Source organism: Nicotiana tabacum, chromosome 19 (genome assembly GCF_000715075.1).
Source record: "Nicotiana tabacum cultivar K326 chromosome 19, ASM71507v2, whole genome shotgun sequence".
Taxonomy (NCBI): domain Eukaryota; kingdom Viridiplantae; phylum Streptophyta; class Magnoliopsida; order Solanales; family Solanaceae; genus Nicotiana; species Nicotiana tabacum.
Genome location: NC_134098.1, coordinates 81,240,997 through 81,313,085, shown reverse-complemented (window position 1 = coordinate 81,313,085; position 72,089 = coordinate 81,240,997). Strand labels below are relative to the sequence as shown.

General features: G+C 39.8%; 3 protein-coding genes and 1 long non-coding RNA gene across 6 annotated transcripts; 3 read left to right on the top strand and 1 right to left on the bottom strand.

Moving 5' to 3' along the window:
• Positions 1 to 12,826: 12,826 nt before the first annotated feature.
• LOC107812301 (uncharacterized) lies at positions 12,827 to 20,676 on the top strand. Of its 2 annotated transcripts, XR_012702827.1 has the most exons (4): positions 12,827 to 12,951; positions 13,074 to 13,288; positions 15,446 to 15,567; positions 20,286 to 20,676. It is a non-coding gene; the product is annotated as an uncharacterized LOC107812301 (long non-coding RNA). The 2 variants fall into 2 exon arrangements; XR_001654094.2 differs by having other exon boundaries at positions 12,842 to 13,288.
• Positions 20,677 to 38,976: 18,300 nt separating this feature from the next.
• Positions 38,977 to 43,084, top strand: LOC107783648 (purple acid phosphatase 2). Its single transcript, XM_016604651.2, is given in 10 exon segments — positions 38,977 to 39,181; positions 39,800 to 40,000; positions 40,139 to 40,250; positions 40,695 to 40,711; positions 40,713 to 40,925; positions 41,564 to 41,702; positions 42,092 to 42,312; positions 42,444 to 42,565; positions 42,661 to 42,844; positions 42,951 to 43,084. Coding segments are annotated over 10 exon segments (1,401 nt in total). The 5' UTR covers positions 38,977 to 39,007; the 3' UTR covers positions 42,969 to 43,084.
• Positions 43,085 to 44,061: 977 nt separating this feature from the next.
• On the top strand, positions 44,062 to 53,170 carry LOC107783647 (uncharacterized). The gene is made up of 12 exons (XM_016604650.2): positions 44,062 to 44,492; positions 44,835 to 44,944; positions 46,079 to 46,148; positions 46,414 to 46,570; positions 46,652 to 46,789; positions 49,105 to 49,244; positions 49,649 to 49,696; positions 50,770 to 50,880; positions 50,970 to 51,151; positions 51,245 to 51,366; positions 52,621 to 52,697; positions 52,795 to 53,170. Exons 1-12 carry the CDS (start codon positions 44,283 to 44,285, stop codon positions 52,903 to 52,905), a joined length of 1,476 nt encoding a protein of 491 aa, XP_016460136.1. The 5' UTR covers positions 44,062 to 44,282; the 3' UTR covers positions 52,906 to 53,170.
• A 221-nt stretch (positions 53,171 to 53,391) lies between these two features.
• LOC107783649 (chromatin remodeling protein EBS) lies at positions 53,392 to 60,248 on the bottom strand. 2 transcript variants are annotated; one of them, XM_016604653.2, is made up of 5 exons: positions 59,935 to 60,248; positions 59,490 to 59,835; positions 58,842 to 58,910; positions 54,422 to 54,557; positions 53,392 to 53,837 (listed from the first exon to the last, which is right to left on the bottom strand). In XM_016604653.2, the coding sequence occupies exons 1-5, from the start codon at positions 60,005 to 60,007 to the stop codon at positions 53,826 to 53,828; spliced, it is 636 nt and encodes a 211-aa protein (XP_016460139.1). In that variant the 5' UTR covers positions 60,008 to 60,248; the 3' UTR covers positions 53,392 to 53,825. The 2 variants fall into 2 exon arrangements, with proteins under 2 accessions (XP_016460139.1, XP_016460138.1); XM_016604652.2 differs by having other exon boundaries at positions 53,392 to 53,816.
• Between the last annotated feature and the right edge of the window lie 11,841 nt (positions 60,249 to 72,089).

Below are 72,089 nucleotides of genomic sequence, written 5' to 3'. Positions count from 1 at the left end.
GTCGAGGCTATTTCCTTTTTCACTACGGGGGAAGCCTTGAATTAGTTAGAAAGGTTGTCAAACCATTCCATCCATACATGGGATGAATTGGCGGAGAAATTCATTGCCAAGTTCTTTTCTCCCGGGCATATGGCTACTCTTAGAGACGAGATTCTAGCATTCAAATAAGAACCCAATGAGCCTTTGCATGAGATATGGGAGAGGTACTGAACTATGGTGAAAGAGTGCCCGAACAATGACATGACGGAGGCTATGATTCAACAAACTTTCTATAGGGGGATCAATACTACCAATCAATGCGTGGTCAACCAACTTGCCGGTGAAAATTTCATGACAACACCATATGCCGAAGCTTGTGAGATCTTAGATAAAATGGTGGATACTTCATCGGCATGGCAAAGTAGAGCAAATATTCCTCAAGGTGATCCAAATGTGATTCACCTACATAAAGAATTGCATGATCATGGGCAAGCAATTGTTGAGTTGACCACTACAATGAATCAATTAGCCAAAGCTTAACTTCAACAAGTTCAAGGTCCTAAACAAGTAAATGCAATGGAGGGTGTCAATATGATGGTACACAAGAGAAGGTAAAAGGGTCAACAAGTGCAAAATCGTGCGGAACAATATGTGCAAGAGGATAGTGGGTTTGACCAACATGAATCTTACAATAAACAAGAGGAGGAAATACAATATGTGAACGACTTCCAAGGGCAAAGAAACAACTATCAAGGCCTGAATCAACAACAATGGCGATCTCAAGGTAATCAGGGGAATTGGAACTCAAACAACTAAGGTAATTGGAGTGGTGGTAACAACCAAGGTAATTGGAACAATCAAAACAATCAAGGAAATTGGAATGGTCAAAACAACCAAAGCAATTGGGGTGACAATAGTCAAGGATATTGGGGAGGCAACAACCAAGGGGGATGGAACAATAACCAAGGAAATCGGGGGCCGGGCTTTCAAAAACCCCCGATGTATCAACAACCAAGCAACCCGCCTCCTTATCATTTCCATGGTCCTAGCTCTTCCAATAATGAGATGGGGTGAATTGAGAACATGCTCAAATAAATGATGGAGAAGAATGCTGACTCCGATGCTCAACTAGCCTCTCACAATACTTCAATTCGCAATTTAGAAGTTCAATTGGGGAAAATCTCGCAAGCTTTGAACACTCGTCTTAAGGGGGCATTACCAAGTGACACGGTGGTGAACCCGAAGGGTGGAAATAACACGGGACATGCCATGGCCGTGACTACAAGGAGTGGAAAAGGTGGGGATGCAACCACCTCAAGTCAAAGAAGAATTGGGGATGATGAACAAGTGATTCAAGAAAATGAGATTCCAAACAATGTGGTGCAAGCAAATGACGAAGCGAGAATTGATATTGATGAAAATGTGGAGGAGACTCAAGAAAAAGTGAACCCGTCTAGGGAACACATTATTGACATACCGGAACCGGTAGTGCCAAAGGCTAAGGCACCAATGCCAAGGCCTCCTCCTCCATACCCTCAAAGGCTTGCCAAGCAAAATGGTGAGAACCAATTCAAAAAGTTCATTGACATGATGAAGATCTTATCTATTAATATGCCATTGGTCGAGGCTTTGGAGCAAATGCCCAGATATGTAAAGTTCATGAATGATTTGGTGACAAAGAAGAGGTCGATGAATTGTGAGACTATAAAGATAACACATCAAGTGAGCGCAATTGTGCACTCAATGGCTCCTAAATTGGAAGATCCCGGCGCTTTCACAATCCCTTGCACCATTGGAAGCGCTGACTTTGCCAAAGCTCTTTGTGATCTAGGGGCGAGTATCAACTTGATGCCCTTCTCGATTTTCAAAAAGTTGGGGATTGGGCAACTAAGACCCACTTCTATGAGGCTACAAATGGCGGATCGTACTATCAAGAGACCATTGGGTATTATTGATGATGTGTTGGTTTGAGTTGATAAGTTCATCCTCCCGGCGGACTTTGTGATTCTTGATTGTGAGGTGGACTATGAGGTGCCTATTATTTTAGGTAGACCTTTCCTTTCTACGGGGAAGACACTTGTTGATGTGGAAGCCGGCAGAGTTCACCTTCCGGGTGGGTGATGAAAATATGGTTTTCCATGTGTACAAATCTATGAGGCAACGGAATAGCAATGAAGTTTGTTCGTTTGTGGACTTAGTGACCGAGGTGATAGTTGATGATGCTAGTGCCATGATGAATGTTGATGATACTTTGGAGGCCGTATTGCTTAATCATGATGATGATGAGAAAGATGGCTATGTGGAATGTGTGAATGCATTGCAAGGAATGGGATCGTACACTTATGAACCCTGCAAATTATCCTTAGATCTTGAAAACCGGAAGACTCCTCCAACAAAGCCCTCAATCGAGGAGCCTCCCACTTTGGAGTTAAAGTCATTGCCTCCACATCTTAGGTATGAATTCCTTGGCCCGTGTTCTACTTTACCAGTTATTATTTCCTCTTGTTTGACTAACGTACAGGTAGACTCTACTTTGGCGGTGCTACAAAAGAGGAAGAAAGCTATCAGATGGGCATTGGCGGATATTTGAGGTATAAGCCCCGCCTTTTGCATGCACAAGATTATTTTGGAGGAGGATGCCAAACCCTCTGTTGAACATCAAAGAAGACTAAATGAAGCAATGCAAGAGGTGGTGAAGAAGGAGATCATAAAGTGGTTAGATGCCGGAGTTGTTTACCCCATTTCCAATAGCTCGTGGACCTCTCCGGTGCAATGTGTCCCAAAGAAAGGGGGCATGACTGTGGTCACCAATGACAAGAACGAGTTGATTCCTACAAGAACGGTGACCGAGTGGAGAGTGTGTATGGACTATCGCAAGCTCAAAAAAGTCACAAGGAAAGATCATTTACCACTTTTATTCCTTGATCAAATGCTTGATAGGTTGGACGGTCGTGCTTTCTATTGTTTCTTTGATAGATATTCCGTCTACAATCAAATTCTTATTGATCTGGAGGACCAGGAAAAGACTACTTTCACATGTCCTTATGGTACTTTTGCATTCTCGCGGATGCCATTTGGGTTATGCAATGCACCGGGGACTTTTCAACGGTGTATGATGGCTATTTTCACAGACATGGTGGAGGATTTTATTGAGGTCTTCATGGATGACTTTTCTGTGGTTGGAAATTCCTTTGATGATTGCTTTTAAAAACATGGATAAGGTCTTGGCAAGATGTGGGGAGACAAACTTGGTTCTCAATTGGGAGAAGTGTCACTTCATGGTCGAGGAAGGCATTGTCCTTGGCCACAAAATTTCAAAGAATGGTATTGAGGTCGACAAGGCAAAAATATAGGTAATTTCTAAACTCCCACCCACTACATCCGTGAAGGGAGTGAGGAGCTTCTTGGGTCATGCGGGGCTCTATCGTCGTTTCATCAAGCATTTTTTCAAAGTGGTAAACCCCTTGTGTAAGCTTTTGGAGAAGGATGCCAAATTCCATTTCAACGAGGATTTCATGAAGGCATTCGAATTGCTCAAGTTCAAATTGACTACTACTCCTATTATCACCGCACCAAATTGGAACTTGCCTTTTAAGCTCATATGTGACACAAGTGATGTGGCGCTCAGAGCAGTTTTGGGGCAACGTATCAACAAAATCTTTCATCCGGTCTACTATGCTAGCAAGACCATGAACAATGCCCAAGTCAATTACACGGTGACCAAAAAAGAGCTTTTTGCTATTATCTTTGCTACAGAGAAGTTCCGCCCGTAGGCGAAGTTAATGCGGTGGGTGCTTTTATTGCAAGAGTTTAATCTCGAAATCCAAGACCACAAAGGCAGTGAAAACCAAGTGGCGGACCACTTGTATTGCTTAGAGGAGGAGGGGAGGCCACATGACGGCCTTGAGATTAATGACTCCTTCCACGACGAGCAACTTCTAGCCATTTCAATGACCGAGGTGCCATGGTTCGCCGACTTAGCAAATTATCTTGTGAGTGGTATTGTACCGAATGAGTTCTCTTCAAACCAAAGGAAGAAGCTCAAACTAGATTGCCTTGACTATTATTGGGATGAACCGTATCTCTTTCAGACTTGTACCGATAATGTGATTCGACGATGTGTGCCGGAGGAAGAACAAGTGAAAATTCTTGAGGCTTGCCACTCTTCACTATATGGTGGTCACCATGGTGGAGCAAGAACGGCAGCAAAAGTGTTGAGTTGTGGATTCTATTGGCCTACCCTCTACAAGGACGCTAGTGATCTAATCAAGTGTTGTGATGAATGTCAAAGGTCCGGTGGTATTTCTAAGAAAAATGATATGCCACTCACCACCATCTTGGAAATTGACATTTTTTATATGTGGGGCATTGATTTCATGGGACTGTTCGTAAGCTCTTATGGGAATACATAGAGTTTGGTAGCTGTGGACTATGTGTCAAAGTGGGTTGAGGCCGTTGCTCTACCTAACAATGAAGCTCGAAGTGTGGTGGCATTTTGAAAAAGAATATCTTTACAAGATTTGGCACTCCAAGGGCCATTATAAGTGATGGGGGATCGCTCTTTTGCAACAAAGCTTTTGATACCTTACTCACCAAGTATGGTGTCACTCACAAAGTCTCGACCCCCTATCATCCTCAAGCAAGCGGACAAGTAGAAGTCTCCAGCCGGGAGATCAAGAGTATTTTGTCAAAGACTATGAATGCCAACCAGACGGATTGGTTGAAGAAACATGATGATGCTCTATGGACTTATAGGACGGCTTACAAAACACCGATTGGGATGTCTCCATACCGGTTGGTGTTCGGGAAATCTTGTCACCTTCCGGTGGAATTTGAGCACAAGGCTATGTGGGCATTGAAGAAGCTTAATCTTGAGTGGGATGTCGCCGCTAACTTGAGGGTGGCACAATTGAATGAGCTTGATGAATTCTGGTACCACGCATATACAAGTTCTTCCTTGTACAAGGAGAATATGAAGTACCTCCATGACAAGTACATCCGGAACAAGGAGTTCAAAGAAGGTGATTTTGTGTTATTGTTCAATTCTCGATTACAGATGTTTCTGGGAAAGTTGAAGTCTAAGTGGAGTGGTCTGTTTGAGGTTGTGAAGGTGACACACTTTGGTGCATTAAACTTGAAGAATAAAAATGATGAAGTATTTAGAATCAATGGTCATCGGGTGAAGCATTATCTTGGAAAAGTTGATGATGGCCACGTCGTGGCATTAAGTCATTTCAAGTGATTGATGGTAATCTGCGTCGTGCCGCGATATTAAATCAGGCGCTTCTTGGGAGGCAACCCATGTTTCTTTTTATTCTTCTTTTTCTTCTTTTTAGATAGGTTTTGTTTTGTGCTAACTGGTTTTGAAGTGAATTGTAGGAATGAGTGTGATTTGCAGGAACTGTGCTCGAAAAAATGGCTGTGTTGAAAAAGTGCGGACCGCACAATTTTGCATGCCACAGCAGAAACGAGTTTGCGGCCGCACAATTCTTTGTGCGGCCGCACAACTGGAGACCCAAAAATGCAAACTCTCTGAATTTTGCAATTACAGAGAAATGTCCAATCTGCGGGCGCACTTGGAATGGTGCGGCCCGCACAAATATCTGCGGACGCACCCAATTTTGTGCGGACCGCAGATCTACAGAGGGACTAGGTACAGAGTGCGGACCTCACATAAAATTGTGCGGCCGCACTCAGCTGCACATTTTGACCTAAGTTGGTCAACCTATAAACAGGCCCTCCTCTCACTGTTCCAAACTTTACGCACTTTGAACTCTTGGCAGCTAAGCAAGCACAATGCACAAAAAATTGTTTCAAATATCAAACTCATTTCATCGTCCTGGATTCTCCCTTGCATCCTTTATCACTGGTATATTCAATTCGTGTTTAGATTTTTCAAAATTTTCTTAATTTTTGTCCTTAATTAGTATAGTTATTTTTAGGCCTAAATGTCAGATGATTCATCATGTGTGCTTAAAATTATGTGGGTAATTTCATATGTACTCATTAGAGGTTGGGTAAATCATGTATCATGTCTAATTTGCCAATACCATGTCTAAATTGTGCAAAAGATTGAAAAACCTAAGTTCAGTATCGTCTAATTTTGAATTGTGCAGCCGCACATGAAATTGTGCGGTCCGCAGATCCTTAGTTTTAGGGCAAGTCTGTGCATTCAATGTGCGAACCGCACTCAAAATTATGCGGTCCACAGAAAATGTTCTGCGGCAAGAGAAAAATTTGTGCGACCGCAGATCCAAACTTCAGAGAACTGGTATTACTGGGCCTGGAATTGTGCGGTCGCACTCACAATTGTGCGGTCCGCACTTCAATTGTGCGGCCGCACTTCAAAATTGTGTGGTCTGCATAAGGCAGTTTGCGGCCGCACTCAGAATTGTGCGGACCGCAATTTCACCTTTGCATATTGTTTTGTCTGCAACTTTTTTAGGCTGCTTCTAGACTTTAACTGACTCATGTTGCTTTGTATTACAGACAATGGTTTGATTAAGAGGTCGTGGTGATACTTCTAAAGGGAGGGGTGAACCCTCCCCAGGTCGAGGCAGGGGTACTCAACCTCTTGCAGTGCAGAAGAAAGCAATATCAAAGAAGCCAACCATCAAGAGAGATAGGGCCACAGAGCCCTCCGAATCAAGTTCTTATATCCCGTCTAGGGAAGCTTCTGAGGGTCACCCAGTGAAGGAACAACCTGAGGCCCAATCTCAACCACCACAGTTCCCTGGGAGATACCAACTCCGAAAATGAACCCTCCACCTCAGCAAGCTCTTCTGAGGGTTCGGATGAAGGCAGCCAGGGTTCAGAACCCTCCTCTACACACACTCCCGCTGCACCAGTCATAGTGGATGATGATGATGACATTCCAGACGATGGTAGAGGGGATGATACGAGAGTGGCTGGCCTAGAGAGGTCAAAAAAGAAGGAAGTCTGGGAAGACATATTTGTGAGCTTGACGGCATTTAATAAATTCAGAGAGTGGTAGCCCCAGAGATCGCTCACACTTGAGCGACAGTTTCTATTGAAGGATTTGGATAGATTCAATTCAAATATGGCTAAACAGTTCAGGGAGCGAAAGGGGTGGACATGGTTCACTCAGGGTGTTATGGATGCCAAGGAGCATTTAGTACGGGAGTTCTGTACCAATGTGGCACATATCAAGAAGGGTACTAAAGTGACCAAGGTGAGAAACTTGAAGGTTTGATTTGGTCAAAGCACTCTGAATACCTACTTGGGGTTTAAGGAGGTGGAGCCAGTTCAGTACTTGGAAAAGTTTTCAATGGGTGATGCAGCTCGCCCTTGGTTAGCAGAGATCTTGGCAGCCTCAAGACCACCACCACTATAGATCATAGCGGGGGTTCCCATTGCACGAGCTACCCTCAACTTTGAAGCAAAAGGGTGGTAAATATTTGTGTGCGGACGCATAGGCCCGAGCCAAAATGAGAACAATCTTCCAATCCCACGGGCAGTCTTGGTGGCATCTATCATGGCCAGGTACCCAATCAATGTGGGTTCCATCATGTCGGCCAACATGTTAGTAGTTTTCAGACAGTGTGAGAGCTCTTACCTGTATCCCAACACCCTCACGGAGTATCTCACAGATGCGAGGCTGGAGCCGAGGAGCTTTGATATGAAGGTTCGGGCTAAGAAGCCCTTCTCCTGGTATTCTTTGAAGGACTCGAGAAACCCGAAGCTCAAGGGTAAGTCAACTGCTACCGTAGGCCAGTCTGATGAGCCATCGGTGGTGGTTGCAGATTCAACTGCTATGCCTTCTACCGCTTCCATGCCTTCCACAACAGCCGGTCCTTCCACCGAGACAGCTGACATTCCACCACCTCCATCTTCTAGACCATCAGCATCAGTATCAGTGCCTTCCTACTCCACATATCCACTCACTGCACTGTGAGTCTCCCAAACATTGGCTATTCTCAACAACTGGATGCAGATAGCTACTGCAAAGCTGTCTGACATATCTAGTACTGTTGCAACTCAGTCTTCTACCCCAGCAGCACCACAGGTACCTCCTTCAGTGGAGGAAACATTGAAGAAGATCTTGGACAATCAGAAGACCTTCATGGATACATTGGTGGCATATGGGGGAGCTATTGAGGAGTTGGGTAAACAGGTGAAGAAGATGAGGAAATCACAGGCCTTAAGAAAATCAGTGGACAGGTTGAGAAAAGAGGTGACCAATATAGCAGCAGCTGGTGATCTTCCATTTGACTTACTGATGGAGACAGATCCATCAGTACCAGCAGACCCAACAACACCATCAGCACAAGTGGCACCAGCTGGCCAGTCTGACGAGCCAGACCTTGCTGTCCATACTGCTGAGGAGGTGCTTCAGATGTTTACCAAACTCGTTACTCCCCGAGCAGAGGATGATGAGATCCAGTTGGAGGAGCCTGAGGGTGGTGATGCTGCCATGCACACTGAGACCACATAGGGAGTTCTTTTTACTCTCTTCCCTCCCTTATTTTAATTTTTGTTAAGCATTGAGGACAATGCTTACTCTTATTCAGGGGGGTGGTCCATTTTGATTTGATATGACATTGGCTTGTAATAACTATAATACTCTCTTTTTATCTTTATTTTCTTTTTCATTATGTATATATTCCTCTCTCTCTATTGATGTATATATTCTCTTTCCCATTCTCTGCTTGTATATTCATTTTTGCTTTCAGTAGTTACTTCATAGCTTCTTATTTACTTTAATAACTTCTTGTTGATTTGGTAGCTTCTTTTTATGTTTAAGTGATCAATAAGCCTTTGGTTTTCTTAATGCCACGGTTCTTTCCAAAGGTGGTTTTTGTGTGAACCGGGTGGCTCTTCCCAACGATGGATGGCGTAACAACCTTCTTAAGGGATTGAGTCTGTTTTTGATGATTAGGTAAAAATAATAGTAATAATGAATAAAATGGTCAAGCATGCTTCACTTGGTACTAACACACTTAACTACACTCTTATGGTTAAAAATAAGTTCTTGGAAAGAAACGGCTCTAGTTAGTGACCTTGTGACTCTTGTGTTGACTTAGGCAATCATCGAGTGGTTTAGTTGAACCATTAGCAATTTTCAATCTTGAATACGGTTGTTGTGGGCCCTCGCCTCTATTCTCTTTAACAATCCAGTTGTGTGAGAGGTGAGATGTTTTGTTACATGTCCAAGTACCCATACGAATAGTCTAGAACTTACCCCGAATGTGTTTCTAGGCGAAATTCTAAGTTTTGCTTGGCTTGAGAAGTGATTGTAGGCTCTCCTTGACCCATTTTGAAATTTTTCATGGCCCACCAATGATGTTATCCCTAGTCAACCCTTTTGAGTCTAAAGCCTTTCTCATTTGATAACCATGTTATAAGCCTTTACCCGTTTTGTAGTAAACCGAGCATTCCTTAATACTCATGAGAAGCAAATTAGCGAAAACATAAGTTTGGGGGAGAAACGAGAATTTTGAAAGTGGTATAAAGGTACAAAAAAAAGAGAAAAGAAATGAAGAAAAAGAAAGAACAAAAGAAAAACACAAAAAGAAAGTGAATAAATTGAAGAGTTGAAGGGATTCAAAGAAAAGCAAAAGTGCAAAGCATGGAGAAAACAAAGAAGAAGAAAATGAATATCATGACCAAGAAAGAGTGATGTCAATCAAGTCTTTCTAGTTCCCCTAAGGAAAAAGAAAATGACTCAAAGAGTCGGCAAAACATGAGCCAAAAAGAGAAAATGGAGTGCTTAAGGAAAGATGAACTTGTTCTATTCCAAAATTTCCTACCTTGGTCCAAAAACCTTCATTACATGCCGAAAAATCCCTACGTGATTTCAAGCCGAGTAAGTTTACATTAGTGGTGATTTACATGAGGGGCAAGCATATGGTACTTAGAGTCGTACTTGTGACATTCTTTTGAGAGTGATGAGCGAACTTTTCACAAATCATTGAATTGAGTGCTACATTCTTAAGTGAGATGAGCTAATGGAGAGTATAGGAGGAGGAGTTTGGGATCCACAGTGACCTACATGAAAATGCGAACTTCCTTGATGAGTAAAGTCAACTCTTGATGAGTAAAGTCAACTCTTGATGCTCAAGTGTCACATTAGAGCTATTTGTGCTTTAACCTTCAAAACATTGCCCTGTTGATGATTCATGAGTGTGTGGGTAATTGTTGGTCCCAATTCATGTGTGTTTGATTCAACTTAGCTTAGCTAGAATAGCTCTTTTCTTGTGGAGGTGAAAATTACCTTATTTGCTTGAGGACAAGGGAATTTTGACTACTTATTTGCGCCTTTTGTCTTTCGTTTTAGATCAAAAATGCTTAAAGGTATTCCCGAAAATTGATGAAATATGCTTACTCGCAGGAGTATTGAAAAATGAGCAAAAGTGATGAAATTAAACTCAAGAAGGAGTGATTTGAACAAGGACAAAAATCAAGCAAAAAGGCTAAAGTGCGGACCGCAGAATTCTGTCTGCGGCCGCAGAACAAGAAGAAAATTTAACAGTGCTGCAATGCAAAGTGCGGACCGCACAATAATTATGCGACCGCAGAAGTCAAGGTTCAGATAGTTGGGAATTCAAGACAATCAAGATCTGCGAACCGCACTATAATTGTGCGGCCGCAGAAATCAAATGTGCGGCCGCACCCGGAATTGTGCGATCCGCACCCGGAATTGTGCGATCCGCAGAACTCACGAAGTGCGGCCGTAGTTCAGAATTGTGCAGCCGCAAAAACTATTTCTGTCAAGAGTTGCAGCAAAGTACGGACCACACACAGAATTGTGTGGCCGCAGAACCTCCAAAAGGGCAATTTTATCCGAAAATTTCAGCTGTGTATAAATAGTCTTTTTTGACGAAATTAGGTCAAGTTTTGAATATCTGAAAGTTAGTAGCCGTTTTTCTTTACTGTTTTGGGAAACTTTATTATAGCTTGTCAATTTTACATTGGATTTTCATCTATTTATCATTAAATATGAGTTTAATCATCCTTTTTTCTTTATTTTCTTCATCACCCACTATGAGTAGCTAAATTTCTAGATAGGGTTGTGACCCAACCCTAGTGTGGGTACCTAATGGGTATTTGATTTAGGGCTTGTTTATGGTTGGGTGTGTAATATTTAGCCTAGTTCTTGCTATAATTGTAGAATTAATGGTTGCAAATATTGATTCAAGCCTATTTGACTTAATCTCTACTTGAGAAAAAGAAACTTAGTTTAGGAAAACTTGGCTAATAAGAAATTGGGATGAACTCAAGAAATTGATAATCCCAATTAAAAGGTTGAATCTAGAGATAGTAAAACCCGACTTGAGCATCTATCAATTGTTTTGTGCATCACCATTTGGACTTGAGAGAGAGTCAAATTGGGCAAAACCACTATATTACCGATAGGTATTGAGTGAGTAATTGTGTGTTGATTGCTATAATACAACCCGACCAACAAAATCCGCTCTAAAGCCCACAACCCGTTAGGCAAACACCTAGGTAGAAATCAAAACCCTAGATCTTTTACATACTTGAAAAACAACACCAAAAATATTATTCTCTAACTTTACATTTGCAAACCGTAGCATAATTTAGAAGTAGAAACAAAACAGAGCTTGTGGAAGTGCATCTTAGACACTTTACGCGCTTAATCCGAATATATACCAATCCTATCTACGCTCCCTGTGGATTCGATCCCGACTCCCAATTGGGTAATTATTATTGCAATCGACCGCTTCACAACCCCAAGAGTTGTGATTTGGACGAGATCAGTTACAATTTCAAAAAATCCGTATTTCGAACCATGGTTTTAAAAGGGTTTTAATGCAATTACAGCTCCTTCTTCGAGGTTCTCATTCTCAAATCAGTTTGCATAGATGTATTTAGGCTCAAAGTACATTAACCAACTGATTCCAATAACAAGTAACGAATTTTCAGATCAAAATAAAATTTTACTCCAAGTGGGTTTTCGAAAAGGTATTCGTTGAAATTCTCCTGGTTTGCTATTGATTTGGAGACTATTTGTGAATACCCATTGTCTTGTTGAGTGAAACACTCGGAGAAAAACAGTCCACTATTGAAGAACCCCTTGCAACTTCGCTTGAAAAGACTTCCAAATCTGAAATTCGTTCTCAAAATTGATTGGGTGTTGCTGGGAATTAATTGTTGAACCTTGATATGGAGTTTGGTTGGAACAAGAATTTGGAGCTCCGCTTGAAAAATTTTAGCCATTGATTTTTTGTTATTTAGAAAAAGTGATGGAAATGGAGGAGAAAGGGATAAGATCTTGGGTTAAGGTTGAAAAACTTTAGTGGATTGATCCAATAAACTGGGGCGGGCTTAAATATGGAACGGGTTATATTTGATCTGGACAAGGGAGCCACGTAGCCCAATCACGTGCTGCCAACACATTAAAATAGGGATCACAGAAATCTCCGTTAGTCGCGGGGGTATTTTTAGTCCGAAAGATAACGTCGAGTGTATTTTCGGATTAAAAGTTGGGCGGAGCCTTGAAGTAAACCATTGGTATGGCCCTTTTCCGATTTTATTAGTAAAAGACTTATTTTTGGATCCATTTGTTTTAGTTGTTTGGACTAATGTTTTTTTACGTGAATTTACATTGGATACCCTAATGGACAAATCGATTAGGATTTTGCAATGAACTTACTTTGATTTGGTGTATCGTTGTTAATTATATGTTTCCCTGAATCTACTAATTGTAGCTAGTGCCATGTCTTGTGCAACTGTAGATGCATACGATTTTTCAAAAATGTAAACTTTTCTATTATATAGAAGAGGTTAGAATGGTACCAAGGGCAAAATTGTTATTTTACTCTGTCATTTAATTTAATTTTCTATCTAGACGTATAAGTGCTGCCAAAGCACTCTGTCATAATTCTAGAACCCTCATCTGCTTTCATAAACCTATTTTCATCTCCATACTTTGAACTACTACTCCTCTATGAGTTACATTTATCTTCTAGATGGGTCTTTCTATTTCCGGTAACCTTTTCACTTAATTTTTACTTTAATCTTCTCCCATTATTGCTTGTCTGAATCACTTATTTGCCCTTGATGTTGCTTATTGTGCTTCCTAAAGAAATGTCTTATGTGTAAATTCAAAGGCAACCCAAAGCCACCTACTGCTCTACCATCGTTCTACCCCTTCAATAGAGATTGAGTATACGCCGGAGCTTGCGGATGTATCGAAACCGCAGATGTATCGGAGCCGCTTCTTCTTTTGTTTAATATGAAGAAATCTCATCCATTAAGATCGAGTCTGGTAAATGGTTAGATCATTTATTTGTTAAACATTTTCGGTTGTGACAAAATTTTCAAGGTTAGTTTTCTCAACTACTTTTTTCTATTAGTTGAACAAAATTGATTTTTAAGATAGAAATCTGAATATATCGTAGAGGGACAAAAAGTCTCTAATTGTTTTCTTTATTTCTCAGTTTAAGCTTTTTATTCCTTTTTTTTTCCTTTACATAACGTGGCGCTTGTTTTTGCAACAACTGAAGATAGTACTAAGATGTTGACAAAGAATTTTATTTGAGGGATGGGTTGAAGTTTCATAAGATTATGAGCTAATATAGTGCTGCTTTTTCCTTATTCTCGGAATTGGCATGGCTCAATCTGCGCAATCAGTAATTTCTTTTCTTTCTAATTAATATTTGTTGATGACTTATTCACAAAAGATTAATATAGATAATTCATTGTAAAAAAAGACAGCCCGGTGCATTAAGCTCCCTCTATATGCGGAGTCCGGTGAAGGGTTGGACCACAAGATAATTCATTATAATAAGAAAGAAATAGTTTTTGCTGTTAATGAGTATAAAATATTCTATTAAATAATTGAGTAATACAACTAACTGAATCGTGTCAAATAGAGTTTGTGGACGACCTGTATAATCACTGTTGAATTTGTATCAACAACTAAACAAGCAAAGAGAGTAAGAAAGAAAGAACAGAGGATCCATGAACAATAAGTAAATTAAGTGAAGCTGCACTAGACAGTTGTGTAGGAGCCGAGGAAACAAGAATTTGAGAAAGATGAATTTAATAGCCTTCTTATTAAGATTGAAGGCAGTTGGTACTTTATTCCATTCTATGATATTCCATAGCTGCAAACGCAATAAAAATGTGCTTGAGAAAAAATGAATTCAATGAGATTTAGTTTGTATGAGTTGGCATATTTTTTCTTACAAATGCAGTTATATATGAACCAAAGTTGCATGTATGATTTTTAACTGACTTTGATTATCAGTTTTCAGAATGGAAGATTTAAATTCTCTATTGATTGATTAATTCTAATTGCACTAGAAGTTAATAAAGATGCGGTGCAACTCTATGTTGTTGAGAACTACTTTAGAAATTGATAAAGTGTATTGTAGTTTAGTGTTGTTGTAAAAAGTAGCAGGAGTATGCTGTTATTTTGAGTTATCGGGTCATCTTAATGTATATGTGAGTCGTATTGCTGATTTATGCCTTTTTCCCTCTCATGTCTTACCTTTGAGCGCGCTAATGCGTTGAAAGATTACTAAGACATTTTAAATCCTCATTTTGGTCCATTTTAAGTTTTTACTTCTCGTAGGAAAACGAGGAAATATATCTAAAGTTTCTTATGCAAGTGACACTCCTAAGTAGCATTAGAGCTTTTATATCTACTCACCCATATTGCTACCTACTTAAGTGACTATTTGTTAGAGTAATATGGAATTGAATTCTATCAATAAAGAAAGTCTCTGTGAATTATTTCAATAGGTTATTTTATTTTTCAAGAGTGTCAATTATCATGGAACTGATTCTTTCTTCTACTCTCAACGCTTGTTTTGAAAGTTAAATCTCTCAACTTTTCTTCTACTGGTGAGTGTTCCCTTGTGGGATTTTGCACCTGTGTTATATGAATAAAATCAAAGTGTTTCCATGAGTTAAAATATCTCATAGCTGAATCTTTTTATACTAGCTTCTTCTTTTTGAATGTTGTATGTTGGACAGTCGAAGATGGAAAAAAAATACACATTAAAGAGCAATAGATGTGCATGCCATTGTATATTTGTCAAAACAACAATAAGGTTGTCTTCTGAAGAAGAAAAGGAGGAAAATGCTAGGAAAACAAAAGAGAAAAATACTAGGAAAATAATCCGCAAAATCAATTGACGTATCCTATTTGTTGGTAACCTGGATTTTCCTATTTGTTGGTAACCTGGATTTTAGAGACTCGATTTAGGTGGTTTTCATCCTTACATTGAATTGGCTATCATTGGGTTATAGTATTAGTTATGTTTCCTTATGCTTCGTGTCTGTTGCTATCCATTTTTCAATATGACCATAAGTTTAACGTTATTATAAAAAAGCTATTTGATTCTTGTCATTTTCTCTTAAAATTGCCGGAGATTTAAATTTGATTTAGTTTACATGAACAAAGACATTTCGTCACCTCATCTAGTAAGAATATACATTGACCAAATTAAACACTCCGCCTCACTGCTTCTAGGGCAAATCCCCGTTTCACCGGCGTCGTTAGCACTCAATCCAAGCGGCCATCGTCGGCGGCGGCGGCGGCAATAAGCGGCAATAAGCGGCCATCGTCGGCACCCAGACTCCTCTCCATCTCCGGTAAGTTTTCTTCCATCGTCGGCCATTGAGGTCGTTTTTGGGAGTAGTTTGAGTTCACAAATTCTCATAGTAATGCGAAGGGGAAGGGAGATTTAGGATAAGAGGAAAGGAAAGAGAAGGGTCTGGTGAAGATGAATCTTAGACCTTGATGGGCTTTATTTTATTATTTCATCCTCAAGTTTGTTCTTTTTGTTGTTCAATCCTGTAGATGCAATTTTCGTGCTTGTTTTTAGCAAGGTATAGAAATTGCCCAGTGTTATTTGTCACCTCTCTTTTGTTTGCTACAATAGCCACTGAGACATACGGTTCCCAATGTATTCATTGGTAAGAAATGTCGTATTGTAGAGTAGTTGACCTTTACAAGTTTTTGGAATATTACGGCAGGCTCTAGGAGCTTATCTATTTCTTTTACGGGAGCTTCCTGGGTATATATTTCTAAATGTAATAAGCAGATAATATTGCTTCCATAATGAACTCAAACTTCTTTATGTGTGAAATTTTCAGAAGTAGTAGCCGTCTTCGCGGAGAGCACCATAAGTATTTGGAAATATTTCATCTTTGAGAGGCAGTATGTATGATAAGACAGTTTATAGACCTTGGTTTAATATCACGAGGAAAATATAAAGAACTCCTTCGAATTTACAAAGCCAAAAACAAAAATAAAAATAGAGACAACTGCTTGAATAGTTTGACAATACGCATACTGCCTCTTAACGAAGAGAGTGTCTGTTTTCAAATTCTGTTGGCATTTGCTGCTGATTTTTATTGCTTATTTGACCAACTACGGACCGATGGCTTTCCATCGGTAATTACCGACGGATTCTGTCGGTTTATTTTACCGAGGAAGGATTTATCTACCTACCACTTACCGACGGACTTCCTTCGGTACAGCCTTGTTATCGAGGGACGTCCGTCGGTAATTTGCGTCGGTAAACAAGTAATTTTTAGTAGTGAGAATACTTGAACCATTGGAAGTCTAGCCCATAATTATAGGTTCTCTTTAGTGCCCAATGATATGAGTTTTTGGAGTTTTGAGGAACTCTATTTATACCACAATTTGATCGAACAGATGAGTAGGCCTCCTGAATTAAAGCTTTTTATTTGCAAAAAATAAGACAAAAATAGAAGAATAGAAAGGATATTTACTGTCTAGCTTTTATCTTGTCTTTTTTCCTTTCCTTCTATTGCTATATTTTTTTTAAAATTAATTTCCCACTTAAACTGGGGATGTTTGTATTAGTCTTGAAACGATGGAGGAGGATGGTCCTTACCTCCAAAGATTACAACACAAGGATAAGAATATCCTTCAAAAAGAACAGGAGATGTTTATATATATTCCCCTGTTCAACAAGACAATCTGAAGTTATAACGATGATAATGCTAGAGTTTGTTCGTTTTCTTTTTTTTTTTCTTGGTTAAAGCTATCCAGCTCCTTCATGAGCCTGGACAAACATATATACATAAATATATAAATACATTGGAGGGGGACTTCACCTTACCTCTGTTACTATGTAGGTTAAACATCCTCAAACCTTTACAAAATGATGGATACATATATCCGTTATAGCTTACAAAATAGTGAATTGAGAGAGCTACTAATCCCTCTTCTATATTGCATAATTACAAACATATCAAGGAATATTAAATTGATATCTTCTGCCCGGGCTCCTCTCTAGAGAAATGGTATTCTTGGATTGTTTCATTCTAAATGAAGGGAATTGTAATATGTCCATTTTGTATTCTCCTCTAGCCTCCTTTGATAGTTGTTGCAAATTGTGAAACCATGTCATATGTCTAACTTTCAAGCCATAATTGGATAGGATATCAGCAACTTTGTTTCCTTCTCTATAGCAATGTGCTATTATCCTATCTTCCATAAGTTCAAGTTTGTTTCTCAAATCCAGAATTATATCAGTTAACTTCCATGGAATTTTAGCTTTTCCAAACAGCCAGTTAACCAACAACAAAGAGTCAATCTCCACAATGATCTTCTTGTATCCTTTCTCCACACACCAATCTAATCCAGCCTTTAGAGCCAATGATTCTGCCATATTATTTGTGATAATACCAAAAGGGATTGCATAAGCAGCTAATAGTTCACCATTATGATTTCGAATAATCCCTCCCCCTGCACTAAGGCATGAGTTGCCTTTAGAGCAGCCAACAAAATTGATCTTGACAAATCCCAGATTTGGGGGATTCCATTTAACATAGATAGAGGAGATAAAGAACTTAGCATTATTCATAATATCACAAAAGTTCGCCCAATTAGATTATAAGGACTCACTTTAGGAATTCGTTTATAATGAACAATCATACCAATTTGTTGTTGTATCTTCCAAATAATTCTTCCAGTGAAAATTCTCTCATTCTCAAATCTGCATTTGCATCTAGTTTTCCAAATCTGCCTTATAATGATTTCAGGAAAAGACTGGTGGATCAATTTCAGTAATGGTTTTGAGGTTTTCATAAACACCATTTAAGGACATGTTGTCTAATAGTAGTTGTGGTTTGACTCATCTAGACCACAAAAGTTTGATTAAAATGATGCCAAATAGGTCTGCACATATCACTCCCCGTAAAAATATGCTCTTCATCTTCGATACATGAGTTGATACTGCATGAATATTTGGATGGGAATTGGAGTCCAAATCTCTTCATATTATCATCCACATGGATCTTGTGTTTGAATAATTACCATAGGAAAAAAGAAATTTTGAAGGGATCTTGTTATGCCACATCAAATTATTAACCAAAGTAGTATTCTTTCTGCTTCTTAGATGATTCCAAGCAGAGCTACAATTGAATTTTTCATCTTCTGATAAAGTCCATATTGGATAATCATGTAGCACTAGAGAATTAATTTTAACTCCCTGGATATGTTGTACAATCCCAGCAGGTAGTATTTGAGCTAGCTTGGCCATATTCCATTCTCTGTTGGTCATGAATGAAGAGACATGAATTTTATTTGATGTAGACACCTCTCCAAACTGTGCAAGTTGTCCCAAGTCTGTCCAGTTATCCCACCAGAAACTTGTATTTCCTTCATTTATTTGCCACAAAATCAAATGATCTACCCTCTTATTTATCTCCATTAATCTTCTCCAGATGTGTGAATGTAGTTAAGACCATTTCCTAGGTATATGGTGTATCCTCATGGAGTATTTGGCTTTCATGAATTCAACCCATAGTGAATCTCTCAATCTAAATTGCCACCAAAGCTTAGCAGCAAAAGTATCAGCAATGTCTTGTAAAGACCTGAATCCAACTCCTCCTTCACTTGTTGGATAGCATAATGTACTCCAGGATGACCAATAGTATTTTTGCTTTCCTTCACTGCTTCCCCAGAAAAAATTGGCAAACACTCTTTCGATATGTTTTATTATTGTCTTTGGAGGTTGGCAGATTGATAAAAGATGCACTGGCATAGCTGATAACACATGTTTAATCAGGATCATCTTCCCTCCAGCGGATAGTAAGTGACTATGCCAAGTTCCCACCTTCCGAACAATTTTAGTGGTGATATCAGTAAAATAATGGACCCTTTTCCTTCCCGCATAAATTGGACATCCCAAATAAGTAATAGGAAACTCTTTACGATTGAATGTTCAAGCAGTTTTCTACTATGGATATCCTTCTATAAGATATGTTGTCTCCTACCATAAAACAACTTTTGTTCTTATTGATTAGTTGACCAGATGCCTTTTCGTATTCTTCCAGTTGCTCCATCACCAGATTCAAAGATACAGTCTTTCCTGAAGAGAAAATAATAATATCATCAGCATAAGATAAATGATTAATTCTAGGTCCATTAGTATTCATAGTGAAACTTTTGGACCTTGGATTATCAAATAAAGAATTTAAATTTCTAGAAAGTACTTCTGCTTCTAATATAAATAAAGAAGGGGATATAGGGTCTCCCTGTTTTACTCCTTTCTGAGATTTGAAGAAACCATATCTCTTCCAATTTATTATAATTGTATACCACCTGTTACATAAGAGATTCCAAACTATATGTATCCTTTGTTCCCCAAATCCCATTTTCCCAGTTTGTTCAAATGCTTTCCTGATTTTAGACCGCAAGAAGAAAAGTCGATGGCCCGAAGGAGACTCCCCTGCAGCAATGTTTATAGATTGTTTGAATGTCAAAACAATGCTACCTAGATTGTTTCATGCTCCAAAAGAGAATGATAATTTTTCCAGTTCACTAGTACTAGGAGGAATGTCCATACCAAGCACGGACTCAGCAATGTAGCTTTTGTACCTCCTAGTTTTGCAACTTATGTAGTAGAACATAGTTGTAGAACCCTTCAATGGTCAGAGTTCAAACTTCAAAACCATAAACATCACCGCATGAGTCTTTAACTTGTAGGTCAGTAACATGACTTTTGGACCCGTATATGTGACTGCTTCAATAATTGTGTATAATCAGTATATGACCTAGTGGTGGTAAATGGGCGGGTTGGGTTGGATTTGGGTGGATGAGTTGAGTAAAATTGGGTTGGGTCTCAACCCGCCCATATTTCATGCGGGTCAAAAACGGTTTAGGTGTCAAATGGGTGACTTGAATATGAGTTAACCCATACTAAGTAAGTGTAATATTTTTTCAAGTGCAATTTATAATTTTTCTTTTGCTCAGATTATTAATTAAATCTACAACAAATGTTAATACACCAACTGAAAAGTTAATGGTGGGTGTTATAATTTTCACTTTTCAGATTGACGGAGCCACAGCCTAAGTACTCAGCCTATCGCGAATCAAGTTTTGGACATGCCATATTGGAGATTAAGAATCGAACTCACGCCTATTACAGTTGGCATCGTAATCAGGATGGTTTTTCTGCAAAAGCTGATAGCTTCTTGTTTTTCAATCGTTATTGGCACCCAATTGATGAATCTTATTAAACGATCATTGGTTTAAATGTCCTTCTTTCTTCTATGTGTTTAGACATAAATAAATTGGATGTCATCCTTGTAACATTCCAGCCTCTTTAGCGGTTTCTGGAATATATGTGTCTATTGTTAGTGGAGATGGATGATGTCAAACATATTGTTATCTGTGTGGTTACTTTTCTATGAGATAAAATCGCTTAATGTCAGTAAACTTTATCGGCTTTCTCTGTTTTTGGACTATCCAAAAACTTTCTTGTATCAAATTAACAACCAAACATCCTAATATCAATTCAAACAAAAATAACTTTATCAATTAACCAAAACAAATCTCTATCATTAATAGTCCACCCACTAAAAGCTAGAAATACTAATTTATCCCTAACTTTGATAAGAAAGTATCATACTCAACATAAGTATATAATAACGAAAGAATACTCATGACACTAAAAGAATAACTATGAAGCGACTCTAAATACTGTTGAGGTTTTTGTTTTTAAGATGAAATAGTCTTAAAATGAGGGTGAATGGGAAATGGAGGGAAAATAAAATTTTTGAGTAAAATTTTAAGTTTCCCCCTCTTGACAATGAGACATTGTCCCATATTGGAAGAGGAAGAGATTTTTGGTGGGTATATATATAATTGCTCTTCTTGTAGCTCTTAAAGAGTTAAGAAGAAAGCAAGTCTCGCGCCGTCGTCGTCGCTCGCTCGGCTCCAGCTCCGGATTTGGTCAAATTTTTGGTCAAATGATTGATTGATTAATTTTTTGGACCAAATTTATTTGTTAATAGTAAATATTAACGTAAGATTATCCGCATTTGTAACGGATATTTTCCAATCCGTGTATTGACCACAAAGCAGCTGCCTAATGCTCTTCCCACCATGATTGTGTTTGCTCCACAAACAAGCTAATGCTTGCTCCACCATGGAGGGTGGACGATTGTTCTTCTTCAACACTGGCTGCTATATATATGTGCAGCAGCTGTTGAAGAAAGACACACAACACACAAGACACAAACTGAAATCGCTCAACAGATTTGGCTATACATTGCACTCCTTCCTCTCAGCATTTTCATACGATTTTCTGAGTTTCTACTCCTTCGTTCTGCATTGTTTTAACTTCAAACAAAGCAACTGTAAGTGTGATTTGCTACCGAACTTTGTGTTCGCTGAAACACTGGGGTTTGAAGTACCGCTACACCAGTGTGTGATTCGTTCTATCCTGGGAGGAAATAATCCATTACCTTGGGTACTAGGAGGGGGATTAAATTCCTTAAGGAAATACTGTGAATTCAGTGGGCTCGAATTAATTACTGTTTCATTACGATAACTTATACTTTGCAGAATTATTATTTACAAATACAGTAATATTGGCGAGACTAACAAATACTAATACATGGTTGGAACTGGGCATTCGAGACGAACATTCTGGTTTGTTACTCCACCACCAGTAGGCGCCGATGTATCCTATATATTTGGTCTCATAGGTAATCATTACTATATTTTTTCGCTTTATTTAGTTAAATTGCACGTAAGAAAAATTAAACTGTTAGTGTATACAATATAAGTCGGCAATGTATGCAGGGGATCTTGGACAGACATACGACGCAAACATGACGTTAACTCACTATGAAATGAACCCAACCGAAGGACAAACTGTTTAATTTGTGGGAGACCATTCTTACGCAGATAAGTATCCAAATCATGACAATAATAGATGGGACACCTGGCGTAGGTTTGTTGAAAGAAGCAATGCTTATCAACCTGTCGATTTTGCTCCTGAAATCGTAAGATCTTCCTACGCAATTTCAATTTTCAGAACTTTCAATTAAACGTAGTATTCTAGCTCTAAACATAATTTATTTTCGTTAAGAATTGTGTTTGACCAAAAAGTATAACTTTCGGTTTTAAATAATTTAATTTATATAATAATAAGTTAAACTTAGTTAATAATAATATATCTAGATGTTATCTTCGAAAAGGTGACCAATATTGGTTAGATCTGTGGAGGATTGACAACTATATGCATTAACTATTCCAAAAAGTATGAGCAATAATATAGCAATAACTAGTAATAAATAATAATAAATGACATTTAAATAAATAGAAGGAGTGATTCACCCAATAAAGTATGAACTAGTTGATTATCCCTCTTGACAATGATGAGTGACAGACAAATCCAGAATGTTTGAATTATTCTCGGATCTGATGGAAGGTTGTAGGATAATACGAACAAGAATCTAGATGAAAAGGTAGTGTTTGTATCTGTGTAAAAGAGAGAAAGAATCTTCAATCAAAAATCTGTTATTATCAAATAATGAATGTCACATGCCTTCCACCATTGTCTCATTTTCTATTTATATGAGACATTTTCTTAACAAACCCTAATAGTACAAATGCACAGAATATTCACTAGAATATTTTCTTTAATATCCTATTTCGAAAATTAGCTGTTACAGCTTTGCCAACGGTGCTCGACCTCGACCCTTGTTGAAATCTCGGCCACGAATCTCGCTGCTTCCTGGTCGACCTCGACTGGTGACGGCTTGAAGACTCTTCCTTTAGCGTTACCTTGTCTTAAATATTCTAGGGCAGATTTTGACTTATACAGTTAGTCCCTCCGCTTATTAAGGTCGGCCTCAGGCGGGCTTGATGAGCGGATTCTGTTTGTCGTGGTCGAGATGATTGGACGAGTGGGCAACGTAGCCTTTCATGATCCGCAACTTTTGGGGTTACGTTGTTTCTGGATCAAAGTGACGTCATGACGTCATACGTCATCTATGGTGCGTTTTTCCGATGCGTTGCGTCATTTCGCATGTGTTTATTGGTTGGATCTGTCACTTCGATAGTTGTGCAAAGTAATGATGACCTAATTTCTCGGTTTTTTTGCCTGAGCTCTTATAAATAGGGATGTGAAGACACACACTCAAGTTTTACAGATTTTCCATATCGAAACCTTGTGCCTTCTTCTTCTTATGCCATTGTTATGTATCTTCTTTCCTTGCCCTAGCGGTCCCTGTTGTTCTTAACTTCTCGTTACTTTGAATACCTTCTCTTTCGTTAGAACTATGTCTAACGTATCTTCTAGTCCCAGCGAGGAAAGTTACCTGGTTCCTTTAGAGATGGTTTTCCCTCCTCACGCAGCGGGCATCTCTGCTGCCGTTGAGGACGAGAACTTCCATACGGTGGAGGAGATAGTTCCTCGTATTGAGAAAGTCAGGTCTGATTTACAAAGGCGCGCGCCTGAAGTTGTACACGAAATCTCCGATTCGGCGATGAAGGAGGCCGATTTATTAGAGCTTAGGGCTAAATTCGGCATTCCCGCTCGCATCGAGTTGGTCCTGCCGGGCGGGATGTGGTACAAGTCCACCACCCTGGGTACTATGCGTCACACGCTTACCCTTTTCACGTCGGCTACACTCTTCCCCTTCTCCCACTGGCGGAGGAGTTTTGTCGTTTCTATGGCGTTTGCCCGACTTAGCTCGCACTGTATATCTATAAGCTCATCAGGATGCTTACTAAATTCGGAGCTGGCCGGGGTCGAGATCACTCTTCAGCATCTAACGTATTTATTCGCCCCTAGTTTCTATAGGGGGCGATGTTGAACCTTCTCCATTGAGGGGGTTAGTGCCTAGTGGTGAAGATGGATGACAAGGCTAGCCGCCATTTCTCGCACAACTTCTTCTTTGTTAGAACTAAGAACGTAGTGGCCAACGCAGCCAGTTTCCCTAAAACTTGGAACTATACTCGTAAGCATCTAATCTTTCTTTGTTGAGGCATTTGGTTTAATTTGCTTAGTCGTGAGTTCTGATCTCTTGCTCCTTTCTTATGCAGCCAAGACTTCGCCCCCTCCTTTGGTCAGGGACATTTCTGATTGGGTCGGCCGGCTCCTCCCTCACATCGCGGGGATTCGTGAGTGGCCGGGCTTTCTAAAGAAGTTTGGGCCTGCTCCTTCCTCGACCGGTGAGTTTCTTTCCTTTGGCTTCTTGGTTACTCACCTTTTGTGGTTTACTCTGGTTGACCTTTTCTTTTGCGCTTCTCTCAACTTCAGCCCGAAGGCCTTCAAAGAGGCCGAGAGCTCCTCTACCTATATTCCGTAAGAGGAAAATTACTACCTCTTCGGCTTCTACCCCTTCTACGACCGCGACTGAGCCTGCTCGCTCCTCGGCTCCACCTGCCACTGCTACAACATCAGTTTCTTCTCTATCTACGGATACTTCGGCAGTGGAACCTTCGGTTTCCCCTTTGTACTGTCTTTTGGATGAAGAGGAGGAATCGTTGCCAAGCGACGGGGGTTTGGTGACTCGTAAGAGGAGGTCAATGGACGTTGGCGATGAGGTTTCCCAGACCGTAGACTCTGTGATGGATGATTTTGTCCTTCGTGAGATGCGACCATTGTCCTTGAAGATGACGTCGAGCTGGCGACTGAGGTTTCGAGATCGGTGGAGGCTGACAAAAATAGTGTCTCGCTCTTTTGCGATGACGGAGGCCGAAGGGCCGGCTGCGAGGGCTTATATTTCTTTACGGCATGAGGGGTCGTCGACTTCGCAGCCAGCTGGTGATATTCCCTTGTCGGTTGATGGGAGAGATAAAGGCGTTACCGAAGATAATTATGAAACGGGTTCAGACGTTGACGTCGCTGAACTAAGGATGATGCATGAGGGGTTTACCTAACTCGAGGTGAGGTTGGAGGGGTCTACGAGTACCATTGTGATCCCCATGGATCCTGATTTGTTGAAATATACGGAGAATGTAGTCCCTGCCCTCGGCCCTCTTTGCTCCGAAGTGGAAGGTGAAACCCTCAAAGAGCTGGGCGATGTCACTCTTTCGAGGAGCCGGATTGCACACCATGATCCTAGAGATTGAAAGTTCTCGAAGGGAGGAGAGGCATAAGAAAATATTTGAGAAGTTCGAGCGCAAATATTTTGAGTACCGGGAGATTCACAAGCATTTTAGCGAGGGCAACAACTTGCAGGCCCTTCGTGAAGAGTTAAAGGAGAAAGACGACGAGCTGGTGAGGGTCATTGAGAAATGCAGTGTCCTTGAAGGGACATTGAGAGGTAAAAAGGAAGACTTCAAAGCCCAGTACAATGACCTTCAAGCTCAGGTGGTTTCGCTGTGTGCCTAGTATAAGGAGTGTCAATTTAGAGCGGATGCTCTAAGTGGCGAGGTCGCCGAGAAGGTGGAGGATCTTGAGAAGGCATAGTTCGCTAGGTCGGAGGCTTCGAGGAAGGAGGAGGCTCTTGAGGTAGTGATCCGGACTCTGTGTTCTGAGCGAGAGAATGACTTGAAAATGGCAAGACTTAAAGAAGAGCGGCTTGATGAGAGGATTGGAGAGTTGGAGAGAGAGACTTCTAGCCTCTACGATCGAGTTGCTACCCTTAAGGCCGAGAAAGATCGATTACTAGCACAACCGTCCAATGTTCCTCGAGAGTTGTACGAGGAGTGGATTTATGTCGGGGCCCAGTTAGACGTGTTTCGAGATTTGCATACGGCGGGATCTGTTTCTAAGGCCGCCCTCGAAGATACTAGTGTTAAGGCTCGCGAAGCTCGAATTGCTTGCGGGTATGACCCCGCTACGCCAGAGATCGGTGAGGACGAAGAGGCAAAGGTGTGGACCGGCTCGAGCAGAATACTTGGTATGACGCTGCATATCCTGAGGGCCAAGTCGGCGGGGATGTCGAAGGTTGTGATTGTGGTGGCCAATAGGTTTCTCTTTTGATTTTTTGTATATATTTGCTTGTAGTTGGTGGCGTCTTCATAAGCTTTTGTAAAATATATTTCAAGTATGAAATACCAACTTCGTTATTTGTACCTGATTCTCTTCTTGTGGTTCGTTTTTGTATTTGTAAGTTTTTTGATTCTATCGCTTGGTTGCCATGATTTTATGATCGTGATCACTTAATGGTGAATGGCGGCCAGAGGTTAGTGGGCGTTTATTCGAACAAGGTTTTAATTATGATCGTGGACCGGTAGGTGTTAGTTCGAACATAGTCGATCATAGCCTAAATTTAATTATGGTCGAGGGCCTGTAGGTGTTAGTTCGAACAAGGTCGAACGTAACCTAAGTTTAATTATGCCCGAAGGGCCAGTAGGCATCAGTTCGACGAGGTCAAACATAAACTAATTTTAATTATGACCGAGGGGCGGTAGGTGTTAGTACGAACAACGTCGAACATAACCTAAGTTTAATTATGGCCGAGGGCCGGTAGGCATTAGTTCGACGAGGTCGAACATAACCTAATTTTAAGTCTAGGGCCAATAGGTGTTAGTTCAAACAAGGTCGAACATAACCTAAGCTTAATTATGGCTGATGGCCAGTAAGCATTCCGATAAGTGCGAAGTTTGTCAAAACCATAAAATTTAAGCATTGTTGCTTTGGTCATACATTTGGAGAAGTTTACAAATTTTTGGGCATTGGCTAGCGTTCCTGTCCCAGTCCCAGTCTATCTAGTCCCTTCATTAGTTGACCTGGTGAGTGAATGAGAGGTCGAGCAATGAACTAACCGTCCTTGCCCCATCTTTGTGTATTTCGACTTGAAGTGTTCCCTTCGTCACCTCGTTAAAAACCTCCTTAAGAAATCCTAATTGGGACAAAACTCAAGTGAGGGAAAAAAGAGTACGACTTGGGGGACGCTTTATCTATTAAATGTTGAAGTACTTGAGGTGGGTAATGTTCTAGTTGTTTGGTAGCAACTTTCCTTCCATTGTTTCTAGTTGGAATGACAATTTGTTCGCTTTTTTCGTGATTTTGTTTAGGCCGTCCCAATTTGTTCCTAGTTTTCCTTCCCGTAGGTGTTTGCTCACTTGTGTTTTAACTTTAAGCATGTATTCCCCGACTTTGAGCGGCCTGACATTTGCCTTCTTGTTATAATAGTGTTTTGTTTGTTGTTTTTGGGCGATCATCCTTTTGTAGGCCAAGTGTCTTTGTTCCTCAAGTTCGTCGAGCTCCTGCCTTATACTTTCGTCATTCCTTGGTCCTCTCTCATGGGAGTACCTTAGGTTGGGCTCTCTAACCTCAACTAGTATTACTACGTCGGTCCCATAGACCAAAGAGTAGGGCGTCTCTCCTATGCTCGTCTTTGGCGTTGTTCGATAGGCCCATATTACTTCTGGTAATATTTCTATCCACAGTCCCTTGGCGTCTTCAAGCTTTTTCTTCATGATGTTAAATATCAACTTGTTGGAGGACTCTACTTGCCTGTTGCCCGCGGGGTGATATGGCGTCGAGAGTATCCTTTTGATATGTCATTTCTCAAAAAAACTCGGCGGTTTTTTTCCCGTGAACTGGGGTCCGTTGTCGCAGTTGATCTCTTTGTGGAGGCTGAACCAGCATATGATATTTTTCCATTTAAAGGCAATCACTTCTTGTTGACGTATTTGAGCGAATATTCCTGCTTCCACCCACTTAGAGAAATAGTCAGTTAAAACTAAAAGGAATCGTATGTTACCTCGCTCTGCCAGGAGGGGCCCCACGATGTCCATTCCCTATTTAATGAATGGTCAAAGTGAGGTGACTGAGTGGAGCGCTCGCTTGGTGAATCATCAGGGCATACTTTTGGCATTGCTCTCATTTTTTCATGAAGTCCGTGGCATCATTTTTCATGGTGGTCCAGTAGTATCCTGCCCGTATGAGGCATCTGACCAGAGCCCGATTGCCGGAGTGAGATCCACAATGGCCCTCGTGGACCTCTTCAAGGATGCGTCGCGTCTGGTTTGGGCCCAAGCATTTTGCTAGAGGGCCGTCGTAAGTCCTCTTATACATGTCGTTGTGGATGATACTGTACCTGGACGCTTGCATTCTCAGTTTCTTGGCTTCTTTTTTATCATCTAGGAGTGTGCAATCCTGCAAACATATAATTGTATGATTGCGCCAGTCCTAAGTTAAGCTTATGGTTCTTGCCTCAATTTGATCAATCGTTGAGTTGAGGAGGTGGACTATGTTCTTGTCTCCGGTTGCGATGTTTTTGGTGGTTGTGGCCAATTTATCAAGGCCGTCTGCCTCAGCATTCTGTGCTCGGGGAATTTGGTCGAGCTGACATTTGTCAAACTCGGGCAGCAGCTTGCAGATTTCAGTCTGATACTTTTGCAATCTTTGTTCTTTTATTTGGTAAGTCCCTATGACTTGCCCCATTCTTGAGTGCTAGCCTCAAACCTGCGATTATAGTCTCACACTCGGCCTCGATGTTAGTCATCACCGGGCAACTTATGGACTGGCAAATCACTACGCCTGTTGGGACTTCAAGTACGAGTCCCAGTCTGGCCCGTGACGCGTTGGATGCACCGTCGGTGTATAGGACCCAGAGGTCTTGTGTTTGGGGGGAAGTTTGAGAGGCTTCTCTCTCAACTTCGGGCATTACTTTTGCGCTGAAGTCGGCGACGAAGCCAGCGAGCACTTGTGACTTTATCGCTGTTCACAGCTGGTATGTGATATCGTGCTCGCTCAGCTTGATGGCTCATTTGGCTAGCCTTCCCGATAGATCGAGTTGATGCAAAATATTTCTCATGGGAAAGGTTGTGACGACCGAGACGCGGTGGCACTAGAAATACGGTCTAAGCTTTTGCGAAGCTGCGACTAAGTCCAGGGCTAGCTTTTCGAGGTGAGGATACCTCGTCTCGAGGTTGACTAATATTTTGATAATATAATAGATGGGGGATTGCGTACCTTTGTTCTCTCGAACTAGGACTGCGCTCACAGCTACATCGGATACAGCGAGATTGTTACAACCCAAATTCGCATACCATAGATCACGCCGTAAGTTAGTCGACGTAAATCCAAGAAGAGATTATCTTTGAGATGATAAGAAGTTAATCCTATTGGTCTTAAACGATACAAGGGTGTATAAGAGTGGTTAACAAGTATTTGAAGTTAAACGAATCAAGGATGTTGTAACCCGTATTTTCGGGTAACACTAGAGGTGATTAACTGTCCCAAGAGGTCTTGTTTTAATGTATTTGAATCATATAATATCCGCATCATAAGTCTTGAAGTCAAGCGAGTTATGAAACAAAAGTCAATAAAAGTTGTCGCAACTTAGGTTTATAATTTTACTTAAACTTTAGGTCAAATGTTACTGCATTTTTCTCCCAATGTGCTTGGAATTATGGGGTGATCTACCTATCAAATTGAAGATCTATGAGTCTAGTTTCCAACGCATTAAACCGTTCATCGATACGATCTCGGAATAGAGAGATATTGGCGTTTTTGCGAGAGTGCGCCAAGCTGCTCTCTATGGGGGCCACAAAGGCGGTTTAAGACATATGGACATATATAAGATACCTCAACCCCGTTTCAAGTCATTATTTTTCAGTATATTCAGACCTTATAACCCTAAAATCAGTCTCTCAAGGTTCTCTCATGATCCAAGAACCAAACAAAGGGCAAACAACACAAATCAAATGTCAGGAATCCCGTGGCGCTAGTAAGTTTCTTGTTCTTCTTGTTGTTGCTGATTTTTGTGTTGTTCCAGCTCGTGTGGGAGGTTGTTTTAAGTGTTTTATGTCCTGTAAATACACCTTCAAGTTTTTAATATCAACCCTAGGTGATTTCAAGTCTTCTAAAGTAATTCTAGTGCCGAAAAACCCGAATTAATTGCTAGTTTCGCTTCCTTGTTCTTGTGGCAGAATTGAAGGGATATTTCGTGGAAAATTAAGGTCAAATTGGAGTTGTTCTTTCTGTTTAAAGGTAAGGAACCTCTTACTCTATATATATTTAAGATTATCCAAGTTGCAGCTAAGTCGTTGAAGCTAGAACTTGTGAAATATATATATCGAAAGGCTTGGTAGTAATGTTGTTGGTTGGTGGACTGTTTTGGAGGCTCAATATGATTATTAATGATATTGTTTGGGCTGTTTGGTGATTGTATTGACTTGTGGGAAGTCATATAAATAGGGGAGGTGCTGTCCGTTTCATCGTAAAATAGGTTGTGGTCGATACATAATAGTTACGACGCTTAAACGATAATGATAGTGTCATTTGTCTTATTGTAGACTAAGGAGTCGTGACATTTGCATAGCTTGAGGTTGGGCAGTATATACAAGGTATGTGAGGCTATCCCCTTCATTCTTTTGCATGACTCCAATTGTACATAATTTAATGAACGAGCTCCCAAAGATACTCTACTCTTAGAAGCTAGCAGTACTTACATTGCTGCCCTTCTTATGAAACGATTGATATTGATGTTACTTCTCTTATTCTTATATTATCAATGTTGTTGGTAGTTCCTGATTCTTATAACATTCTTGATGAAGAGTTAATCCTAATAACGTGTACGAAGGATACCGACCTTACGTCACTCCGAAAGGTTCAAAATGTGATTCCAATGAGTCCAGCATGCATCATATATATGTATCTATTTTACTCTACCGAGCCGTGCTATAGTCGGCCGGGTATGGCACCTATTGTGCAACCACTGATCAGTTGGGTTTTACCGAGCTCCACGTGGCCGGGTACGATTCTACCGAGCCCTATGATGGCCGGGTACGTTTTACCGAGCCTATTATGGCCGGGTACGATATGATGATGGTGATGCCCACAAAGGCGTATGTTTTAAAAGTTTATGTATATATATGTATGTATCATGTATTTCATGTCAGTAGCCCTCAGAGGTACCCAGATGTCACAGGTTGTATATTCTCTATCCCATTTTACATTACTGTTCTTACTTATGCTTTCTTGCCTCACATACTCAGTACTTTATTCGTACTGACGTCCTTTTTATTTGTGGACGCTTCATGTCGTGCTGCAGGTCCTGATAGACAGGTAGACGTAGCTCCCCCACCACAGTAGGTTGTCCAGTTCAGCGGTTATTGGCGAGATCCCTTCTCCGGACTTGCCGTGGTCTTGGTATGCATTTTTGTTATAGACATTATGGGTATGTCGGGGCCCTGTTCCGGCAATGTTGTAGCACTTATGTTCCTTTAGAGGCTCATAGACAGGTGTCGACTTATGTATGGTTTAGAATGCCTTGTCGGCTGATTTTTGTTGTATAGTCTTTCATGGCATCATGGTAGCTCGTACCTTATATATAGTTTCTTGACAGTCTTATCGTCCCATGTTATGTATGTTCATGACATTATCTTTCATTGTTGGATGTTCATGATCCATGTCTACTATTTATATTGATCTTGTCGGCCCTTAAAGATAATAAGGAAGGTTAGATAAAATGTACGTTGGTGCTCGGCAAGTATGGCCCGGGTGCTAGTCATGACCCTCTAGTTGGGTCGTGACAGAGATACATAAGGAGACGTTCTTCTGGATTTGGTTTTGAAAGCAGTGGTGGCGACGACAAGTATGCTTTCAATTCCTTTAGGGCTTGGACGCACTCTAAAGTCCATTGGAGGTCGTTATCCTTCTTGAGTACGGCAAAGAATTTGTGACATCTATTCGATGATCATGAAATGAACCTTGACAGGGCGGCTATCCGGCCAGTCAACCTTTGAACCTACTTTTTAGTGGAGAAGTGCTCTGATATCCCCTCAATGTTTTTGATTTGGTCAGGGTTGACTTTGATCCCCCTCTGTGATACCAGGAAACCTAGAAACTTTCCTGAGGCTATGCCAAACGCATATTTTTCGAGGTTCAGCTTCATTCTATATCGCCTAAGTATGTCGAAAGTTTCTATGAGATGGTCGATGTGATCTTCTTTCATTTTTGACTTGGCCAGCATGTCATCTATATAGACTTCTATCGTCTTACTGAGTTGGTCCTTGAACATCCTTGTCACCAACCATCGATAAGTTGCCCCGCGTTCTTTAACCCGAAGGGCATTGACCATGTAGCAATACATCCCTTGGTGGGTGATGAAGGTGGTTTTTTCCTGATCTTCTTCTTCTATGAGGATTTGATTATAACCTGAATAAGCATCCAAGAAGCTTATTAGTTCGTGCACGGCTGTTACATCGAAGAGTTGGTCGATGTAGGGTAATGGGAACGAATCCTTTGGGCATGCTTTGTTTAAATCTGTGAAATCCATGCACATACGCCATTTTCGATTCTTCTTCTTAACCATGACCACGTTGGCGACCTACCGGGGGTACTTCGACTCCTTGATGGAGCCATTCTCCAATAGTTTTTCCACATCTTCACGTACCGCGTCATTCGAGGTCTTCTATGATTGATCCTGCGGCTTCGACCATATCAGGGTCTCTGATGACGTCCTCGCTATCGTCATATTTTGACCTCGACCCTGTTGATTGCCATGCCTCTTTTTCTTTGTCCTTCATTTGCTGAGTGACAATGCTATCTAGGGCGATGCGGTAGCATTCCCAGGATGTGCGTTGTTCTTCTCATATGCTGAATATCCCCCATGGAGTCGAGAACTTGATGACCTTATATAAGATGGAAGGGATAGCCCTCATGGTGTGTATCCATGGTCGCCCTATTATGGCGTTGTACGTTGTGTCTTGGTCCATGATGTGGAATGTGATTTCCAGAGTGATGCCACCGTCCAGAACGGGGAGTGTGATTTCACTAGATATTCGCTCGACAGCAATGTTAAAACCAGTTAGCGTGATGCAACGCGATACTATCTTATCTTCGAGTTTCATTTGTGCAAGTACTCGAGGATATATAATGCATGCACCGCTCCCACTGTCTACCATAATGCATCTCAAATCGGTATCTAAAATTCGTAAAGTAATAACAAGTGCATCATAGTAAGGGAAAGCCAAATCGTTGGTATCCGACCTATCGAAGATGATACTCTCTTCGCATTCGTCATGCCGTTCGCGAGTGATCGACCGTTTGAGCTTGTGGGTAGTGGTGAACTTCACACTGTTGATGGAAGCATCGTCTCCTCCACCAATGATCATGTGAATGGTGTAAGTTGGTAAGGGCAGTTTCGACGGTCCTTGATGTTGCTCATGTCCTCTGGCAAAGTTGGTCCTTACCCGGTCGCTCAACAACTCTTTGAGGTGTCCTTGTCATAACATGTTTACAACCCCCTGCCTTAGGGCGATGCAATCTTCGGTTTTGTGCCCTTGTTCTTGGTGGAACTCACAGAAGGCGTCCGACTTCCTGGTATTCGGATATGACCTCATCTTTTGTGGCTATTTCACCTTTGGTCCGAGCTCCTCCAGGGCATAGACTATCTTTGTAGGTGACACACAAAAGTTGTGAGTGGATAATAAAGGGGTCATACCTCTTTCGTTCCGGTGAGTCCCTGTCCTTGATCTAGGCGGGCCTTCTTCGTGGCGGGAAGGGGGCGCGATGGCAGCTCTGACATATGGTTGATGTCGTTTCCTGTTGGGTCATGGAGCTGCAATATCTCTTCTGGTATCATTTCTTCGATCTTTTCTGGGTTCGGCCTGTACCGAGGTCATTCGATGAGTTGGTCTATTGAGGTTATCCTCATCTGCTCGGACCTCGGAACAATATAGCGTTGTGTACTTCATCCCAAGTTGTTAAGGGGTACTTCATCATTCAACTTAATAGCTTTCTAGTCGCCCTCAAACCATCCCTACTCTGTCTGTTTTGGAAGGCTGCAACCGTCATCCCTTCTGACATGTTCGGCAAGGTCATTCTTACTTTGTTAAACAGGGTGAAGAAGTCCCTCAATCCCCCTTCCGAAAACTGTTTAATAGTAAATATGTCGTTCACTCTCGCCTCATCCTTCTTGGCCCCAGCATGGGCCATTACTAACTTGTTGGCCATCTCTTCGAAAGTTTTAATGGAACGCGCATGTAGTTGCAAATACCATGTTAACGCTCCTCATGTGAGGGTTTCACAGAATTTTTTAAACAAAATGAAAGATACTTGTTCTTTGGCGAGGTCATTTCCTTTCACGATGGTGACGTAATGAGTCACATGATCTCCAGAGTCGGTCGTGCCATCATATATCCTGAGGTAGGGTGGCATCTTAAAGGTCTTTGGTATGGCATGTGGGGCGGCGGCATCACTATAAGGCTGCTTGACGAATCGACTGGCATCTCTCTTCTGCAAAAGCTTAGGGGCGCTTGGTATCTTATCGACCTTTTCTTGGTGTTCCCTCATTTGGTCCCGGAGTGCTTTGTTCTCATTCTCCATTTCCTCCATCCTTTTTAAAATGGCAGCAAGAGTGTCGTCGCCTGCACCATTAGCGACATTGTGAGTAATACCTGTTGTGGGAGGAGGAGGGAGTTGGTTGTGTTGCTCGTCTGCTGGTTGTATAACGCAAGTTCTTGCATATTCTGTGGCTGCATCCCGGGCGGGCTTGTTGAGCATATTGGTTAGCGTGTCGGTTAGCCACGCTTCAAGGAGCGCTTTTATAGCTGGTGGCATCTCCTCCCCGTAAATATGGAGGCTCCCTTACCAAGAGTCTTTGTGATGATACAATGAGGAGGCGGTGACCCATCTCGCCTAGGGGAGGCATTGGGCGTTGCGCCTTCATCTGCCGATTCGCAACTTTCGTTGATGACGTTCATGAGGTTAGTTCAGAGGTCATTGATTATTCTCGCCCTCTCTTCTCGGTTACCTTCCATGTTAGGATTTTGTACGTACAAAGAAATGAGATCTTGTTTTTTGCTTTCTCTTCTCTCTTTTTTTGTTAGAGGCTCGCGTTGGCTGTAGATCTAGAAGAAACTAAAAGCTTAACTAAGAAATCCCAACAGACGGTGCCAAATATTTTGACCAAAAAGTGTAACTTTCGGTTTAAACAGTTTAATATATATAATAATGGGTTAGACTTAGTTAATAATAATATCACTAGATGTTATTTCCAAAAAGGTGACTAATGTTGTTCAGATCTGGTGAAGGATTGACAACTATAAGCATTAACTATTCCAAAAAGTATGAGCAATAATGTAGCAATAACTAGCAATAAATAACAATAAATGACATTTAAGTAAATAGAAGGAGTGATTCACCCAATAAAATATGAACTAGTTGATTATCCCTCTTGACAATGATGAGTGACAGACAAATCCAGAATGTTCGAATTATTCTCGGATCTAATGGAAGGGTGTGGGATAATACGAACAAAAATCTAGATGAAAATGTAGTGTTTGTATCTTTGTAAGAGAGAGAAAGAATCTTCAATCAAAAGTCTGTTCTTGTCAAATAATGAATGTCACATGCCTTCCACCATTGTCTCATTTTCTATTTATATGAGACATTTTCTTAACAAACTCTAATAGTACCAGTGTAGAGAATATTCACTAGAATATTTCTTTTAATGTCCTATTTCGAAAACTAGTTGTTATAGCTTGGCCAACGGTGCTCTACCTCGACCCTTGTTGACATCTCGGCCACGAATCTCGCTGCTTCCTGGTCGACCTCGACTGGTGAAGGCTTGAAGACTCTTCCTTTAGCGTACCTTATCTTAAATATTTTATGCTAGATTTCGACATATACAGAGTGCTTTACCCACTTTATTGGGCCTATCTTGTGCAAATTCAAATTAGTCAGGCCAATAAATTTTGAATACCAAATGATTAAGCTAGAAGATGTCATTTTTTTTCTGAGTACTCTTGACACAACAAAGGTGTAGTACGTTGCGGCTGCACCAATTGGTTATAGTACGAAAATTGAACGGATATTTACTAGACTAGGAATCATGAAAGGTGAAAGGAGAAGGGGATAGCGAAAATTGAACCGATACGTATTGTGTGAGAGACTCACGATGGTACCACTGGACGACAACTTCTGCCGTTTTGGTGGTGATATATAATAGAGAGCGATGTATACACCAAGGTATTCACCAGTTTGCCCCCAATATTGCTAGAAATAAATGTACTCACTAACTTAATATCTTGAATTCTTTTCTATTTATATGTGCCAGAGTGTTTTGTATTTGTACAAATTAATAAGATGTTTACTTTTGTTGCTAGCGAACCAATATAATTAATCAATTCGATGAATTATTGGTAATTTACTCAGTATAAATTTTTATAATTGAATGCTAATATATATACACTTTTTATAATTCCAAGCTAAATATACTCCTCAGTACCGCTGGCTCGAGGCAGAGCTGAAAAAAGGTCAATAGAAAGGAGACTCCTTGGTTAATTGTTCTTATGCATTGCCCATGGTACAATAGCGACGACTATCATTACATGGAAGGCGAAACAATGAGAGTAATATATATGAGCCATGGTTTCTAAAGTATAGAGTGGATCCGTGTTTTAAATAATAGTTAAGTGACTTTCCTGTTACAAATTAAAAAAAAAATAACTTTAGTCCATAATTTTAAATAGTTGAGTGATTATCGACCCAATATTCCACCCTCTTTGACAGTTTTCTGGAATGTGTCTAATATTGTTACTTGCTTGTTAGTGAAGACGTACGATCTTAGCAATTATTTGTTGTGATCTGCGTGGTTACTTTACGATAAATACCTTCCTATAGTTTTTAACTATTTAAATTTTAATTTTAAAGTATTGAATTGATCTAATCTATTTAGTTTTAAATAACAATTTAATTGACTCTTAAAAAGCAAAAAGTGCCGCATAATTAAGATAGAGAGAGTAATATAATATATTTGGATGGTACAAAATGGAACACTTTAATAGAAGTAATTGCCCGTCTAATTAACTTTGTTTTATCGATATGTGTTCAATGCCTCCGTGATTTGGTTGCTTGATAGCCGCAGCGGTTTCAACATTTGAAAAATGGACAGTATTTTTTCGATAAAGGAGTTCATTAAAAAATTTAAATCAAAATAAAATCAAACTATCATTTAAACACAAACTAACAACATTTTTTTTATCAAAACTATGTTCCTTTAATAACTTCTTTTAAAAATTAAAAAATGCTAGTGCACGCATTTGAAAAAAGAAAAAGGCAAATATATCATATATCTTAATAAATAAAATACGAACTAACGATGACCAAAATAACTATCATATAATTTATTGGGTTCAAAATTAATTATATTTATTCAATAAATTTTTAATAATGACATTAGTCAAAGCTAAGTATTAAATTTGAATGAATCCTTAACTAACCCTCTGCGTTCCCCACTGCCGTTGTATTATAAAATTGTCAATACCAATGTATTAAAGACTTAAGTTAAACTTCTGTTTGGAAAACATCTTATGTTTTATATACTGACAATGCATTTAAGCAGTTCCTTACCCAACAACGTATATTACTTAAAAAAATTTAAAAATCACAATGTTAGAGAAGTCCACGTTTTCAATTTCTTTTTTTATTTGGGGTCAAGAAGTTCTTTTCCTCTAAGCTCTAATAAATCTTTATTACGAGCTGGATCTTATTGGAAGTGCTTCACCAGACCAATTCTTTCTCCAACTAATTACCTGTCTGAAAAAAATTATGAAAAAATATTTTGGAAGAGATGTTCTGAAAGAGACTTCTCGAAAAAAATATTTAGTTCCGTTTAATTTAGTTTAGAAACATTCAATTAAAGAAAACTTTTCGAAAAAAGTGGCCCAACAGAACACTTCCAAATTCTTTTCTTTTTAATTATGTAAAATGAACTTTGCTAGAAAACGACGGTCCAATATTACTATCATATGATCAGCCAACGAGTTAATCACCGACTTATACTTTACGGCACAATAGCAATAATTGCAAAAAGAAATAAAAGGGTGCGAGTTGCGTTTATAGGTGGGACAGCCTTAAGAATGTGAGTAAACGCCGTAAAGGAATTCGTTTCAACAAAAAATGTTGACATCACGTTGCATTTGACAATTGAAATTCGTACTCAAACTTTTGCCCGATTTAAGTTTTATTAATAGACTATGGTAAGTTGATGTTAATTTACATATTTATTTATTTGGGTTTGATAATTGATACTAACTATGTTTAGCTCAATTAATATATGAAATTCAAGTAGTAGGCTTAAGGAGTAGTCTTGTTGATTAATTGTATAAATTTTCTTTTAAAAAGATTTGATTCTCCCTCCTAAACCAAAAAACATGAACCTCTCCTGAAAACTTTCCTTTTTCCTTTTTATGGCAGTGTGATTAATCTCAATTAATTTGTTGGGATGAGTATTTATTATTTCACCAACACATGCACGTAACAATTTTATGTCAACTACTCTATTAGATATATCGAATCATTTTGTATGGCTGGAACCTCTCTTGGTTTAAGATGATCCGCCTTGTGCGGAGGGCACAAGCACATTATTTCAAACGACGTATCTAATGTGATATACACCGAATTTCTCGTTAGTGGAGAAGTCAACTCAATTTATTGTCGCTTATGAATTACTACTATATATATGATCATACTATTTCTTCATTATTTTTCTGGTTTTCCTCTCAATTTATTGCCGTTTATGAATTACTATATATGATCATAGTTTTTCTTCATTATTTTTCTGGTTTTCCCACTCGTTTACATGTGAAATCTCAGATAAACCCCAATCCAAATGTCTATTGTCGACTACTTAAATCGTTGACTTGATACTTATCGTACAAAATCAGAATATTCCCCGTAATTCTAGACGTATATCCTTCGAATACTGGTATCTAAAAATACTCCTTGGATACATATATATATATATATACGACCTCCTATAATGTGAAAGTTGTGTTTTTGGTGTGCAAAAATGGGTGTGTCAAAAATGGTTGTGTTTTTGTTGTGCAAAAGTGGGTGTGTCAAAAATGGAGTTTTTCGGGCGTTGCATCGTTCTTGTTCTGGGTTTAATTCTCAATGAGTCACTTCTATGTAACGGTGGAGTCACCAGTAGTTTTGTTAGGAAAGTTGAGAAGACAATCGATATGCCTCTGGATAGTGATGTTTTCGGTGCCCCTCCTGGTTATAATGCGCCTCAACAGGTATGTTTAAAGTGGGTCGTTTTCTATTTTCTATATGTTTTTTTTTTCAGTTAGAGATTTTAACGAACACCTTTGCTGCATTATAGAGCTTTTAACGAACATCTTTGATGCATTATTGAGCTTGCTATGAACTTTTGATTTTTTTATGGATATCTTGATGCACTTTTCACTTTTGATTTTCTGTTTAATTTAATGAGATTCACTGTGGCCTTTTTACTTTATGATTTTGTTAATGGGCGAGAGGGGTCAGAAGAAAAGTACAGTAGAAAAGTAGATATCTTTGACAGACAAAAACGCAGTGGATATTTTTGGGACAGAGAGGCTGATCACAATTTAAATTTGATAGGTTTCAACCTTAAAGTTGTTAGTAATGAACTAATTGTATTCTTGAAATTGAAATTATTCAAAATTGAATATTTTGTCAAAATATTAGTAGTTTTTCACATAAAAATAAGTGTAGAAAATACCGAGTTCAGATTAACCGACAAATGTTGCATCCGCTTCTGCTCGAGGATAGTGTATAAAGTTTTATCAGATGTAACAAGTTCTGTTTATGCTTGTCTCATTCATGGAATTTGGTTTATTTGCTAATTGATTCTGTTGGGGTTTCTGTATAAGGTTCACATAACACAAGGAGATCACGAGGGAAAGGCCGTAATTGTTTCATGGGTGACTATGGATGAACCTGGTTCAAGTACAGTCCTATATTGGAGTGAGAAAAGCAAGCAAAAGAATAATGCCAAGGGAAAGGTTACTACATACAAATTTTACAACTACACTTCTGGTTACATCCATCACTCCACTATTAGGCATTTGGAGGTGAACATTCATTCTTTCTTTCCTTTTTATTATTTCTGAGGATAATTTTGGCTCCTTGCTCATTGTTATTCATGGTAAACTATTTAACCCTCTGAGATTATGTTGAAACTTACGATGGATGTAATACTTCTTTTGCAGTTCAACACCAAATACTACTATAAGATTGGGATTGGGCACACGGCACGAACCTTCTGGTTTGTAACTCCTCCACCAGTTGGCCCCGACGTACCCTATACATTTGGTCTTATAGGTAACAATTTCAACCAAATTATTGCTATTGGAACTTCTTGGAGCCTGCTTAGGTTATATTACCACTGCTTTTGAGGTTTCATTCATACTGTGCTTTCTCACAGAGTACTATATAATAAAGAGGGAATAAAGAAGAATGTTGATATACAATTTACAGTATGATCTAGACCCTATATCTAGGATTGAGAGATAGCATACTCTCTAGTTAATTGTGTGAAACAGCAGATTTCTGAGGAGGGGGGGGGGGTGGTGGTTATTATCCAAATGTAACATAAACTTTGTACATGGACATCATACGTATAACATGCTTCTTCTTCGGTTGAACGTGGTACAATGAAAACTTCTTCGCATATTTACAAAGGAAAAGGAAAATAATAGATAAAAAGCATTGATGTTGTTGTTAGCAGTTGTTGGCGTTTCTCAGTCGACCTGCATTTTATTACAGGGGATCTTGGTCAGAGTTTTCGACTCAAACAAGACACTCACACATTATGAATTAAATCCAATCAAGGGGCAAGCGGTGTTGTTTGTAGGCGACCTATCATATGCTGATAACTATCCTAATCATGATAATGTAAGATGGGATACATGGGGAAGGTTTGTAGAGAGAAGTACTGCTTATCAACCTTGGATTTGGACAGCAGGAAATCATGAGATAGATTTTGCTCCTGAAATTGTAAGTGATGCTGAACTAGTTCTCTTCCTGCTTAAATTGTCTTCTAGTGTATTTCGTGGATGCTTTAAGCTAATATTTTCAGCTAGATATACATATTTACTGACGGCAAACTTAAAAATATTAGCTCATTCTGGACCTTCATCCGATTAACCAGAAACTGTGTGTTGGCACACTCTTGTTTTAGTGGATGAACCGAAAGAATACTTAGTTGCTTGAATTCAACATTCTTCACAATAATTAGTTTATCTTAGCTCAGCCTGAGATTCAACACTCTTCTGCTAGTTTGAGTACATTGAGTTTGTTGAACCTGGCATCTCAGTCTGTTCAACACAAAAAAAAAAAAAAAAAAAAAAAAAAAGGAGAAAAGACATTTGGCCAGCTTTGCAATAGAAGTGGCATGAGATTCATCTTGCATGCTAAACAATTACAAAATATTCCGAATGACTAATAATGAGCAAGAATCCATGCTTTAGAGTTTAGAGAGAACTGATATGGTTATATAGTTAATTAATTGAGCTCCACAGTAAAAAAGACTGTTTGTGCTTTTCCATACTTCTAACGTTATACTTTTTAATGTCCTAGATTTTAGATAGTTTTGTACTGGAATTTTGTTGAATACATCCTCATACTGCCTGCAGGGGGAAACAAAACCTTTCAAGCCCTACACTCATCGGTATCATGTGCCGTACAGAGCATCAAACAGTACATCTCCCCTGTGGTATTCAATCAAGCGAGCTTCAGCATATATCATTGTTTTATCCTCATATTCAGCATATGGTAAGGATATGGCATTCTTGTGAGTGATACGAGATTCTGTTATGCACTGCTGTTCGCTCTTTCTTTCTCTCTCCTTTAGCGTGGACATAGAAGTATTGGACCAGAAAACATGATCTACAGTCTGTTACTTTTCCAGTTCTTGAAGAATGTCCTCTTCTAACATGCATCTTAAGAGTAGCATTAGTATAGTATCAAATTCCAGTCGAAGAGTCATAATGGCATTTTATTGATGTCTAACTTGTGTTCGCATCCACCATGCTTCCCAATTATACGTGAGTGCATTTTACTGGTCTCTGATAAAGATTATCAGGAGAGGCAATTACTTAGAAAGTTCAGGACCATTGATTTATCTATTTTCTCTAAGTTCCTTTTCTCTTTCCAATTATTAGGTAAATACACTCCTCAATACAAATGGCTTGAGGAAGAGCTACCAAAAGTTAACAGGACCGAGACTCCATGGCTGATTGTTCTACTACATTCTCCATGGTATAACAGCTACAACTATCACTACATGGAAGGGGAAACCATGAGAGTAATGTATGAACCATGGTTTGTAAAGTACAAAGTAGATATTGTTTTTGCAGGTCATGTTCATGCTTATGAGCGAACGGTATGCACAAATCACACAGTTCTTTTTTCTTTTCATTTGATCTTTAAACATCTCACCGAGTTTGATGTAGCTACTGTGATAATCGTAGTGGCAACTCTTATAAAAAGATCTAATTTTCTATTGTATTTCAGGAACGAATATCTAATGTGGCCTACAACGTTGTCAATGGAGAATGCACTCCTATTCGTGATCAGTCTGCCCCAATTTATGTAACTATCGGAGATGGAGGAAATTTGGAAGGCCTCGCCACCAAGTAAGATTAATCAAATTGTAGAAATTTGTCGTATATATTGTATCTGTGTTTGTGTCAGAAAACTAATAATCAGATATCTTGTATGCTAATTTCAGCATGACAGAGCCACAGCCAGCTTACTCTGCATTCCGCGAGGCTAGTTTTGGACATGCCACTCTTGCTATCAAGAATAGAACTCATGCTTATTATAGTTGGCACCGTAATCAGGATGGATATGCTGTGGAAGCTGATAAGATATGGGTTAACAATCGTATTTGGAATCCAGTTGATGAGTCCATGGTATACAAATCATGATGATATACAAGAGATTTTCTTCTTTCATTTTCCTCGTCAGCATTGTGTAATTGATGCCTTGGTCTGTAACGAATAACTTTCGCCATTTCAGGCTCTTGCTGTTTCATAATGTGTACAATGTCCATCCTGGGATGTGGCAGACGAGGCCTTGTGAGGAAAACAAAATAATGTCGTAAATGAAAATTGAAGGATATATATTAATTCATAGTTACTCACTTCTCCAAACATGAATGTGGTTGAGGTTGTCAAATTTGAGTTGCAAACGTAATCCTAAGCCTTGCAAACGTGTTTCTAAATGAGACATATAGTAGAGGCAAAGCAAGCTGTTGTGTGTACAATTTCCATATGTAGAAAAAATATCCGGTAAGGGTTAAAAGGCAACATCAGAATACTAAGTGGCAAAACATTTCTTTCTTGCATGAAATCCAAATAGTGCTTCATTTTATACTACAGGCTACAATGTAACTGTCTATTTCCCCTTTACAACGTTAAAGGTTCTTCTTGTCAACCAATAGTTCAAAGATGTCGAACAAAAACCAGACTTTTCGGATTCATCGCAAAATTTCAACAGGTCAGGAAATTGACGTTTGGATTTGAGTTTAAGTTGTATCTATTTAGACTTGATTTGGAAGAATTAGTTTTGAAAAGTAATCATATTTAAGAAACTATTATTGAAGTTCTAAAATCTTGTGAATGCTTATATGATTGAAATTTAAGGAAAGGAAATTGAACAAGGAAAGAAGTAGGATGGAGATTCAATTTTTAGGAAAAAAGTTGGTGCTCGAAACCACAAACCCTTTGTGTGTTGTCTTACAACTCCCCAAAATGTTATTGCAAAAATTATTCCACTTAAATTCCTTTTGTACTCTTGATATTGGAACGACACACTTTTTTTCCCCTTTTTAGTCTAATTGAACCCTCAAACTTTGTACATGCGTCAGTTAATAAAAGATTGAGACATTTGAATGCCACAGGGGCGTAAATGAGATTTTGGGACGAGTAAAAGGGCGCTTATTCGCAATAGTTTTTGGAAGGCAACAAAGAACTGATATATTGTAGGAATAATGTGGTAAGAACATAAAGATAAGGGTGTGTTTTCGTTAATAATTTTAGAAACTTGGGGAGAAAGTGGTAATAACAAAAAGATAAGGGAGTTGTTCGTTACAAGCTAAAATATTTATAAGATGCACCATCACCAAAAAATGGCGCAGTTGACGGACACTGGTAATTGCACATGCGAAACGAGATCCTCGATTCACCATTTCTCCTCATCAGTCTTCACAATTTCACATTATCACAACTCCATTTTCATCCATTACCTGTTTTTTTTTTTTTTTCAAAAACGCTTCCTCCACGATCTGATTGCCGGAGGAGGCGATATTATTTTTTTGGATGAAGAAGAGTTCACCTGAATTTCCCCGAAATGGCGGAACCGACAATTTCGAAGAGCTCGCCTGAAGATCATGATAATGAACTGAAGGAGAATATTGAGAAGAAAAAGGACTCAACTGCAAATCCTGAGTTCTTCAGTTGTATGCTTCAGCCATCTCCTGCCAATTCGGATCCTAATTACATTGCAATTCGCCGATTCCTTCTTCATCGCAAAGCCGAATCCGGTGTACTTCGCCGCAAGGTGCACTTATTTCACGCGTTTTCACTAATACTTGAATCATGATTATATTTAACTGCAACATCGCTGTGAGCATGATCTGATTTCACTACAAATGTATACATACTTATTGTACGTATTTACATTTTTATGCGCATATTTGCCTCTTTTATGGTTTTCATAAAAAAATATTACGTATATCTGATTGCTTCTATATATTTATTCAGTTTATCATAGTTCAAATTACTTTTTCTGGTTTAGATGTAAAACGAGATGCAATTTCATTGAACACTTGGGTAGTAGGATCTATGTATTTGTTACAATTAGTTAAGAAGTAACCTGATTGGACTTTAATTCTTGTTGAAGGACTGGAGATACAATGGAAAAGGATACGTGGCTTATCGAAATTATATTAGTAGGCCAAGGAATTGGGAGAACTTGCAAATACCAAGCCGCTCGAGCACCCCAGGGAACAGGTGGTTGAGATCTATCTTCATTTCCTCTAGTAGGTTGCAACCTCAAGTGCTTAGGGCGCGTGATTAAGACTCATATTTGGTTGTTTACTTAGTACTTATTATATTTTGTGTAAATTTCATTTGTTGTGTTAAATGACTAAGAATACTGTTGAGAGGTTGAGTTTCGGAAACTTAAGCTTGCTAGTAAGAATTACTCAGTTGACTTAAATGTCCGCGGCTTTGAGAACTCCACAGATCTGTATTTTGGACGTCTTGTTAACAATACTTAGCAAGCAGTGGCTTTTGAAACTAGAAATAGTAAGAAACATCATCTGAAGCTTCAATTGGAATAATACCATCATATGAAGCCTAGAGTTTTTCAGTTGAATTTCATGTAGAGGTACCTGGACAGATTGGAATAATATCATCTGAAGCTTCGTGAAGCTTCAGATGCAAGGGAAGGGGAACCTTGGTGCAACTCCGTGTGACCAATAGGTCACGGCTTCAAGCCGTGTAAGCAGCCACTATTGCTTGCTTTAGAGTTTAGAGTAGTCCGTCTACATCACACCCCTTGGGGTGCGGCCCTTCTCCCTCACTGGGCTGCGCTTTTATACCTGTACAGATAAGCAAAATTTGGAAAAAGTTTCGAATTCATAGCCTTTATGTACACGGGCTATACATCAATTCAGCTGTCTCTAGAAAACCGATAAAACATCATGTTTGCCTTATACCAGGGCTTGCACAGAAGTCTGACGAGAATATGATGACGTTGCTTCTTAATCTGGAACTGTCAGACTATGAATTTATCACTGTACAGGAGGGGACCAAGAATGTGTTTTTTATTTGCTTGAAGCACTGGTTATTAATAAATTTTCAGCTCTTTAGGCACTATAAGAGCATGAGATGTTGGGAGAATAATCCTTTTTATATGCCCATTATTGATTGTGGAGGGAGGCAACATGATTTATTTATCTTTTGTTGCATGTACCTTTTCTACTGCTTTTGAGTTGTTTTGACATCATGGAACTTTGGGGAATGCAAAGCTTTACCAAGATGAAGCATTTTATTTATTTATTTTATCTTTTTTATGTCATTTGTTGAAGTTCGTACTGCATACAATCTGACATCAGGATAATTTACTGGTTGATGCATCAGTGGGCGATGGATGCCTTCACCAAGTCCAGTTTCCCAGTTGCTCGAGTCGGATAGCTGGAATTCTTTCAAGGTATGTGCAGCTTTTGGTTGTCTATAACTAATCTTTTTTCATACTTTTTACTTTAGCCCTATGGGCTATGAATTAAGTTTGAAGGGTTGATGCTAAGGTTAGTGCCAAATGAATTAGTCGAGTCTAGGTCCACACCAGCCATATGCGAAGTGATCTTGGCTTGTGACTCAACTAGAAGATCGGAAGAGTTTCTTTCTGGACATTATAGTTGCCTGACAAATGAGAATTCTGTTAGCACACCTTTCACCACCTCATGTTTATGCAGGATTTACGGAGTCCCAGTCAAGCAAGTCAAGCATTGAGCCGGACTACCAGTTACAGTTCAAATGCGAGTGATACTGATGATCGGCCACGTAGAAGATCGGAACCTGCATATTCCTTTGTTGGGATGCATTGCATTTTTGACCAGTGCAAGGCCATGGGTAATTATTTTGCAAAGCAGAATCAGTCGACCTCTTTCTTCATCAAACTTTATTATTAACTTAACTAATCTAATTTTTTAGTTACGGTTATAAAGTTTGGGCATATGAGTTCTGATCTACTTGCATATGGAGCATCAGATGGCAGTTTGACAGTGTGCAATGTCTCCATGCCCCCTTCAGTCATTAAGCAGTTAATAGGGCATTCAAAAGATGTCACAGGTTGGATTAACTGGTATTGATTCTGCAGTCTTGTCTTTAACTTCTTATTCATATATCAGAATTGTTTGAGTTGTACTTTTCCTTTGTTAAATGTGTTAGAAATAGTGGCTTAAATTTGTAGCCATAGTCTTATTTAAGTCGCAATCAGAGTGAGATGTCAATGTTGTCCAATGCAAAAAGTGTAGAAAAGCACCAAAATCTATCGGTGTTTTAAACTGAAAGCTCAATTCAGGTCTTTAGTGAAAGAAGTGCTGAAGAACTAATATTAAAAATAAATAAAGATCTATAAACACAAAATTTTATGGGTAGGAGAATTTTAAAAAATGTAACTGGTGAAGTATTGATATCAAACCATGTGGAAGAATTCAAAAACTCTCATAGATCTTTGATGAGATGCAAATGTTAAGTTACTAATTCAGTATAGTGCCTAAGTTTTCATAATCGAAATCTCTAATTTCCTATTTTTAATCCATTACTTATCCATTCAGTATGTTTCCGTGTGAGTACTAATCATTTTGATGGCTGTATTTATTGTTTAGTTCTATCTTACAAGATGAGTTCCTGAAATCAACTAAAGTTTTTCAATGATTCTTGGTTTGCTAGTTTTTGCTAAGGTGCACGTCGTTCACCATCGTTGAAGCACCACCTAAGCAATGTGAAGCTTAGCCCTGCTCTGCTTCATGCTTCAAGTCTCAATCACACCTTTGATAACTCTATTAATTGTCCATGATTGTCATTGGAGTAGTTTCTTCTTTTTCCTACAAGAGTTAGGGGTATGGGAATGGAGAAATGAATCTTCCAGTATTGGTTGTATTAAGTTGGTAGAAGCATAGACAAGATTTGACTGGATATGGACAGTTGGACACACAGTTTAAGGAAGAAAAGAATGCTTTTGACGCAAAATAAATTTGTAAAAAATACCAAAGTATGCTTAATACCAAAATACTTATTTGTTTTTGTATGTAGTGGGGGCTGTAGCAGAGGCGGACCTAGGATTTGAGTGCAGCGGGGGCACCGCTATTGATATAGATATGTCAGATAGTAACGACAAAATCTGACATGTTAACTCCTTAAAAACTTAGTGACTTTGAGTCAGTGACCAAAAGGATGTTCAAAAATATCAAAAACTTAGTCTAATAAGATCAAGATTGAAGGTATGTAAAGCAGTCCAAGCAGAGTCTCAGTCACTTTCGTTGAATCGATGGACGTCTGCTACTTTGTCGAAATGATCCTTGAAGGCAGAAGCTTTTTTGGAATTCTTTTTATTACTGTTTTTGGGAAAAATTGAATTACTTATTCTTATACATGTCAAGAAAATGGTAATGCTTATAAACTTAGTTATTAGGATAAAGAAGATGATTGGCTTCTTGCTAATGGTATATCTTATCCCCTTCCCATTTCCTTTAATATTTTTTTATGTCTCTCTCTATTACCTTTTCGATGTCTAGAAGGATATTTCTCAAAAAGAGTTTGAGACTATTTTGTGTAGAAGTTGACTATTATGTACTAGTGCTAAATAATTGTTCATGAACTTAGAAAAGATAAAGAAAAAAAAACAAGTTGAGCACTAAATACAGGAGATACTAATCTATCTTGAATTGAAAGAGAAAAAATATGAATGAAAGAAAGCGCTAGCGTTGCGTTCTCGAACCCTGGTCATGTAGTGAACGAGGAGACAAATGCGGCATGCTAAACCAGCGGAGCCAATCCAACTTTTGTGTTTTGGGGCACATCCAAGTTATTTAAGGGGTCCTTGTCGTATATACAAATATATATACATGATTTTTGCCGAGGCTAACGGGTTCCCGTGACCCCTCTACTGCCCATGTAGGTCCGCCTCTGTGTTGTAGTAAGGGCAAAACAAATTGCAAATTGGTATGGAGAGAGTAGCTCTTTTGCTCACGGGAAGTTTTTAGCACCTGCAGTAGTTGTTTCTATACCACTGTGATTTTTAATAGCATGGTCTCTTTTGCGATGCCTTTGTTCGACTTTTCAAGGTCGAACTAGTACTTTCAAGAACAGGTTTTTCTATGTTTTTTTGTTTCCATCATTTTTCTTAAGTAGTTTTTCGTTAAATTCATTTTTAAAATTTCTTCTTTTATTGATGAAAGTTATAAGTATAAATTGTCCCTCAATCATTTTGAATTCTTATCCATTTTGGATGGTATGATTGATGTTTTGGCTTTAGCACTGCTGATTCTGCTCCTATTGATATTGTGGTGGCGAATATCAGAGTTTTGCCTTATTTATTTTATTGTATTCTTTATAAGGTGGAGTCTTGCCTTGTTATCATTTACAAATCTGTCCTTTTCCAGATTTTGACTTTTCAACAAACAATCAGTACATTGCATCATCTTCAATGGATAAAACTGTCAGAGTATGGGATATTTCTAGAGGACTTTGCATTAGGGTGATATATGGAGTCTCTTCACAGCTTTGCATTCGATTTCATCCTGTAAGTGGACAAAGATGTACTTTTTTGTTTTGGTAAACATTTTCTGCAACCACCAGAGTAGACTTTCCTGAATGACATTCTTGATCGGTTTTCGGAAGACATGCTTGCATGCAAATTTCTTGTGTTATTGTGGATGAGTATTTGCATGCATGTCCTCCTCAGTTCGTGCTTGGCAGTAACACTAGACCATCTACGTCTCTCTTGACTCCATGTGCTTTTCAGCTTTTTTCTTTTTTCTATTATATTTTTGCAATTGTTATTCCTTCAGTAGACTGTATGACTTGTTGCATCAAAGCACCTATAAAATTTTCTTTTTTTTTATTCAGCTGGCTTGGCATTTATATGCATTTAAACAACTGACTAAAATTGGTTCTTTCTCTGTTGCTTTTTCTCTTCTTTTACAGGTGAACAATAACTTTCTTTCTGCCGGCAATGCAAAGAAAGAAATAAATGTAATTATCCTTTCTGTTTTTCTGTACGCATATTAATTGTTTAGATTTTACTCTATAGATTACTGTACTTATCCTTGTTGTTAGATTTATTTGCATTAATTAAGAGAATACTTCTTCATGGGTGCACGATAAATATTTTTTTATAAGGAAAAACTAATAGCTAAGGGCGCACGATAAACATTTATCTAACCTCCAAAGAAAGGGAATAGAGCAACAAAAGGAGGGAAGGATATTTCCATGTGCACAGCAGTCATCATGATTAGATGATTAGAGAGAGATGACGTTTCTGAAACACAATGCATTAAGATAGTATTGTTTTTTCATCCCCGAGGTGTTGGCTGAGTTGTTGAGGCATAGGAGTAATAATCTGGAGATCTTAGGTTCGAGTCCATCACAACAGTGCCCAAGCCATGCTGTGCAGGTTGATCTGGCATTTGTGCTTGTGGGCTGTAGTGGTTGAGGTGGACGCAAGCTGACCAGGACACCACTGTCTAAAATGAAGATACAATAGTTTTTTCATGAAGCAGCACAAAACAAGCAGTTTACATCGAACTGAAAGTGAACAGATGAAACCTGCTGATTATTAAGATTCAGATGAAATGTGGCAGTCATTGACTTGAATCCTCACTGGAGTATCATAAGTTGTTATAACATTTTCTGAGAAGCACATAAATCACATGGTGGCTTACACAATGAAGCAAAGATTGACCATAAGCTTGTATTTTATGAATCAAGAAAACGTACAATTTTATTCAGGCTGACATTCTAACCTACTAAAGTATTACTTTTGCTTCTAAATTAGGATTTGGATATCGTGTGCTTGAAAAGTAGATTACTTCATACTTACACCCCTGAAGAAACAGTGTCAGTGGACTCATACACATGTTCAATTATCCCTGTATATATTTGTTTCGCCATATAGAATATGTCACAGCCTTCATGTTAGTAGACTCATACACATGTTCAATTATCTCTGTATATATTTGTTTCGCCATATAGAATATGTCACAGCCTTCATTTCACACTTTATTTTCTCACCTCATCAAGCACTAAACCTTTAAACTAACATTCAGGTGTTCAATTTTAGCACTGGGAGAACAGTGAGTAAAATTGTTGTCGATGGTGAAGTCACTGCCATGGACCATGACCACACTGGTCAGCTTATTTTCTGCGGTGATGGTCAGGTTGCCTGCTTTGTGCCAATTCTTCTTTCATTACAGTTTCTAGTCCTCTCTGCACTAAGGCTTACTATTTTCAGCTTCATTATCTACAGGGATCTATTTACACAATTAGTATGAACTCCCATACAGGTGTGCTATCTCGAACTCATCGGAATAGAAGTAGCAGCAAGCATAGATCTGCTGTTACAACTGTTCAGTACAGGACATTTTCTCTGCTTGCACGAGGCCCTGTCTTGCTGGCTTTTACTCGTGATGGAAGTTTGTCTTTTTTCAGGTCAAACTGAAATATTTTTGTCTCTTGTTTTGGTTTCTCTTTCTTCTGAATTTTTTTTCTCAAGTCACATTGAAGTGTATTATGGGCTTGCAGAGTCTCTTTGGAGATGAAAGGCTATTTGACACTTAGGTGCTCACTGAAACTGGCTCCACGGCTACACAGCATTCGTGCTTCTTTCTGTCCTTTACTTTCCCTTGAAAAGGGAGAGTACATAGGTATGTATCGGATTTGTCAATAAAAAAATTGAATCTATTTACAAGCTGCCTCCAATTTTTAAACCTCTGCTTGCCTTTTTTTCCTCCTGAGGTCCTAAAACTGTAGTCATTTGGAAGTTTAGTTTACAATCAAGAAGATACTCAAAATAAAGAAGAAAATAGCGAGAGGAGTTTACAATAAGAGAAAAAGAAATTCGTAGGTACCCAGCTTATTTAAGAATTCTCAAGCAGATAACAGAGAAGAAAGTAAGTTCTAAAGACTTTGTCTGAGTTTTCCTACATGCATCTTATTTTTTGGAGAAAGAAAGTTCCAATGAGTTTATATAGGAAATCTTATATAAATGTCCCAAATAAGTTCCAACTTACCAAAACTAGCCAAGCACATAAAAATTGAAAACCCAAATAAATAAGGTTCTTTCTCTCCAAGAATCACACGCAAAGATCTCCTTCCATATTTTTAAGCGTCATCGGCAACATTAGATGCAAACGGAAAGAAAATTTCATAGATGAGATAGCAAACAAGGTGATGAAATACAAAAAAATATATATACAAGATTCCAAAAATCTAAGCAAAAAAGGACTTTTTTCAATGGGTATGGTTGAAATTGATTGAAAGCATATAGATGAGTCAATATACAAACTTTGAGGAAGATTGGAGGTGGTTTGGACTGATTTGGTATCAAAATTCGTAGTTAATATCGAGTCAAAAAATTCTTCTGCGACCCATGTATCAAACGTGTATCACGCATGTATCTCACACACAGGTATACATGGATATACATGTGATACACATTTGATACAAATATGATACATATGTGATACATAAATGATACACAGTGTGATACACATATTTTTTTTCAGGTTTCATCTTATACTTCGAATTTTCAATTCAAACCATCTCAAAACTCCGCCAAATCATCCCAAAACTGAGATTCAAACTTCTTAAGATTACCCGATTTATTCTAATAACACCCACTCAAAAGAAAGCAAAAATTTGACCATGTTTGGCTACAAATAGCTAATTGGCTAATATTGATAACATTTGGCTAATATTAGTAATATTTAATGAATTGGCCAATTTTTGTAATAAGCTACTTATAAATGGACATAGCTGGTAGTTTATAGTGTTTCGCTTCTTCGGGGTGCTATGGTAACATTTGTGTTCCCTACAGCTTCATGGATGTAAACAAGTTTTCAGTCTGCCATTTATGAATTTCTCCCAACTGACTTAGTTATCTGTTCTAACAATTGAAGTTGCTGGAAGTGAAGATGCAAATGTTTACTTCTATGATTTAACTCGGCCAAGGAATACATGTGTTAACAAGCTTCAGGTAGTAAAAAAAGTGTTGAGCAAATTTGATTCTCCAAACTTTTATCAATCTCCTCACAAGGAAAAAGGAACTAACACACTGATGTATTTGATTGCAGGGTCATGGCTATCCGGTCATAGGTATTGCATGGAATCATGGAGAGAACTTGTTAGCTTCCTCTGATTTTGGCGGGACAGTCATAGTATGGAAGAGAGCAAAAAACGTTTAATATCAAAGTCGTGCTCTATGCAGATGAGCTAAAAGCAGTTTATCTGCTCTGTTTTGGTGTGGAATTTGTGGGAATTGTAATTGTTACACAGCCATATCAGTGTAGCTAACTGAAAGTTTATCAGGAGAAATTCCGACTGCAATATCAGGCTTTTGTATGCTGATAGCACAATTGTATATCAATTTTTCCACTGACTTTGTACAATGAGTATATTTGTATGTCAGTGAATTGGAAGGAATTACAAGGTTTTTTCTTCAGTCAGAAACGACCTTTCAGTGCATACGTCAAATGCTTCCCCGGTTTAAAGTGATGCCCAACAGTATAGGTCGTACACGTTTGTGTATACCAGGAACCTTGATACCGATTCTAAACAAGTGAAGTGAGAATGCTAGACTAATCAGCTGGGGACACACAGCAAAAATGAAGAAACACAGCACGCAATGACCAAGAAAATGCCAAAAAAAAAAAGAAAAAAGAAAAGAGAGGTATATGAACCTTTCACATGTACCAAACACCCAACAGTAGTTTCCATAAGGGAGCTGTTAACAGCAGGGCTATTGCTCGTGGAAATGCCAGCACCTATTTACACTAAACTACTTTACTTTTATTATAAACACCCTATTAAGATATTCTCCAACGTGGAAGAACAGAAGAGAAAACCTACAATACATAATTACACACAGCCAAACACTTCCTCGACCTACTTAAAGGAAAAAGGTGCATGCCTATCAAACCAGTAGACAACACTAAGTTTCACCCAGTTTCCCTTTACATCAGTCCACATGAGAGTTCCTTCTGATGCATTTATAATAACCTCAATGTTTGCTTGCATCCGTTGGCTAAATAAGAGAAACGTTACAGTTCCTCCAGCATATGCAGAAGTATCACCTCCGTCGGCGTTTGGACTCAACCTGAAATACTCAGGTCAAATTCTGAAAATTGAGGCTTCAGTAACATATCTATAGGACAATAACTACCAAAGAAAATATTAAATAAAATCTACAGAACTCCAGCTAAGAGCTGATTTTGTCAGAGTTCTCAGTTCACTCCCACTGAAAATGATCAGTCATCCCAAAAAATATTAAATAAATCTATAAAACTCCAGGTAAGAGCTGTTTACTCTTACAGAAAATGTCTTTTTGGTAACAAAAACCAATGAATAAGGCACATCTGTTTTTGCTAGTTTATTCAGCACATCACCCCACCCCCCACCCCACCCCTTTTTCCCTAACGACATTTGGTATTTACTTTTCTTTGGCATTACTAATATGTTGCAAGAAATGACAGGGTAACATACAAAAGCTCCTACCATACCGTCATATGTAACGAACGGTATGATAAAGCAGCTTTACTAAGCATGTAAAATCAAAAATCATTCTTTTTTGCCTTTGTTTTTCCCCCAACATGTTTGCAAATGAATACAGCAAGATACGTCAACTGAAAGGAGGTTGGATTGTGGAAAGATGGATACAGAAATGTAACCAGGGTGGACGTGCTAATCTAGCAATCGGCTCACCTTTGTATCTGAAAGTCTTGAAGTAGCATGAGAATTTTGCAATTTCTTCTGATCTTCAGAGGAACAATTTTGGCAAAAGAAGTGGTCAAGTCTCTTGGCTTCCTCAGGCGTCATGTCTATGCAAGTAGGGTGGAACCTGGATTAAAATCACAGACAGTTGGTAACAGTCATCCAGATGTTACAAGTAGATACAAGTGATGTTACTAGGAATATGCTTTTTTGCTTAAGAATCTTCCTATTTTAATGACTTTGAATCATGCAAATATGCTTGGAGAAAACTTAATTGACGGCAGGTTTAGCCCTCAAACTAGCTGAAACAAAAATGATATTTTCATTTGAATCCACCCAGGAAAGCTGATCAAGAATCTGCTGCATTCAGCTCCTGAAATTTAAGCTGCAAGTCTGTCACATGTTTATGAACTGTATTAACCCTGACTAGCATTGAATATACTATTATCCTTCAAAGGTCTCTCCCACACATTGGCATCCTTCCAGAGCCAGATTTTCGCTGGGGAAAAGTACATATCTAGAAAAACATTTTGAGAGTCCGGAACCAAAGTAATGTGGAAAATTGGCAAAAGAACCATATTACAATATATAAAAAAAATAACTATTCTACCGCACATGGAAAATATGTGTTATATAGATCCAAGTGCGTACTCAAAGTTAACGTCCGTTACTAGGGACACGGACGCATATAGCGCAAAATAATGCATTATGTTGTTCTTCTCTGTGCCATACATTTTGGGGTTTAAATTGGCACACATGTGGGTCCTCTCTTCCTCAACCTTGTCATCACTCTTTATTGATTTAAAAAGGCCACGAAAGGGAGCAACCTTGTCCATCTACTCATTTTCATTCATGTATTCCAAATCAATTGCTTTAATTATTTTCGGATATTAAAGTTCAAGAATTTTAAGTGACCAATAAACTTTCCCTTATGAAACTGTTGCCCGTTCAATAAGCTTTCCCTTAAGAAAGCTCATATAATACTTATTATTGTTGAAAACTTCCTCCCCCTTATAGTGACCACCAGTAAATAAGTCATTAGGAAGAAACATGTTCTTGCAAACTTTTTAGTGCCAATGATTAATGACTTAGTGATGATGCTAAAGAATATGTCGTATCTTTTTTCTTCTACTCCCCTTTCTTTTTTGCTTCCTTCTTTCTTTTTCCTTGGCATGATAAAGGTATTTTACTAAATAAATTGTTCGTACTGAACAACATACAAAAAAAGGTATCATGTTTGAAATTCGGTTCTTGAAATATACAACCAAAAAGGTAAAATTCACAGAGGTTAATCGAGTGAATTCAATAGCATATCCACATGAAAATTAATATAGTGCGTGCAGGTCAATTTCAACTGATACAATATTTATGTAAAAGCCTACAACCTCTAATATACTTTTCCAACGGTAGAGGAAGAACTAAACATGAAAGAGAGATGGGAGGCAAATAACTTAATCATATTCTCTCATGATCAGTGGCCACGAAAATCTCATTCAAAGTCATTGGTGGGAGTATATTTCTGAAAATGTCCAAGTTCGAGTTCCATTGCTTCCTTCCTACTTTTTCCATCACAAATTAAATTACAAAAACGAAAAAAGCACATTTTGTGCCTCCCAGTTAAGCGTCTTAATATGATCTATGTTAAAGAAGTAACAAAATTCGTTGTCGTAGTGTACATGTATCAACATGTGCTATTTTAATGATCAACAAACAAAGTGTACTTGTTAAATTATTTTGAGAATATAGTCTTAGTAATTTTATTTTGATTGTAATTGAGCAAAATAGTTCGTATGAGCTATGAACCAGGTTGGAGAAGTGTTTCCCTTTTCATATAAGAATTGGGTTAGCTTGAACTAAGTCCTAATTAGATTAGCATACTACAAGGAATGTCACAAGCTGTTAAATTTTATGAAAAGCTTTCTATGAAAATTATTTGGTGAGATCTGCAATTCCGGATGGAAATAAACTCAATTAGATATTCTTACTTATAATATACAATGGAAAATGGAGGCACTTGTTAAACTAATTTTGATGTGTTATTAATAATTAAATTTTTTGTTACATAGGAATCATTAAGAAAAACATCAAGATAAGATTTTATAATTTTTTAAATTTTTTCTTTTTATTTTTTTGATAACCATGATGTCTCGGCCAGCTTGTGCGCACCTCGACTAATTCCACGGAATACCTGTCACCTCCCTCCAACAACAGGTACCAGTTAACTCTATCCACCAACGCATGGACAGATGGGAAGAAATTACCTAGTATTTTTCGTTTCCACTGGGATTTAATAAGATTTTATAACTTTAATATTTGAAAATAATTAAAAATAACTGTTTTGGAACACAAGAATGAAAATGAGTAGAGTAACACAGTTTCCGAAGCCTTCCCGCAGCCATCCATTTCCAACTATGTTCGTGGCTTTTTAGTTTCTAAAAACAATTGAGTATCACATAATAAAGAGTAATGACAAGGTTGCTCCTAAGCATAAAGAACAGAGGACACACATGTGCGCCAATTTAAAACCCTTGAGTATGCACGTGGATCTACATAATGCACATTTTTTATGCGCTATAGGTAGAATAGTTCTTTTATCTTTTTTACATATAATATGGTTCTTTTGTCAATTTTCCACGTCACTTTGGTTCCACAATCTTTTCGTGACCGGTGCATACCTAGCGTTATTAAAGGCTTGACAACCTAAGAAGCTTAAATAATGACATCTTTGCATTGGAACTGATTATATCATTTCGAGCAGAGAATTATGAAGATTACCCTTCTTACGTTCAGTCATTGGCCCAACCTATTTTGCGGATAGATAGGAAGAAAAAGTTCAATACAAGTAGTGAACCAAGTATCATAGCTGCATAGCCATAAGAGACGCGTATGACCACATATATTAGTGAATGAAAATCATTCATCTGGACCTCTGGTAAACAAAAATAATTACCAATAAAAGAAACGAAGAAGTTTGCAACTGATCATTTAAGACCAGGCAGCACTATGATTTGGGAAGAGGGATGTGTCAGGCAGCACTATGATTTGGGAATAGGGATGTGTCAGGCAGCACTATGATTGGAAAGAGGGATGTGTATCAGATCAAATGCAAATTTTGATTTTCAAAATGAGGGCTCCAGATATAGCTCTGCTCTGCCTCTTACAGATTTCCAGATGCAATGACGGTGATCACCCTCCACTTCCAACCACAAGAGTGGGTTGCTCTAGTGGTAAGCACCCTCCAATTCCAACCAAGAGGTTGTGAGTTCGATTCACCCCAAGAGCAAGGTGGAGAGTTCTTGGAGGGAGGGAGCCGAGGGTCTATCGGAAACAGCCTCTCTATCCCAGGGGTAGGGGTAAGGTTTGCGTACACACTACCCTCCCCAGACCCCACTAGTGGGATTATACTGGGTTGTTGTTGTTGTTGTAATGATGGTGATCACCTTAATATCACCAATATCTTCTTTTTAATAAGTACCTTAATATCACCAATATAAATCCTCCATCCATTATTAGACTTCATAAACTAAATATCCAAATCTCACAAGCCATATAAATATGCGTAACACATCAGCATACATAATTAAAAATACACCAGTAACACAAATGATAATACAAAGATCTAACGACCTTGTAACAGGGCACTTACTACTATCACCTTGAGGAAAGTTTTTTCTGACACAAATAGGAAGGAGAAGGAGAAGAGCGTTTCCAAATAGGACATCAATTGCATTGCATCATGCAACTAGAAACGCTCATCAACCAAAAGAAAGGGAGAGTTGCTTTCTCCCGGTTTCATGAGCTAACGGCCTAGATAAAACTTAAAGGAATCACTACCTTCTTGAAGTAAACCAATGTCATCTACGTTATTCGTGTCATGAAAGCTCACTAGACTCTGATGATTGGTTACAACTCAATCACAAACGTAGAATGTACAAGAGAAAACCTCTCCTCACATGTGTGGGTATACTTGCTCCCAACATTGAACAGACAGCACATAACGTGTTAAAAGGAATCATGATCCTCCAGCAGGAAATATCGAAGTAACTCTGCTAAGAACAAGATTATTTGAAACACAATACAAATACATGAATTCCAGATAATCATGAACGGCTTGAGTCGCATATCCTGGAGTAACTAATTGCCACTTTTCTTTTTGAGTTAGTTTTTGCACAATATCTTGACTTATCCCCCAAAAAGAGGTAGTATGCAATAAAACATAGAAATATGCTTTGAGAATGGAAACTAATGCATAAACTGTACTGTTTATCAGCTGCTATAATGGCACTAGTTTGTCTCTTAGTAGAAACTTTAAAATCTAACAAGATTTGAAACATAGTGCAACTGATAGCTAAACATGAAATTATATTATAATACAACTTACCACAATAAAAATGTAAGGAATCAGACTTACCAGTCACTGCAGCCCTCGCATTGAACCATGAGGTCATCCGGATTGTAAGGCATCTCACATTTACAATACCTGCAAAATTTGGACCAGGGAGAACACTCAACCAATAAATTCAGGCTAATAATCAATTCAATTATGTGGCAGAACTTGTTAAGAAAAAGACATATTTCCTAATGATTTAAGTAATATACACCGCCAGTCACACTAATGGTGAATTTTAACCTATGACAGCCGGTTACTTACCATCTTTGACAGATTACCAATTAACGTTTATCAAGAGATTTACATGTAATTACCTAATAAGTGAGCTAATTGTGTAAATAATAGTACCAGATAGCTAGGTATTGAAGCCGGATATTTTTATGCAATTGCGAAAAATGAGGTTAAATCACTATTATAACCACATTTAGATGTAATCAAATTGAAACTGTTAGCAGAAACGTCACAATAACATAATATTTGACCTAATTATGTAAATAATTTTTTGCAGTTGTAATAAGACCACATAGCTAGGTGTTGTAGCCAGATAGTTTTATTCAATTGCGAAAAATGAGGTCAAGTTACTATTATAACCAACTTTAAGTGTAATTACATAGACAACGTCCTACTGTAAGCAAAAAAGCCAGGATTTTCATCAAGCTTTAAACATACACGGCAACTCTGTCGGGATTAAACGCTCCAGTAGAAGAATTGTACTCGAATCGGCAAAAGAAATCTTCGTTGCCAACGGCGTCGAGTTTTGTGTAGCTCTTGAATGTGTGGACCGTACACTTGCCTTCAATTGTGTCGGCGCTTTGTTTATCGTAGTGATCGGACAGGAACAGTTCCTTTGAGCCGTGAAATTGACGTCGACCGCCGATCGACTCCTCCGGCCGGTAGTACCACCGGACGCGAACCCTGACGTTGCTACCTCTGCTGTCGGACTCAATCTTCTCAACTCGAGCAACGTACGACGGCTTTGACGACTCCAACGGTCGCATCAACACGCAGTCTCCGGCTGAGGAAACGGCGACAGGTGGCGCAAGTTAGATTTTCCGGCAAAATTTTTTGCATATTTTGTAGGAAAATTGGGAGAAGTGTGTGGAATTGAACTTACCTCGGACGGTTTTGTTGATGGATTTAACCGTGTAAGAATCTAGGGTTCGACGATTGGCGCGAGTTTTAGCCATGGACTGAAGGAAGAGTGTGACGAACAAGACTCACTACAAAAGTCATGCGCCTGAAATTTCTAGAGAGAGAAATAGGAGAGTTAAAGAGCGAGAGAGAGACGAGCCAGCGTGTCACAACTCACAACTCACAGGTGCTTTTTGTTTTTTTAAAGATTTCTTATATTGAGTTTTTGTTTTTTCTTCTGCTGGAGGAGAAAGACTTGATAGTATGTTTCGCGCCTTCGCGCGCCAGCGATGGTTTGCTGTTTTGGTTCTGGTACGCTGCAGTTTTGTGGATCAAAGCTGTTGAAAACTTGCAATTTACAGGAGTCCGGAACCAAAAATGACGTCAAAAATTGGCAAAAGAACTTATATTTCTCTTTTTCCTTTTACACAGTAATATGATTCTTTTGACAAGTTTTGACGTTTTGGTTTCTGACTCAAATTTGCAGCGGTTTTCTTTTTTTTTTTGTGTGGGATAACTTTATTTAAAATTTTAATGTATTACTGAGGACTAAGGAGATACATTTATTACATTTGATTTGGGATGCAACACGCTCACTGCTCATTCAATTTGAACTAATAAGAAAAAAGTACCACAAATCGAAATATTTTGTGAATGAGTCACCGTAGATTTGATAGTAGAGGTTTCCTTCTATTATCACTTATTTAAGGCATGATGGAGAAAGTTAATTTATTATGTTATAAAATGTGCAAAGAAGAAATTTCCTATATAAATAATCTACAAGAAGCGGTAAAATTTCTATCCCTTTTACCTAACGTGTTGAAATTTTTAGATTTTCATCTTCTTCCGCTTTTATCCTTTTAAAAAAATTGTTTCCTCTTTCTCTTCTTTTCTTTACCTAATTGCCCCTTGAGCTGATGCGATAGATAAAAAAAATACTGTTTCAAGTTGAGTCCGGAACCAAAAGATGGTTCTTTTGGATTCAAACGACCGAAATGTGTATGTATACGGTCGAAATGGATTTGGCATGTCCGGTACGGTTCGAAGGGTGATATATCAAAGTAAGATCCCGAAGGGGGGTTCACGAACTAATCTAGAGCCTGGGAAGGCCGGTCCGTGTTGAGATCGATATCATAATCAAACTCGAACAAGAATCGAACCATGGCGCGGGTAGATCTATCGTGCAGATAATCCAAAAACCAACCTACATCGACCAGGAATCCGTTCGAGGGCTCGAACCGGGATCGAGCTCGAGTCAAGATCACAAGTTCGAGCCGAAATCAAGGTCGAACCAAAATCTAGGGTTCTAAACAAGATCGGGCTCGCAGACAAAAGCCGTTGTAATCCCACTAGAGGGAATCTTGGCAGAAATTATGAAAAAGCTGATTTATCATGGGTTTTCCACTGAATGTTTATTTTATTATGCTTGGAGCCAAACCCCTTCACTATAAAAGGACTTGTTTATCATTTTTGTAAGGGATCTATTGGAGGACTTACACTATCACAAATTGTATTATCCCCTCTACAAGCAAGAGTGATCTTTCTAGTTTCTTAGATTGATTCTATTTTTGTTAAATCCTAAATTTCACTGTTCATAATTGATTGGCCTAGATTACGTTTTTCTCCAATCTATATTCATACTTTTATTTATCCTAGCATTCTGTATTAAGTTGTACCATGTATTTTCGGAACTGCGCATAAATTTAACTCTATCCCTTTTTTGGGTAAACAGTTTGGCGCCACCGTGGGGCCGAGGATAATAGTGGTCACTTATTTCCGAAAACAACCTTCAATTCAGGTTCGGCTACGAATAGCCGCCGACCAAATGGCTTCGCCGACCGATTACGAAGCTGGCCTTCAAGATGAAACCAACAACTTGGCACTACCCGAGATTCGAGCCGGAATACCACTAGATGTCAATTCACAAATTGCTTTGAAAGCAAACCAGCATTCCAAACCTGAAAGAAGCATTCAGGGCAGTGCTCGATCCGTAGCCCAAGACACCCAAAACCCGGAGGAGATCGGGGCCAGCTTACGCATGATCTTCGAGATGTTACAAGCCCAACAATTAGCAATAGCTCAGCTACAGAGCCAAACTCGCGCACAAAGCAGGCCGGTTTCCAACCCACCTCGAGAGGTCACCCCCAGAACAGAGCCTGCCATAGTAAAATCTAACGAGCAGGAATCGGGGACTAATCCCGGAATTACTAAACTGCTCGAGGAACTCACGAAACGAGTCGAAGCCAACGACAAGAGGGTGGAGACGTATAATGCCAGGGTCAATCAAATCCCGGGAGCTCCGCCAATGATAAAAGGGCTTGATTCAAAAAAATTCATGCAAAAACCTTTTCCATCGAGTGGGACACCGAAGCCAATCCCCAAAAAGTTCCGTATGCCCGAAATTTCCAAATACAACGGTACGACCGATCCTAACGAACATGTCACCTCTTACACGTGTGCCATAAAAGGTAACGATTTGGAAGATGACGAGATTGAATCCGTGCTATTAAAAAAGTTCGGGGAGACCCTCTCGAAAGGAGCTATGATTTGGTACCACAATCTACCACCAAATTCTATCGATTCTTTTGCCATGTTGGCAGATTCGTTCGTAAAAGCACATGCTGGTGCCATAAAGGTCGCAACAAGAAAATCAGACCTCTTCAAAGTAAAGCAAAGGCAGGGAGAAATGCTGAGGGAATTCGTATCCCGGTTTCAAATGGAACGCATGGAATTACCCCCGGTCACCGACGACTGGGCCGTACAAGCTTTCACCCAAGGATTGAACGAGCTAAGTTCGATAGCATCACATCGGCTGAAGCAAAATTTGATTGAGTACCCGGCGGTAACTTGGACAGATGTACATAACCGATATCAATCAAAAATTAGGTTCGAGGACGATCAGTCGAGGACCCCGTACGGACCTGTTTATCAGAACATGACAGTTATTAATCAAAAGCAGATCGACAGAGAACAAAGGTCAAACAGAGACCGATATCGACCATACATCACCGATCGAGTAAACAATGGTTCAATACGCAACGCAGTTCGGAACAGTCAAAGAATTGATCGGGGACAAAATTCTTGGGGGCTTATGAGTAAGAGCGGCTTCGACAAATATGCCGAGCCTATAGAAGCACCTTGATTATCAAAGTATAACTTTAGCGTTGGCGCATCCGCTCTCGTATCGGCCATCGGACGCATCGAAGACACTAAATGGCCCCGACCAATGCAAACCAATCCTGGCTGGAGAAATCCCAATCAAACATGTGAATACCATGGAACCCATGGCCACAGAACGGAAGATTGCAAGCAACTAAGAGAGGAAATAGCTCGCCTATTTAACAAAGGGCACCTTCAGGAGTTTCTAAGTGATAGAGCAAAGAGCCATTTTAGAAGTAGGGATGTCAGCAAGCAGAACGAGCAAGAAGAACCACAGCACGTTATCCACATGATCATCGGCGGCACCGATATCCCCCGGGGACCGATGCTTAAGCGCACTAAAACATCAATGGTGAGGGAAAAGCGATCTCGGACTCAAGAGTATGCACCCATGGGGACTTTGTCCTTTGGTGATAAAGATGCAGAAGGGGTCATCCAACCTCACAACGACGCCCTGGTAATATTCGTACTCATAAATAAAACTAAGATTAAGCGTGTGTTGATCGATCCAGGTAGCTCGGCCAATATCATCCGATTAAAGGTAGTAGAGCAGCTCGACCTGCAGGATTGGATCGTGCGTGCAACTCTGGTCCTAAACGGGTTCAATATGGCAAGCGAAACCACCAAAGGGGAGATAGCTTTGCCAATAAACGTGGCCGGAACTGTCCAGGAAACAAAGTTTCACGTGATCGAAGGCGATATGAGGTATAACGCCCTTTTCAGAAGGCCATGGATCCACAACATGAGAGTCGTGCCTTCGACCCTGCACCAGGTCCTCAAATTTCCGGCATCAGGAGATGTCAAAACGGTATACGGAGAGCAGCTAGCCGCAAAAGAAATGTTCGCCGTCGATGAAGCCAAACCAATGTCCTCACTTTCGCCGATAAAGGGAACAGGCCCGGAAGGAGAACGGGACACCAAATAGCAATCACAGACAGTGACTCCAACCCAGCCTGACAACCAAAAAGTCAAAGAGAATGAAGACCAAAGGGTCCCTTGATCTTTCATAACTCCCGATGACTCTGATGCCACAAAATCAACGATCGAGGAGCTAGAACAAGTTGTATTAATCGAGCGCCGGCCCGAGCAAAAGGTATACTTGGGAACGGGGCTGAGCCCTGAACTCAGGAAGAAACTCGTTCAATTTCTTATCAATAACATCGATTGTTTCGCCTGGTCCCATTTAGATATAATAGGGATCCCGCCGGATATAACGACACATCAGCTAAGTTTAGACTATCGGTTCAGACCGGTGAAGCAAAAAAGAAGACCTCAGTCCGATAGAAAGAACGCCTTCATAAAGGACAAGGTAACCAAACTTCTCAAAATAGGGTCCATTAAGGTTAAATACCCCGAATGGTTAGCCAATGTAGTCGTAGTCCCTAAAAAAAAGGGACAAACTTAGGATGTGCGTGGACTATAAAGATTTGAACAAATCATGCCCTAAGGATTCTTTTCCATTGCCCAACATCGATCGCATGATCGATGCCACGGCCGGCCACGAGATCCTCACTTTTCTCGATGCCTATTCCGGGTATAATCAAATACAGATGAACCCAGAGGACCAGGAGAAAACCTCGTTTGTCACCAAATATGGGACGTATTGTTATAATGTGATGCCCTTCGGGCTAAAAAACGTAGGGGCCACTTACCAACGCCTAGTGAATAAAATGTTCGAAGAACAAATAGGAAAATCAATGTAGGTTTATATTGATGACATGTTAGTCAAATCCCTGCGTGCAGAGGACCATTTAATTCATTTGCAGGAAACGTTCGAGATTCTGAGGAAATACAAAATGAAGCTCAACCCCGAAAAATGTGCCTTCGGTATCGGTTCAGGCAAGTTCCTCGGCTTCATGGTATCACATCGGGGAATAGAGATTAACCCCGATAAAATCAAGGTTGTTGAAGACATCACCGTCGTAGACAGCATAAAGGCCGTGCAAAGACTAACGGGTCGGATCGCTGCCCTAAGCCGATTCATATCGAGGTCATCTGATCGAAGTCATAAAAAATTTCTCTACTAAAAAAGAAGAACGATTTTGCGTGGACCCAGGAGTGCCAACAAGCATTAAAAGGACTAAAACGATATCTGTCAAGCGCACCATTGCTTCACACTCCAAAAACCGATGAGAAACTTTGCTTGTACCTAGCAGTGTCGGAAGTCACCATAAGCGGTGTCCTAGTTCGAGAAGAGCAAGGTACGCAATTCCTAGTTTATTATACAAGTCGAACCTTAGGAGAGGCGGAAATTAGATATCCGCTCCTAGAAAAGTTGGCGCTTGCACTAATAAGCGCCTCAAGGAAGTTAAGGCCGTATTTCCAATGTCATCCCATATGCGTATTGTCTACATACCCGCTTCGTAATATTTTGCACAAACCGAGTTATCAGGCCGGCTGGCCAAATGGGCTGTCGAACTCAGTGGGTACGATATCGAATATCGACCCCGTACGGCCATCAAGTCTCAAGTCCTAGCAGACTTCGTGGCCGATTTCACACCAGCCCTCATACCCGAAGCCGAAAAAGAATTGTTGAAATCAGGTACATCATCGGGGGTATGGGTCATTTTTATGGATGGGGCTTCAAACGTAAAAGGGTCCGGGCTGGGCATAGTTTTGAAACCACCCATGGGTGGCATTATTAGACAATCTATTAAAACTATCAGATTGACTAACAACGTGGCCGAGTACGAAGCCGTGATTGCAGGTCTCGAGCTAGCTAGAAATTTGGGAGCAGAAATCATTGAAGCCAACTGTGATTCCTTGCTGGTGGTGAGTCAAGTAAACAAAACTTTCAAAGTTCGAGAAGGTAGAATGCAGAGGTATTTAGATAAACTGCTTATCACTTTGCGCCATTTCAAACAATGGACTTTACGGCATGTACCACGGGAACAGAATAATGAGGCCAACGCACTGGCGAATTTGGGGTCATCGGTCAAGTTAGATGATATGGGCTTGGGGAATGTGGTTTAACTTTCGAGATCGGTAGTCGAAGAAGGACACACCGAAATAAATTCTACAAGCTTAACTTGGGATTGGAGAAACAAGTATATCGAATATTTGAAAAACGGAAAACTCCCATTGGACCCTAAAGAGTCCAGAACCCTACGGACCAAGGCTGCTCGATTCACTCTGGCTTCAGATGGAATACTGTACCGAAGAACGTTCGACGGACCATTGGAGGTATGCTTGGGTTCGGGGGATGTCGATTATGTCCTACGGGAAGTGCATGAGGGTACTTGCGGGAATCACTCTGGAGCCGACACATTAGTCCAAAAAATAATCAGAGCAGGGTATTATTGGATCGATATGGGCAAAGATACGAAGGAATTTGTTCGTAAATGTGATAAATGTCAAAGGTTCGCGCCAATGATCCACCAGCCCGGAGAACAACTCCACTCAGTCCTATCCCCGTGGCCTTTTATGAAATGGGGAATGGATATCGTCGGCCCTCTGCCATCGACCCCAGGTAAAGCTAAATTCATTTTGTTTAGGACTGACTATTTTTCTAAATAGGTTGAAGTGCAGGCGTTCGAGAAAATAAGAGAGAAAGAAGTTATAGACTTTATTTGGTATCATATCATATGCCGGTTCGAGATACCCGCCGAAATAGTATGTGACAATGGAAAGCAATTCATTGGCGGCAAAGTAACAAGATTCCTCGAAGACCACAAGATAAAAAGGATACTGTCGACGTCGTACCACCCCAGTGGGAACGGGCAGGCCGAATCAACGAATAAAACCGTCATTCAAAACTTAAAGACGAGGTTGAACGATGCTAAAGGGAGATGGAGAGAAATCCTGCCCGAAGTCCTTTGGGCATATCGGACAACATCAAAATCCAGTACGGGGGCGACCCCATTCTCCTTAGTATATGGATCCGAAGCATTAATACCAGTCGAGGTTGGTGAACCCAGTGCCAGATTTCGATTCTCGATGGAAGAATCAAATAACGAGGCTATGAACACAAGCCTCGAACTATCGGACGAAAGGCGAGAAACTGCCCTCGTCCGAATGGCCGCCCAAAAGCAACGAATCGAAAGGTATTATAACCGAAGAACCAAGCTCCGCCATTTCAAGCCTGGGGACTTAGTGTTAAGAAAAATTACCATCAATACCCGAAATCCGAATGAAGGGAAGCTAGGACCGAATTGGGAAGGACCATATCAGGTACTCGAGGACATCGGAAAGGGATCGTACAGGATCGGCGTTATAAACGGCAAACAGTTATCAAGCAACTCGAATGTATCACATCTTAAATGGTACCACTGTTAAGGTACAACCTTTCCATATTCGTTTACATCTCGAAACTGACCCCTGCAGAAGTCCGAACAGGGGACGGCTCTCTCATCAGAAAGCACGCGTTGCACTCTTTTTTCCTTAAGACCGGTTTTTATCCCAAATGGGTTTTTCGGCAAGGTTTTTAATAAGGCAACCATTGGTCGTGCAGCACTTATGATAATATCCGAGGCCCCGTAAGAGAGTTACTTCACAGCAACAGGGTCCCGATAGGAAAACTGTGAAGAGCCAAATGATCGAAGCGAGCCATGCTCGTATAAGTTGGCCCGAACCCAGGCGTGTAATAACATGTGAAGAATTAAGATATAATGCGACCATTAAGCCTACGGGCTATATATTTTTTTTATCTCAAGTTCGAGCAAAAACTGTTTCGACCAAATAAGCCTACGAGCTATTTCTCATTTTGAGTTCGAGCAAACACTCACTCGACCAAATAGCCTACGGGTTGCATTAATTCGAGTTCGAATCATTCACTTGACCAAGCCTACGGGCTATTCTTTAATTCGAGTTCGAGCAAACACTCGCTCGAACAAATAGCCTACGGGCTGTATTAATTCGAGTTCGAATCATTCACTCGATCAAGCCTACGGGCTATTTTTTATCTCGAGTTTGAGCAAAAACTCACTCGACCAAATAGCCTACGGGCTGCATTAATTCGAGTTCGAATCATTCACTCGACCAAGCCTACGGGATATTCTTTAATTCGAGTTCGAGCAAACACTCACTCGACCAAATAGCCTACGGGCTGCATTAATTCGAGTTCGAATCATTCACTCGATCAAGCCTATGGGCTATTTTTTATCTCGAGTTCGAGCAAAAACTCACTCGACCAAATAGCCTACGGGCTGCATTAATTCGAGTTCGAATCATTTACTCGATCAAGCCTATGGGCTATTCTTTAATTCGAGTTCGAGCAAACACTCACTCGATCAAATAGCCTACGGGCTGCATTAATTCGAGTTCGAATCATTCACTCGATCAAGCCTACGGGCTATTCTTTAATTCGAGTTCGAGCAAACACTCACTCGATCAAATAGCCTACGGGCTGCATTAATTCGAGTTCGAATCATTCACTCGATCAAGCCTACGAGCTATTTTTTATCTCGAGTTCGAGCAAAAACTCACTCGACCAAATAGCCTACGGGATGCATTAATTCGAGTTCGAATCATTCACTCGACCAAGCCTACGGTCTACATTAATTTGAGCACAAGCAAACACTCGCTCGACTACCACGCCCGCGGGCTATATTCTCTTCAAAATCGAATCGTTGACGATTAAATCGAGCACAAGTAGACACTCGCTCGGTTGAAGAGACTGCGAGGTTCGAGTTTGATTAATTGGTTTAAAACATTATGGAAATATTCATGAGGCAAATCACAGCAACCCAGGAAACAGAATCAAAAGCAAGTTGGCAAAAGAAGAGGCTTATACACAAAATTTATTTATATGGGTGGCTACAGCAAAAAAAAAAAAAAAAAAAATTTAAAACGGGAGCGGTCTTTTCTTTATCAGATTCCCCCCATTTCGGATCCGCTTTTACTCCCATCGTCGTCATCATAATCATCGGAAACCAGAGCTTCGATATCAGCCTCGAGTTCTTTTGCCCTTTTTATCTCTTCTGTGAGATCGAAGCCGCGAGCATGAATCTCCTCGAGGGTTTCTCTCCTGGATCGGTACTTAGCAAGTTCGGCAACCCAATGCGCCCGACCATCGGCGGATTCGGCTGCCTCTCTTTCCTAAACTTGGGCAGCTTCAGCATCAGCCCGATAGACGGCCACGAGCGCATCCGCATAAGTCTTTGCCTTTTAGGCATCGGATTCGGCCTTGGCGAGTACTGAGGACAACCGAGCCTCAAGCTCCTCGATTTTCTTTGCTTGAACCAGGTTTTTCTCCTTCACTTTCTGAAGTTGGGTTTCAGAAGACGATAACTGGGCTCGAGCGGTCTCTTTTTCTGTAGCAAAGCGGTCCATACCTTCTTTCCACCGCAAGGATTCCATCCTTATCACATCGACCTCTTCACGCAGCCTCCCTATCATCTCGATTTTTTGCTGCAGCTGTGAGACCGAAATGTTAGATACCGTTCCGGTATCGAACCCATAGGTTTTCAAAAGTATCGTTACCTGCTCAGACAAATCATTCTGGTCTCGATAAGCCTTGGACAGCTCGGCCCGGAGATCTTTTATTTCCTCCTCTCTCTGTCCTAAGGAAAGTCTGAGAGAGTTCCTCTCATCGATAACGCCTTTTAGGTCAGCCGCGTATCGATGCAGCTCATTCTGGGAACGAGAACATTGTTCTCGATGGACTGTCGCAGCCTACAAAGAAACAAGGAGCGAAGTTAACGAAAGACGAACATAAAGGCAATACCAACAAAAAGGTTTTCAAAAGACTCACTTGGTCCAAAGCCTGCCACAAACCGTGAAAAAGATCTGATTCATCACCGGCAACGTCCTCGATACCAGTAAACAGGTCACGAAACGGATCCTCTTCATCGTGAGGCCTATCTAGATTAAGGGCCCCCAGAGCTTGAGCTTCCCGAATCACCCCTGCGGAAAAAGCGGGAAAGAGAGGCGAGTCCTCGATCGCTGCTGCCTCAAGTGAATCGCTCGGAGCATTCACCTCGGCTCGGAGGGGTTCGAAGGGCTCCCTGATTGTAACCCCTGCGGGTTGATTCCGATGAGAGGTGTCTTCGATATCCGATAGTTAGGGGACTCTGCCGGAACCACTCTCCGGTATATTTTCAGTTCGAGACGGAGCCCCATAGGGCATCATCGATCCAGCCGGCATTGAAACATCGGTGGCTCTCTTCGTCCGGACCGCCAGCATGGACTCATTATATTCTTCTTCTTCTTCATCCCTTAGGCGCAAAACGGATTCTACGGTCAAAGGAATGACATTCTTGTTTGGTTAACGAACCGTCCTCTTCTTCGGTTTTGGATATTCGAACAACGAAGCTCTCTTCTTTTTATTTTCCTTCACAGGCTTTGGAACGAAGGTCGAGACATCCTCCTCATTAGACAGAGGTCTCAAGACCGCATCCTTACCCAAACCTGCATATGGGAAACCTTGTCAAAAATATATCGAGAAGTGCCTCGTCAGATTCCGAGAAATGAGCTTACCGTGATTTTTGGCCTCCCACTGACCCTTAGACAAATCACGCCATGAGTGCTCGACGTATGTGGAAGTCGAAACAAGAGCCCGTACCCAATTCTTGAGGTCGAGAACTGCTCCAGGCATCCAGGGAACCGCTACATCACGAAAAGGGGAGTGTCGATAAGAGAACAAATGAAAGAACAAAATAGAAACAACAGCAAAATCACACTTACGTTTCAAATTCCACTCCTCGGGAAAGGGCATCTTTTCGGTCGGGATCAGGTCCGAAGTCCTTACTCGAACGAACCTGCTCATCCAACCCTGGTCCCTGTCCTCATCAATATTCGAGAACAAAGCCTTGGTAGCCTGACGCTGGAGTTTTATTAAACCTCCCCGAAAAAGTCGGGGACGGTATAGCCGGATAAGATGATCAAGGGTGAACGACATCCCCTCAATTTTGCTCACGAAATATCGGATCAGAATAACGATCTGCCACAAAGAAGGATGGACCTGGCCTAAGGTTACCTGATACTGTCGACAGAAGTCGATAACGACGGAATCGAGGGGACCCAAAGTGAAAGGATAGGTATATACGTTCAAAAACTCTTTCACGTGAGAAGTAATGTCTTCGTCAGGGGTAGGTATTATCACTTCTTTTCCCCCCAATTGCAGTCCTTCTTTAACAGATCGAGGTGCTTCTCAGTAATCGAACATATGTACCTTGATACCGGCTTATACCGGCCAGGGACCGATGAACCTTTATCAACTTTAAAATCTGAAGTAAGGACGCACGCCCCGGGGACACACTCCTCTGACCGTGATTCCACCGGTGTCTCATCGGCGATACACTTTGAAGATGAAGCTTTCTCTTTCTGAGAAACTGTTTGCGATGTTTTCGCCATTTTTGAATTCAAAAATAAGAAGCAGAAGGAGGTGATAGAGATTTGGTAGAATTGAGGGATCTTTTCGGAAAGAAATCATAGCTTTTTTGTAAGAAGAGATGGAGAAATTTTAGAAGATTGAAGATGTAAAATTGGTAAAAAGATAAAGGTGAGAGTGATTTATAGGTTCAAAGCGACGGCGGTTCATTATCAGCAGTGGCCGACCACCGCCTGATATGCATTAAATGCCTTGGGAGACTAAATCGACATGACAGCTATCATGTGCGTCATGATCGAACCTGATGGAATCAACAGAATATAATCCGATCGAGTTGTTGAAAATCATATCGTTTCTCGCCGTATTTATTTCTGAGAAACGAGGGGACTATCTGTATACGGTCGAAATGGATTTGGCATGTCCGGTACGGTTCGAAGGGTGATATATCGAAGTAAGATCCCGAAGGGGAGGGGGGGTTCACGAACTAATCTAGAGCCTGGGAAGGCCGGTCCGTATTGAGATCGATATCATAATCAAACTCGAAAAAGAATCGAACCATGGCGCGGGTAGATCTATCGTGCAGATAATCCAAAAACCAACCTACATCGACCAGGAATCCGTTCGAGGGCTCGAACCGGGATCGAGCTCGAGTCAAGATCACAAGTTCGAGCCGAAATCAAGCTCGAACCAAAATCGAGGGTTCTAAGCAA

Coding starts and splice junctions, on each gene's coding strand:
- LOC107783647 (XM_016604650.2), top strand. CDS start 44,283: ATGGCGGAACCGACAATTTCGAAGAGCTCGCCTGAAGATCATGATAAT. Junction 51,152..51,244: donor GGAAGTTTGTCTTTTTTCAG/GTCAAACTGAAA, acceptor ATGGGCTTGCAG/AGTCTCTTTGGAGATGAAAG. Junction 52,698..52,794: donor CATGTGTTAACAAGCTTCAG/GTAGTAAAAAAA, acceptor ATTTGATTGCAG/GGTCATGGCTATCCGGTCAT.
- LOC107783649 (XM_016604652.2), bottom strand. CDS start 60,007: ATGGCTAAAACTCGCGCCAATCGTCGAACCCTAGATTCTTACACGGTT. Junction 54,558..58,841: donor TGCGAGGGCTGCAGTGACTG/GTAAGTCTGATT, acceptor ATTTTAATCCAG/GTTCCACCCTACTTGCATAG. Junction 53,817..54,421: donor CAAGACTTTCAGATACAAAG/GTGAGCCGATTG, acceptor TGAGTATTTCAG/GTTGAGTCCAAACGCCGACG.